Consider the following 72,089-nt stretch of genomic DNA (forward strand, 5'->3'; position numbering starts at 1 on the left):
CATCGAAAAATATCTCGGGTGTATGTCTTGCAGATAAAGAATTAAGTAATGATGAAGAGAAATTTGAAATAAAAGATATAAATTGCAAGCTAATTATCCTACCATGGCATGAAGAAAATTGGTTAATCATGCCGTTGTTACACAGTTGCGATCAATAACTACACCACTATCTATGTTATTAATTGTTTCAGAAGATGAGTACAGCAAAGGAAAATTGTCCACCATCTCCAGGTAAAGTCAGAAGATGCAATGCAGCTTTTGGAGAAGAACTTTTTTCGCAATGTAGGTGGGAATATCTGTTATGGAATTTTACAAATTGATGGTTTTATGTTTTCAGATAACCAAAATACCTGCGAATGCATTAATTTAAAAATGCAGTTAAAAAAATTAGAAGGTAAGATTTCCCTATATTTGCAGGTCTTTATTGGATAACAAGACCTATCTTGTTTCAGAAAAAATCGTAAAACAAAATCAGGCAATTATGGACGTCTTGCCATCACATTCAGTATTGCCAAATAAAATCTATAAAAATGAAACGATGCCCACCGAAGTGTCAACTGTTTTCCCGATAAAAACGGTGGAAGAATTAGAGAAACTGAATAACGGTATATCTTAGGAGGATATTCCTTTTTATGTAAGAGTATTTTCTAGTTTCTATAGAAATTATACTTCACTGATCAAACAAGCATTTAAAAGGGCAAAAAATAACTTTTTTAAAAAAGAATGCCTAAAAAGAAAATAAATTTTGTTTTATTATAGGGCCTACAAATAAGTTCTGTCGGTTTTTCTTTAAATTTGAAGCTTTATTGTGAAAAATTGGTTATACATTCATTGTTCAAAGTATTGCCCATCGCTAGCCAGAACTTTCTTCCATCTTTCAGACAATTCATAGATACCATCGCGCCAAAAATTGGCTTGCTTGGGCGCTATCCACTCATCGAGCCATTTTTTGAGTTCGTCGTAATTGGAGAAGTGCTGGTCAGCCAAGCCATGCTGCATCGACCGGAACAAATGGTAATCAGAAGGAGCAATGTCTGGAGAGTACATCGGGTGGGGTAGGACTTCCCATTTCAACGTTTCTAGATATGTTTTATCGGGTTGTGCAACATGTGGACGAGCATTGTCATGTTGCAAAATAACTTTATCATGCCTTTGCTGGTAGTGCGGCCGTTTTTTTTTGAGTTCGCGGCTCAAACGCATCATTTGACGTCGGTAGAGTTTTCCCGTGACCGTTTCGTTCGATTTTAGCAGCTCATAGTGTACCACACCCAGCTGGTCCCACCATATACACGGCATGATCTTCTCACCATGAATATTCGCTTTGGCCGTCGATGATGAGGCATGGCCGGGGTATCCCCACGTTGCCTGACGCTTGGGATTATCGTAATGGATCCACTTTTCATCGCCAGTAACTATTCGATGCAGAAAGCCCTTCCTTTCTTGTCGTTGGAGCAGATGTTCGCACGTGAAAAAACGGCGTTCGACGTCTCTTGGCTTCAGTTCATACGGAACCCAACTTCCGACCTTTCGGATCGTTCCCGTTGCTTTTAAACGGTTGCAAATGGCTTGCTGAGTGACTCCAAGTGTTTTTCCAAGTTCTTCTTCCGTTTGCGATGGATCTTGGTCGAGCAATGCCTCTAATTCTTCATCTTCAAAAATTGTTGGCCGTCCGGCGCGCTCTTCGTCTTCCAAGTCAAAATTGCCACTATTAAACCGTCCAAACCACCTCTGACACGTTCGTTCAGATAGAGCATGGTCACCATAAACTTCCACCAAAATGCGATGACTTTCGGTTGCTTGTTTCTTCATATTGAAATAATGAAGTAGAACTCCCCGCAAAAACACATTATTTGGTACAAAATTGGCCATTTTCGTTGATGAAAAAAGTATTGTTGTTTACACTTCAATTAAATAATTTATACTGACGTTTGTGCCTATTGACAGTAGCTTTCTGATGAATGTTTGGAAATGTGGATCAATGGAATAAAAAACAAGCTACGCCATCTATTGTGAAAACCGACAGGACTTATTTGTAGGCCTAATATATATATATATGAATAATTACTGTTTTGTTTGTTGAAATAATTTCCCCTCCAGGGGCGGCCAAAGTTTGCTGCACATGCGTTTAATATGCGAAAAACGCCGTTAAATGTAACATATATATTTTATGATGTCAATCCATAGAGAGTGATGAGATAAGAAAAAAGTTCGACTACGAACATACTCAATTACCCCCCCCCCCCCCCCCCCCAGTGACGCAAAAACTTTATCACACATCAAAAAATACTATCTTCTGGCGGACTTTCGCTGCGCCGGAGTTTTTTCAGCTTGCATTTTCGTGGAGTTAAATAGAATTTTCATTTCTTTACCTTTGATGAAGTTTCAAGAGATTTTTTTCTCATTAAGGATGGTTGAAGATAATAAAAGTTAAAAAACCGATCTAAAATACTCGTATCACAGAAGTCTAGTGCAATTGTATCCAACTGTAATGAATTGAAGAATTAATTTCCGAACTAGTTACATTATTTAATAAGAAATCGATGATAAACTAGATTCGTAGTAACCGATTACGGAATGGCTTCTTGGTAATCGAGGCTGGATCAATTGGTTACCGCCTATGACACGTAATGCTAAATGTAATGCGCAAAACGCATTTAAGTAAGCCAAATTAGAACTACTTTTTGGTTCCAGAGAATCGATTCCGCAATTGATTATGAACTACTTCCATTTCCTAGTGGGGTCCAGCGCCCCATACACTACACATACACATACAAGTTATACGGGTTCGCCTATTATCCTCTTTTTTCATTGATCCTCGAGAAATTTCCAAGCCTGGGGTGAATTCTCCCCTTTCTACCCCCTCTCGTCAGGCCTGGTTTTGAGTCTTGACGGACTACTAAAGACAATGAACGGCGCCTCGCGGTAATGGATGCGAAGATATTGCGTTTAGCTAGTGGCGTAACACCCCTTGATTCTATCAGAAATGAGGATATCCGGGGGGGGGGGGGGGGGGGGTTGTACCGATTGCGAAAAAAATGCGAGAGATGCTTCTTCGATGGTATGATCATGTAATTCGCGGAGAATTCAGTTGCCAAAATAGGTTTGAACATGGACGTCGATGGTTAGCGGCCAAAAGGCCGGCCGAAACAACGGTGACTTGATACACTGAATGGGGATTTGAAGGCCTCGCGACTGCATATAGATCAGGCCTTCAATAGAACGAAATAGCGCAATTGGTCATGACGAGCCGATCCCGCTTGTGAACGAGATAGGAAGGCTAAAGAAAAAGAAGGAGATGCTAATCAGTTTCCAATGAATTACCTGTGTAGGCGCCACATTGTCTGTTCTTCACCTCAATTTATAATATCTACACATAAACGTATCTAAGTTATAGAATTTAATTTGATTTTAGCATGCGAAACGCCATTTTTACCAAAAAAATCTTCCGATTCGAGCACACCTTCTCCACCAAAAAAGAAAAATGCATTTTTTGAGACCTTGTTGAGAAAGTTCACTAATAGATATTAGATCACTTTCGCGATTTATCAACGCTCACAGCCTCCAATAACAATAAAATTGAACTGGTCTGAAAATAGAACTTAGAATTTCATTCGAAATTCGTAGTCCGAAATGAAAGCAACAGAAATAAAGAATCTTGGCCGTGAATCCTCCATTGAAATAGATTATCACGCTTTCTGCTTCAGCAGTATCAAGCGTTATACATGATACACAATGGAAGTGTGTTAATCTTTGTATCTTGGGCATTTTCACTTGCAATGATCTCCGGGATGTTGTTAGTTAAGGAGAAATTTATTATAAACAGACCAAATGGAAATGCGTTCTTCGTTTTCTGCACATGTGGTCCATGGAACCAAGAATATTGACCAAGTGTTCGGAGGCTGGATTCTGATCATGGGCTTTTTTTGAAAAAAAAAATGTATCTTTCATCTGGAGCATTTGAGAAATATGTATGATGGTTCTATGTTTGTATGTATTATATCTCTACTTAGCGAAAATAAACTTGCATCGATTTTTTGCTCCTTGGACGTATTACGACTTAGAATTTCAATGAATGGTTGATATTGATAAATCGAGTTCAGTCTGAATTTCGCCAACACTAGTATCGGTCGAAATTAGAGGCTCTTCCTATCGAGGTTAGTCTAAAGGAAAGTGAAAGTGCTGAAAGTGTTAAATGTGGTAGAAGTGGAATTGGCTCAAAATGAGGAATGTATGTACTTAACTTCAAAAAGTCATAATTCATTATTGACTTCTAATTGGTGTTTCGAATCCTCCTAATCGGTGACCCCACAATTTATCATTTATCATGTGTATGTTTATCACTTACCAGAATATGACCTGAGTTTTGCTCACAGTTTTCTACCAAATTTAGTGATGTGGTGAGAATAGTTTAATTTCAAGTCGTCGAGGTTGGGTCTATAGATGTACCATAAAATTATTGGTAGCTTCCTAATGTACGAGGGTCGGCTGATAAATTCGCGGCCTGAAAGAAGAGGGTGGTGTTATATTTTTTATTTTTCAATGTAATTCCCCTCACGTGAAATACACTTTTCATCATCATCATCAACGGCGCAACAACCGGTATCCGGTCTAGGCCTGCCTTAATAAGGAACTCCAGACATTCCGCTTTTGCGGTGAGGTCCACCAATTCGAAATCCCTAAAAGCTGTCTAGCGTCCTGGCCTACGCCATCGCTCCATCTTAGGCAGGGTTTGCCTCGTCTTCTTTTTCCACCATAGGGATTGCCCTTATAAACTTTCTGGGCTGGATCATCCTCATCCATACCCACCGTAACCTATTGAGCCGTATTTTATCCACAACCGGACGGTCATGGTATCGCTCATAGATTTCGTCATTGTGTAGGCTACGGAATCGTCCATCCTCATGTAGGGGGCCAAAAATTCTTCGGAGGATTCTGCTCTCGAACGCGGCCAAGAGTTCGCAATTTTTCTTGCTAAGAACCCAAGTTTCCGAGGAATACATGAGAACTGGGAAGATCATTGTCTTGTAAAGTAAGAGCTTTGACCCTATGGTGAGACGTTTCGAGCGGAACAGTTTTTGTAAGCTGACCCCTACACGGAAAACAACTTGTTACGAAGCCACAACAGGAGCCTCGGACTGGACGGATTATACACTTCTCACATCGTGAATATAATGACTTTATGCCACTGGAAAAATATTGCCTAGACTTCACTTAAAAATGGTGTTTTACGGCCGCCTTCATTTGGATGTCGTTGGAAAATTTTCGTCCTCGTAGCCCATTCTTAAAATTGAGAAAAATGAAAAAGTCGCTGTGAGCCAGGTTCGAACTGTAGGGTGGGTGGTCAAGTTCTGTGGATCCGATAGCTCTTAGGGCAGCCTTCGCAACCTGAACAGTTTGAACGGGTGCGTTGTCTTGCAAAAACAACACTCCCCGCGTCAACTGCCCCACGTACCTGACCCAATAAATTAACATAGTACTTGCCGTTCATTGTAGTCCCTTTAGGCAAGTAATTAATTAGTAAAATTCACTCGCTGTCCCAGAAAATGGAAGCCATAATCTTCGACGCCTACTTTTCCATTTCCATTTTGTTTGTAAAATAAAACCTTATTAAAATCGGTTCAATGTCTGTCTGTCTGTCTTTTTTTTTCGGCGTTGGAAGGTGGAAAGGTTCGAAACCTACTGCTGGCTCCTGCCACGCAGTTATGTGAGACTTTTACTCACTAAAACCACCTCCTTCTCATTCCACTCTCCCCACGGAACTCCTATCAAGTATTGCGTCGCGGAGCTGGATCAGCTTTTAACTGCGGCTCATTATGGTTCTCTCCCTTCCTTGTTTTCGTCGAAGTTCATCCTGTCTAAGCTGTTGGTGAATAGCTTGCAGTTCCCTTACAACCTGGTTCCAGGTATCCGTAGACTCCAGCATAAACTCCACAATGTTTTCGGATGTTAAACGCCTGTCTGCGACCGCTTCCATTCTTGTTCGGTGCGCGGTGAACCTGGGACAATCGAATATGACATGCTCCGCATTCTCAGCCACGTTACCACATCTTGGGCAGCATGATGATTCGTCGTGACCAAATCGATGTAAATAACCACGATAACCTCCATGTACACTTAAGAATTATGTTAACTCGTAGCTCAATTTCCCATGGCTTCGTTCAAATCATCTTCAAATATCCGTCTGTCGTAGAGTCACCGACTTTCCTTCGCCAAGATGTCTATGGGAGCGTTCCTGCTAGTACATATGTTGCTTCTCCTGATGTCGACCGATATGCACTGCATACCCGGAGTGCACTTAGCCGATACGCCATTCCCAATTTTCGGCAGTTTACTTTGTTATTCAGAACAGTTGCCCAAACTGGAGTTGCGTAGAGTAGCATGGAGCTGACTACCCTGGAGAGCAGAAGACGTTGACTTTGTCTTGGCCCACCAATATTCGGTAGTATCCTCGAGGTCGTTGCAGCAATGGAAGACGCTTTAGTTGCGGCGTACTCAATGTGCCTTTTGAAGTTGAGTCTTCTGTCAATAATTACTCCCAAATATTTGAGCGATGGTTGGGAGTAAATTGTTTTTTCGCCAACTTTGATTTTCAGAGTTGTGTTCTTTCTTCTCTTGCTAATGAGAACTACTTCTGTTTTATGTTCGGCAAGTGAAAGGCCAATTTCTCAACCAGAAATTGATCTCGCATATCGCTTCACTTGCATAGATCTCGATCTCGCCTTGGTGCTTTGCAACCACTGTTATTCCGATATCATCGGCGAAGCCAATAGTTGTCACGTTGTGCGGTAGGCGTAGCGTCAACACTCCATCGTACATAACTAACCACAGCAAGGGACTCAGGACAGAACCCTGTGGCACTCCGCAAGTTGTCGGGAATAGTTTTAGCTCATCGTCCGAGTCGCAGTAAAGTGTTCTCCCAAGGAGAAACTCGACCACAATGCGTACAATGTACTTCGGGGCCTGTATCTTGTCTCTGTCTGTCTGACCGTCTGTCTGTCTGTCTTTTTTTTTTTTTTGAGGAGGTGGAAATCTTCAAAAGATACTGATCTGGACACACCAGCGTGTGGGATTTTTACCCACTAAAACCACCCCCGACTCCCTCCCTGCCCCGCGGAACCACCATAAGGTATTACATCATGGGGCGGAGTCAGCTCACTCTAGCTTAATCCTATTTCTTCTATACGGCGCACGTGACCGCGTTTTTCTCCTTTCCTCTGCCTTTCGCAATTTATTTTGAATAGATGCGATCATGGAGTTGACCGCATCCCAATTCTCTTGATGTGCTAGCATTTTCGGCACCAGATTTTCTGGTACCAGCACCTCTCCTAGAGTCTCCTCTAGATTCCTCCTTTCTTCTTCTCGGACAGTGGAAGAATACATGCTCTGGGTCCTCTGGGACTCCATCACAACTTGGACAGTCGGGGGAGGTCTCCAATTTAAGCCTGTGAAGGTGTTGGAGATATCCTCCATGTCCCGTGAGAAACTGGGTGAGATTATAATTAATCTCACCGTGTCGTCTCTCCAACCACTCCTTGATGGCAGGAATGAGCCTGTGAGTCCACCGACCCTTTCCCGAGCGTTCCCACTGCGCTTGCCATCTATTTATGGATCTCTCCCTCTCAGCGTTCTTCGTCTGCAATATGGGAGAGATTGGCTTCGCATGGTATATATTCGCCATCTCATCTGCCAAGATGTCAATCGGCATCATTCCAGAGATGACGAATGCTGCATCATCTGAGACAGTCCTGAAGACAGAGCATACCCTCAGAGCTGTCCTCCTGTAGACTGCATTCAGTTTGCCAGTGTTAACTGACATCCGCAATGCCTCGCTCACCACCCTGGCTATAAGCAACCTAGAGGTATGCCGTGGCCTTCCCACGTTCGGCATCATCCTCGCCAGGGCCATACTCGCAGTGGATGATTTATCACAAACGTACTGTACGTGTTGCTTATAGCTGAGCTTCCTGTCTATCACCACCCCCAAGTATTTGATGGTCGGCTTGGACGTCTGTCTGTCATAGACATTTTTCTCAGAAGCAGCTATACCAATTGACACGAAATTTGGTGAGAAGGTGGGACCTGCAGTGAGTGATATCCTCCTACGTTGAAATTTAGGGGGGGTCCCCATACATGTAAAAGGGGGGTGTCCTCATACATGCAAAAGGCGATGTAAATTTGTTTGCACCGAATATAGTCATGTTGGGTATCAAATGAAAGGTCTCGATTAGCGGGGAAAGCGGGGAGTTCTGCAAAACCTGTCATACTTGAAGAGTCGAGTTTCCGGTTTCCCGACTTATTTTTTTTCGCTGGGGGAAATCCATCATGAATCATCTGGAATCTAGGACACACATGCAGGACTCTCCACACTCTCATCGCGGAACCACCGTTCTGGTATTGCTTCGCGGGTGAATGGTTTAGAGCAAATAACATGTGTACCGAGAGCTTTCTGTTTCCGCCGTTTTGTAAAGAGCATCGACTCCGTCTTGTGTTCGGCGAGTTTCAGCCCGGAGTCTTTAAGCCAAGACTTGATTGTCTGTATAGTCCCGTTCGCATAGATCCCTATTTCGTCGGGGTGGTTGGATGTTATGATCACTTTAATGCCATCTGCAAATCCGACGACAACGGCTTACTTAACTTACTTAACTACTGATCGCCCTAGAACGCTATTATACACTACACGGAACTCCTGTCGTTATATTGTATGTCTTCGACGATTCGTCCGAATCGTAAAGTAACTTCCACTGTTGTGCCGCGATGAGTGCTTCAGTGATACGGTTCTATCTGTCAGAATTGAGCGCGTTTTTGATGTTAAGAGTCACCAGCACGCAGTTCCTGGCTAGCCCAAAAACGCTTTGGTAACATCAACCGCTGAGCATGCCAAACTGCCTATTTGATAAATAACCGCCATTATTAATTATTGGATATAGCCGGTTATCGATTATCCGCTCGATGATCGTGCCTGTAGGATGTTGATTCACCTCTGGCTTCAGGATCAACACAAGCTTTTGAATTTTCGACTCTGCAGTGAAGGACCCCTTTTTTAGGTAGTCTGTGAATACCTGTGCGAACCTGCTTGGTATCCTGGACCAATTCACTGCGTTCAGAAATTCGTCAGCGAATCCTGAAGGGAAGATTTCGGCGCTCATTGGTTTCGTTGGCAAGGTAGTTTCTGGACGTTGAGGAAACAATGTTGAAACTATCTCCCACAGGAATCTAGGGCAAATAATAGAAGGAGAGTTTTTACTTCTTATTGCCGACATAGATGAGTTGTACGCACCTTCGCATGGATCAGAGTCTGCCTCATTACAGAGGCGCTTGAAGCAATACTTTTTACTTTCTGTTATGGCCCACTGCAACTTTTTGCGTGCGTGTTTATAGTCGAGGTATCTTTGTTCATAATCTGGCGTGCTTCTTCGACGTTAACTCCGTCTTCTAGCCTTCAAGTGGTACTTTCGGCATTCCACCAGTAGATAGGTTTACACTTCCGAGAGTGTGCACATCTTGGCATGAAAACATCATGTGCTCGATACATAACTGTTGGGGCAGCTGCGACAATTTTTCTGCGACCTTTCCAGTAAACTTAGTGTTCCACCGCAATACCTTCAGAAATGTATCCTCATCAAGTGCTCTTTTGACCAACCTGTTTCTGGTTTCTTTAGGTGAGGATTTATTGTTCTGGGTCCCTTATCAATGGTAATATATATCGTCTGGTGTAGACGCTTGATCAATGGGTCATTGTCCAAGTGTTGAAGTCACCAGCCATAACTTTCGGGTTGTGATCTTTGGCGTCTCTCGCATGTTGTAATACTCTGGTACTGTCAAACTTGAACCGACATAACATCTGTAAATGTCGAAGTCATCCATGTTAACCCTCACAAAGTTGTGTTCGCGACGCTTCTATGCTTGCTGCAAGGTTTGATTACCGCAAGCCCAACACGCAGCCTTTGCACTTATGATGGACATTTTTGTGTTGTTCGCAGACAACAGCAACATCGATTTACTTTTTATACACTTTCTGCGCTAGCAAGTCCTGAGCGACTTGTTATTGGCTGCCGAATGACTCTAATTAATGTAGGATACATATACACCTGGTTCTACTCGTTATATATTATAGTTGTAATCGTAATCTTTGATTTTTCTACATAGGAGGTTCATAGAGCAATCGCGCAAATGCGTAGCCTGCACATGACATAGTTAGGGTCGCTGTCTGCGTCCCGTGGGACGCTCTCCTTAGGCTCTTGATATCCATTTCCTGCACGTCCTCCAGTTTCAATTAGTGTTTGAGCGCTGTGCAAATTTCCTCCTTAGTGGTGACTTCATCAAGATCTTCACAGTCTATCATAACCATTGGTCAACTTACACGGACGGTCACTTACTCGCCGAGTCGAGCCCCGATGTTCTTCTGTAGGTTATCGTGATCCTCCTTTTCCTTGGATAATTTGAATATCAGTTCTCCATTTTTATGTTCGCCTAGCTCGCGTAACATTGTCGTTAAGCTCCTTCAGCTCCTTCTGCCTTAAACTTTCGTAAAACTCTGTTGCTGTTACTATCGAAATTTCTTGGCGGTTGCGCTTCGTAATCATTCTTCGCACCGCTTCTTCCTTGATTTAACCAGAGTCCAACTTGGGCTCAGATTCTTTTGACTGTTGGCTCCTTTTACCCTAGCATTAACCAATATTTTGGTGGGGGATTCTTTCTTTCTTTTCTTCAGCGGTAAAGCGACCTTCTCTTACGAGTAATTAGCGCAACTAGTAAATTGGTTGGATACATCGTCCCACGTTTACCGGATTGTTTCCTTTTTCCTGGCGTCGGTTTATTTTGTTGGTTTGTTTGCGTAATTAGCTGCGTTGGAAATAGAACTCTTTCATTTGGTTTGATTCTCTGCCAGTTCTTAGTGTTGATCTTGTTATCCTCTTGTTTCATGGTTAGCTATTGGCGATTTCTCAATAAGACTGCCAATATAGATTAAAGGTCCACCGAAAAAGTTATATCAATTGACACCAAATTTGGTGGGAAGGTGAGAACTGTGAACGCCTATGCATACAGTGAATTACATAGATCGACGTGGAATTGGACGGTGGACGGTCTCTATACATCCAAAAGGGGGGTGTACAACTTTGTTTCACCGAAAGTAGTCATGTGGGGTATCAAATGAAAATTCTCAAAATGTACTTTTCAAAGCTGATCTCAGTTCTGACATGTAATTCACAAGGGAGGAGGACGAGGGCTGAAAAGTTTATATTTCCTTCAGAGATCCATTATTCTTTTTCTCCAGCCTTTGTCCCGTTCACAAGGGGGGTCGGTTCGTCGTGATCGGCTTCGCCATTTGGCTCTATCGAATGCCTGCTCTGGGTGCAATCTCGAGGCTTTCAAATCCCCATCCAGCGTATCAAGCCACCGTTGCTTAGGTCTGCCTTTTGGTCGTTTAGCATCGACTTCGATGTTCAGACAAATCTTGGCAAGTGAATTCTCGTTTGCACGAATTGCGTGACCATACCATCGAAGACGCCTCTCTCGCAACTTTTCCACGATCGGTGCAACCCCATAACGATCGCGGATATCCTCATTTCGGATGGGATCTAAACGTGTGACGCCACTAGTCCAACGTAGCATCTTCGTCTCCATTACCGCAAGAAGCCGTTCATTGTCTTTTATGGTCGGCCAACACTCAGTACCATAGAGAGCGACTGGACGGACGACATTGCGATAAATTTTAGATTTGAGACGTTCGTTGATACGTCGATCACAAAGGACACCAGTTGTGGAGCGCCACTTCATCCAGGTTGCGTTAATGCGTGAAGCAATTTCATAACGCAGTTCTCCATTGGCTGATAGCGTTGACCCGAAGTATTTACATCGCTCAGTTCTGGGCAGATCACTGCCGCTGACAGTGATTGTGCCTGTTTCATGGGGATCGATTGTCAAAAATTCAGTTTTGTTTAAATTCAATCTGAGACCGTGTTGCATGAGGCGATCATTCCATTTTTGAACAAATTGCTCGAGATCATTTTCGCTATCAGATGCTAGGAAAACATCATCTGCATAAAACAGTGTGTAGGGCGCTGGACGTTGGATATCCCGTGTGACGGTATCCATAACAAAGACAAAGAGGAGTGGTGTGAGGGCACTTCCTTGATGAACACCAGCAGAGACACGAAGCGGTTTTAATACACCCGCCATACTTCGAACTTTACTTTTCGGATCGTGGTAGAGCAATTGAACCCAGCGCACGAGTTCTTCTGGCACGAAGTGTTGTCGTAAAGCATACCAGATGAGTTCGTGTGGTACACGGTCAAACGCTTTCTCTAGATCCAGGCAATGTAAAGAGGGCGATGCTTCTCACGGTGTTTCTCCATGAGTAACCGCGAAGCGTGTATTGCGCCAGTAGTTCCGCAGTTCTTGACAAATCCGGCTTGATTCACGGTTATTTCAACGACTTCGCGAATACGGTTGTCAAGAATGCGTTCAAAAATCTTCATGGTATGGGAAAGTAACCGGATCGGACGGTAATTTGAACATTATGCTGGACTACCTTTCTTTTTCAATATTGGAACAGTGGTACTTTCTTGCCAGTCAGATGGTGTTGTTCCTTCCTGAATAACCCGGTTAAAGAATTCACTGAGCCACAGTGTTGGGTCCCAACTCTTCGTTTTCCAGAGCTCAGATGCGATGTCATCAGGTCCTGTTGCTTTCTCCGATTTCATTTGTTTTATTGCCTCCTCGACTTCAGTTGCGCTGACTGGTGGAACTGCTCCAAACGTCGGCAATGATTGTGGAAGTGGAGAATGAGCAAATTCTTCAGTTGAAATCTGCTCGAAGTATTCTCGCCATCTATCCGTTGCGGCTCGACGGTTGGTAAGCAAAATACCGTTCTTGTCATTAACACAACAGAAGTGTTCGATATCCTGTGTGCGTTCATCACGGCTTTTAGCAAGTCGATACAGATCTCTCTCGCCATCCCGAGTGTCCAGTTTATCGTAAAGATTTTTGAAATGGTTCGCTCGGGTGACAGCGACCGCTTTCTTTGCTTCCCACGCTTTTCACGGACCTTCATTTCAACATCATCATTCCAAAGCCAAGTATCTCGGTTGATGTACCGCTTACCCGGCTTGATGACCCCGAGGGTTGCAGAGGCCGCTTTGTGGATCGTGTCTTTCATTTGGTTCCATGATTCTTCGACATTCGTAATGGTTGGCAATTGTATGAGTGAGACCGTTTCTTCTTTCTTCTCACCAAATCGCCACCATTTAATGCGCTTAATTCGCAGGACGGCAATCAACGGCCGATCTTGAGGTGCGATGGTCTCATAGGGAACGACTTTGCAATCAGTGACAGTGGTAAAATGTTGGCGTCTTATGAGAATATAGTCGATTTGCGTTTTATTGTTCCCACTATAAAATGTGGGAAGATGAGACAATCGTTTGATGAACCATGTATTCATAAGTATTATACAAGGTCATGGGTGTCCGCAAAATCGATTATACGCTCGCCACCTTCATTGCGCGCTCCGAACCCCTTTCCCCCATGGCACCTGTTACCGTCTGCCTTTTCACCCACATGACCATTAAGGTCGCCGGCAATGATTATGTAATCGTCAGCAGGCACGTGACAAGTCTTTTCATCGAGAAGTTGCCAGAAGGCATCATTCTCTGTCTGTGTTGCATACGCGGTGAAGAAGTGAATAGTGCGATCAGCTGATATAATGGTGAGCTTCATCAGCCGATCATCAAATCGTTCGACTTCTTTAATGGCATCACGGAAACCCTCTGAGATGGCAATGCCAACACCATATTGAGTGTGTGGGTTACCAAAATAGAGAAGTTTGTAGCCATTTTTACCGCGTTCGCGTTCAATGTCGCAGCTTTTGGCACCAGACCATCGGGTTTCTTGCAGAGCGCAGATGTCAATGCACCTTTTCTGAAGGGCTCTTGCGAGCTCCTCCGTCTTTTCAGTTAGGGTACCAACATTTAGCGTGCAGACACGTATTCGTTTTGTTCGTTGTGTGCGGACTAACTTGCTTACGTCTTGACGCCGTCCATGCGTCAAGAACCCTTGCCCATTTCTCGACAGGACCGGGGCCCGTCCTGCCGCGTCGACTGAGGTGGACGCCCTAGCATTTCTCCGAGGCTTGTGACTCAATCCGATCATCATGTTTGTAACGATATTGTATGCATTTTCTTGGTCGACCTGTCGCGGGGCCTGTCACCAAGAGAGATCAGGTAGGATTTAGCATAGTAAAATAACTCCACCTATACTCTATCTATCTCTTTCCCTGATCTCAGCATTTAATTTTTCTTTTACTGAGGATAGTACAGAGTACGTTGCCTCAACCCCTCCTCCTTTACCTGGGCTTGGGACCAGCATACTATGTTAATAGCATGGCGGAGTTTCCTTCAGAGATCCATTCTCAAAGCCTATCTCCTACTACCCCTACCCTTTTGTATCGTTCGAGTAAATTTTAACAGACGCTTTTGTCGTCTCTCGTTGGTTATGGTATCTCTCGTTTAATGCAATAGGTACTATTCAGCAGCAGTTTTCTTTTAATATAAGTAAAAAAATTAATAATTTCCACGAATGCTCCTTTTTAGTGTAAAATGTGACATATTAGACATACCAAGACAACACATTTACTTGCTGATGGGTTAACAAAATGGCAAATCTTTATTCCACGGATTATGTTAGATGCCCAACTGTTTCTCAACTCCGCATTTCATAGTTATAAACCTGGTAAATACTTAGCTGCCAAATTAGTTGGACATTACGTACACTTGTGTGTAAACCTGTCATTCTCCGAACCATAGAGGGCGACAGGGCGGAGGACATTGTGTAAATTTTTGGATTTGATGCGCTCGTTAATACATTGATTGGCAAAGAACATCCAGGTTGCGTTAATGCGTAAAGCAATTTCATAACGCAGTTCTCTATTGGTTGATAGCGTTGATCCGAGGTATTTAAAGGGCTCAATTCTGGACAGGTCACTGCTGATAGTGATTGTCCCTGTTTCATGGGGATCGGTCGTCAAAAATTCAGTTTTATTCAGATTCAATCTGAGACCGTGTTGCATAAGGCGATCATTCCATTTTTGAACAAGTTGCTCCAAATCATTTTCGCTATTAGATGCTAGGAAAACGTCATTTGCATAAAGCAGTGTATAAGGCGCTGGACTTTGGATGTCCCGTCTGACGGTGCATTAGATCATTCCAGTTTTGAAAAAGTTGCTCAAGATCAACTTTACTATGAGACGTTTTATGCATTATCTGCATAAAGTAGTGTTTAGGACACTGGGCGTTGGATGTTCCGTGTGGCATTGTCCTCAACAACAGTAAAGATGAGTGGTGAGAGGGCGCATCTCTGATAAACACTTAGGCATTGTCGCAGAGCATATCAGACGAGTTCGTGTCCGTCGTCTAGATTAAGAAATGCAGGACAATGAGGACAATGCTTCTCACGGTGTCTCTCCATGAGTAACCGCGTAGTGTGTATTGCATCAGTAGTACCGCAGTTCTTGACAAACCCGGGAATACGGTTGTCAAGAATGCGTTCAAAAATTTGCGTGGAATGGAACAGCAACTAAATTGAAAGGTAATTTGGACATCCTGCTGGACTATTTTCTTCTTTCACATTCGAATTTCCATATTAGAACTGTGGTGCTTTGTTGCCAGTCAGATGGTGTTCTCCTTCCTGAATAACCCAATTGAAGAATTCACTAAGCCAACGTGTTGGTTTGGAGCTCTTCGTTTTGCAGAGGTTAGATGCAATGTCGTCAAATCGTGTTCCTTTCCCCAACACATAACACCAAGAAGGAATAACATCGGTGTCAAGATGCAATCCTGCCGGACTGCGCATTCGACCGCAAAATTTTTTGAAATTTTACCTCGGTCTACTCCTCGCTAATTTTTTTGTTTTCGCTGACTTCAAATTCGATGTCGGCGATACCAAAAGCAAAAATTACATAAGTTTTTTCCCATTGCGTGAGCAAATTCTCATTCCGTTGTTCTGAATTAGTAGGCAGCAACAACAACTTCAGGTTGCATCCGACAATATGCAGCATGAGCAGACCTGTGTGGGAGCAAAAGGCCAACGATTTTTTCGCAATATTAGAACATTCCTTTGCGAAATCATCAACAACCTTCCAGCTAGAAACAAGCGATGTCTGGATAAGCTTATGTGCCACCAAAAAGTCAAAGACCGTTTGTGATATTATGAAATTGATATGGTAAAATTTAAAGTAATTAAATGAAAATGGGTTTTGGGTTTCGGGGAAAAGTATGAGGGATTAGGAAATTGAAAGGAGTGTATCGGAGAAGCAAAGGAGTATCAAGTGGAAAAAAAAATAAAGAAATGTTGAATAGTAGTGAATGCACTCTCTGAAAGATCAGTGAAAATGGAGACCAAAAACAGCATATTTGGTGATGCTAGTCTTGCACAAATTCCGCCCCCAGTACAACATCAAATCGATGCGTTATTTCCCTCGGTTTTTAAAGTCAGCTGAAGCCAATTCAAATTTTTAATGAATGCCATAATACATATGGGGCGAATGTGCCCTCTCTGAAAACTGTGTCAAATTGGTTTGGAAGATTCCAGGCAGGACACTTTTCTCTGGAGGACAAACAGCATGAAGGTCGCCCCAAATCTTCGATGGTTGATAGGAATGTGGATCAATTAAAAGTCAAAATAAACAAAGTTCTCAGATTGATCACAGAAATGGTTACCAATGAACTGGACTTGAATCCTATGGCTGTGTCAAGAATATTTGGTCATCATCTGGGATAAATGAAAAAATCTTCTCGATAGGTCCCACGCATTTTAAATGGCGCTCAAAAGGATGCACGCTTTCACTTCGTTAAACATTTCCTTCGGCCAGTCTAGCATCATCGACAAGATCGTTACAGGTGACGAAGCTTGTTTCTAGAAGTACGATCCAGAAATTAAGCAACAGTCCATGGTTTAGAGCCCAGAAAGAGTCAATCCGCTCGTGAAGGGAAGGAACAAAAGTGCTGCTATTCTTCTGGAAACTGGTCAAGCTGTAGGAGCAAAGTGGTACACAGAAACGTGCTTACCACAAATTTTCAAACCAAAAATCTAGAAATATGTATTACTTGATTATTTCGAAAAATTAAAAAAAAAAGTTGACAGAAAGTATCTTTAGTTCTAAATGCAATCAAAAGCGAAATTCAGAAACTTGAAAAAAAAAGAATGTGAGGAATGTTTTAAAAAAGACTCAAAAAATTCATTGAAATCAACGGAAATTAGCTAGGAAAAAATATTAACTAACTATTATTTTCACCGGTAACAGCCACTTTAGGGCTACCACTACATGCATCGTCCTCGGTGCTAATTTCGCCTCGATTAAACTTAGCAAACCACTTCTCAACGTCTGGTTTTCCTGGCGCAAAGTTCGAATGGCTCAAGTGGTTAGAGCGCTGGGCTGTCGTAGCGAAAGGTCGCGGTTCGAATCTCGCTGGGGGCAGAGGAATTTGTTATCGTGACGGATGTCGGACACCAGTCGACTCAGCTGTGAATGAGTACCTGAGTCAAATCAGGGTAATAATCTCGGGCGAGCGCAATGCTGACCACATTGCCACCCACAGTGTACTGTGGTGTACCGTTACGGTCTTGAATGAAGTGCTCTAACACACTTCAAGGCCTTGATCCAATATGGATTGTTGCGCCAACGATTATTATTATTATTATTAAAGTTCGAATAATGTTTATCAAGCTAAGCCTTGGCTTCAACAGTACTTTCTTTCGCCAAAAACCAATGCCTTATTTACTCACGAAATTCCATTTTATCAATTTTCTCCAAACTAACAAAAGTTGCTTCACTTAAAATACTTTATCAAACCAATAGTCCGACAGCTGTCAAATTTGTACACATGCCTTTTGAAGGTTAGGGTTAACGAAAAATCATACGGATTTAATACTAGTAGTGGCATCTGTGTGTTAGTCTACGAACTTTTCAGCCCAAAATATTACGTTTTCATGAAACCAGCTGAAGTGATGAAACCAAATAGTTACTGCGATACTTCTACAAAGCAGTGTTAGTAGTGGAAGGATCCAGAAGAAAAGAAAATCTGCTAAAATAGCTAGGGGACTGCAAATGCCAATTTATATCTCGCTTGCCGCAGTAGGTCAAGTAAAACCATTTTTGAATATTTTAAAGGATAATGACCGGCCTTGTAGAAGATTTTCACTTAATGTGTTAAATTAATTTACCAAAAGAGACTTAAAAGATAATATCAGATAATCTAATCATATTTTCAGCTACCTATCCTATTATTCGTAGTTTTCTGCGTTATAAGGTCCATAAATGGAAACATTATTCCGGACGATGCTGAAGATACTCTTCAGGATCATATCAACCATTTATCAGGTCTAATGGAAAAATTTGGAGCGCTCTACCTAACCTCATTGGATCAAAAGTTAACCGCAATCATCTCAGCACTTACTGCAGTTGATACCAATATTAAGAGCCTCCAGGAGAAGTCAGGAACATGGAACATATTTTTACATCACGTGCAGGCTTGGACAGATACTATGAAGGCGATAGATCACAAGGTGGATTTGGTTAGGTTGGCCCAAGACGACAATCACTCTCTGGAAAATCAGCTGAACCGTATGGAGTTTGCGTTAAACCATATTTCAACCAAAGTTGATACCTTAAACGAAAAGACTCAAGCAATTAATTCACCAATGCTGGAAAAAATCAAGGATATCCATGAAATAGTTAAAAGCAGGGAGAAATCCGATAGAGTTGAAAAGGATGGATTGTCAGCAAAACTGAGTGCTATTATGCGACATGTCTTAATGATTGAAGGAAGTCAAGGACGCGAATCACGCCGGACTAAGGTGAGTCGAGGAGCAGCACGGGATGTAGACTATTACAACCAGAACTTGGAGAGTATTGAGCTTAAGATTGATCAAATCTTGAACGAATTTCCAGCAACGAATAATATGGATGAGGTGAGTAGACCATAAGGGGCATCATGCCAAGCACAGATTTTTTGAATCTTTCCAACGATGTAGGTAATTGCAACTCAGCGAAAACAATCAGACCTTATAAAGAATATGCAGGAGTTGATACGAGCAATTGACGAAAGGACAGTAAGGATCTATGATGCCGAGGCTCAACACAGCACCAAACTGCTAAGCTGTTGTCGCCAGAGTAACGATGAACTGGCAACTTTCACGACCAGCTCCGATTTACTTTTGAAACGCATCGAGAAACTTGTGTTGGATGTACAAAATCAAGTTAAAGGACTTCCTCAAGAAGACAGCAGAAAAGAAAGCAAGGGGACGAAAACAAATTCAAAAGTTGGTGGGACTGGAGGTCACATTGGTCCTGTTGGCAAGAACCGCGAGGCGAATACAACTGGACATGAGAAGTCAACAACTGATAGTAAACCTAGTGTTGAAACCGGTGATTCGAAGATTGACGACAAAAAATCGGTGGACAAAAAGAAGGATAAAACGGAAGAGGAAAAAGAAAGGCAGTCGCCTAAAATATCTACTGATGTTTCGTCTGAAGATGATGAAAACGAGGAAGAAATTGACGACATAAGACAAGGTGTAATAGGTGAGTTGTTAACTTTTGAAGTCAACATAATAATATCAAGGGAGTTGTCTAGGGTCTAGTCAAATTTACAAATATCTAACCTCTGTTTCCTCTTTAAGTTCTATACCAAGTAGTCTCATTGCTCTTGAGAGTTCTCGTTTAGTGAATGGTAGGACTAGATCGATATCCATTCCCGTCATCCTGTCCCAGTTGTCAGTAATCCTGAGTCTCAACTGGACTTCAGCAAAAAGGGTACCCACATCAGCGGTAATAGTACCCCAACGATGGCGTCGCTTAACAAATTCCATAATCGACTCAAGGTTTTGGACTCTCGTAACGGTACGCCGTTGGACTACCGACTAAACCCAACCCATAATACCTTCCCTCAAGAGAAAAAGGTGTAGTCGGCGTGTCCACAACTCTATTTCATAACACACGGTCAGGGGATTATGCCTCCTCAATTTTGTGCAGGTAAGACTGAAAACCTCCACGCCCACTTGGAAGTTGGGTAAGGAAATACTCAATCTTACCATGCTTTCGATTTAGCCACGGATCTAAATTTCCGATGAGCCTCGCAGTCCGCCTGCGTCTTGACTGATTTTGCCCCTCATTTAATATACGCTTCCGTTCCTCACGAGCAATCAACTCTCTTAAGTCCTCCCTGTGGCGCCTGTACGTTACGTTTCTCAGCAAGAAGGGCAATGGCGATCAACATCACCTTCGCAAAACTCTTTGCCAAGAGCAACAGATCATACATTCGCACTATACAGCAGAATGGATAAGGTTGCACTCATAAGAAGACGTAATTTGGTAGATGTAGGGCACCCAACATACGTCATTAGCCGACATAAAGACGAGAACCCAGCTGCAGCCTTGTGTGCTGCTGCTTTTATTTGCTCGAAAAGCTCATCTTTCAGTTGAACGTCATTCCAAGGTACTTAGCCATAAAACCATTAGCAGTCATCCACCCCTTTACCTGTCGCATCAATAGTGCGTCCCGCAGCAAGTACCACAAAGTTATCTATATAACCGACCAGGGATGACGAGTTCCAGAGGTCCGGACCCAGGGTAGATCCTTGTGCTACCCCCGATGCGATATCCATCCTCGTCTGACTGGAGGCGCAATTTACACTCGTAGGCATCACAACAGCCGCCATGCGTTTTAATCACGCACTTGTGGGTCTCGACGAAGAGAGAGATGTGTTGCAGGACGGGTCCCACGACCGGCTAAAGGAGCAGCTCATACGCCGGCTGTCAGCGAGTGAGAAAACGAAGCTGAAACACTTACTGAACGAGGTAACCCTGGGGATGGACAGCCAACTGCTTCGAGAAATGAGGCAGCAAGGTGGGGATAATGTCGGCTCCAAGTTTTTGAAAACACTCTAGTTGCAGCGGCTCCCAAGGAGCACCTGCGCCATCTTGGCCTGCGTGAACTCGGGGTCGCTGGAGGTGTTTTCCGTCAAGATCGACAAAGTCCATGGGAGTACGCACACCCAGTGGTCGCGGAAGTCTCTAGAGACACACGTCGGAGGGTAGAGGATCTGAAGACAATGGTGACGATACCTGCGGACGTAGTTTCCAAACTTTCGGCGACTGTAGGTACTTTGCGTTCGGAAGATGTCGATCTTGATCACAGTCACGGTCGAGGTCTGCTCCCGAAAAGGGTGTTCGGCACCTTCATCGACCCCGACAATATGCTGATGCCACTGTAAATTCGGAGCTGAAGGCAAAGGTGACGACCGTTGCGGATGCAGTTTCCAAACTTACGGCGACTGTAGGTACTTTATATTCGGGAGGTAGATCTCGATTGCAGTCCAGGCCGAAGTCTTCTTCCTGAAAAGGGCGTTCGGGTAGTCGCACGCCGGGACCCTTATCGGCCCCGACAATTTGCTGATACCACCCTAAATTCAGATCTCAAACGACTAAATGTAGCTTTGTACTGAAAAAAGGGGTATGTCGCTTCCGAAATATATATATATATATATAGGGAAAAAAATTGGGGACATTTGCTTAAATTCTTTTAATGGGACCCCAGGGACACGAAGACAGTACCCAACATGATTAAGAATCGCTCAATAACACCAGAGCGGCTCTTCGTCTTGGGATGTTTTGGCGGTTATGCCGTCAACCACCAGGGACGGGAGACCTAGGCGTCGTATGGTTTGAATGAACCAACTCAATGAATTTATCGTCCGCGCTTATTACCGTGTCACGGATTTGGAACGGAATCCATCCATCCATCGACACAACAAAATTGTCAAAAATTTGAGAAAGGAGATTGGTCGTGTCATGCAAGCACTTTTTGCAAATCCATCACCAAGAGTGTACCGACGTGTTGCCAACATCATTGGAAACTACCGTCTCTCCAATGAAGAAATCCTCGACGTGTTGAAGCAGAAACTTGCGGTATGCTCCATTCGCATCCGTAGGTATCAAAAAAGCTTTCAGCGAAGGGCAGACAAAACCGTGTTCTTTCAAAACCAATGGGGATTCTATAAAAATCTCACTAACTCAGGTCGTGAAAATAGCCTCGATCTGCATCAGGCAGAAGACTTCTCGAGAAATGTTTGGAGCGAACCCACCCGTTGCAATTTAGAAAAAGGGTGGCTCCCATTCCTTATGCGTTTATGCGAGGCCCTCCCTGAAATGACCATGCCTGACGTAACTGACGTCGACGTAGAAAAGACAGATAATTGGAAGGCGCCAGGAGTTGACAAGATTCACAAATTCTGCGCCTTATAGAGGAGGGAGTAGTCTCTTAGATAATTCCCTCAATATCTGCAGAAGATAGTTCGTCACGTGAAATAAATTTTCGAATCTGTCTAGCATACCTGTCCATCTTACGGAAATAAAAGCATTTATGATGTTAAGCGTTACGAGGAGAGCTACCCACCGAGATTGGCGGTTGTGGGCTTCAAATGGATGAACTGCATCGACGACCTCTATTACATCATTTAACATGGACCACCTTGCACTAAAACCGAACGTTCTCGGAGCACGTATCACTTCAGCAATTCTACTCCTGTTGAGCTTTTCGAGCACTTTCTCGGCAGTGTCAAGCATACACAGCGGTCGTTATGCAGACGGCAGGTCAGGGTCTCCTTTCCCTTAGCTGATCAACACAGATCTTGCCACCTTCCAGCGGTAAGGAAAAATACCCTCCTTCACGAAAACGCTGGACGCGTCCCCCAGTAGACTGATCGATGATTGAACACCGGTTTATATACTTCTGCCGGGATACCATCGGGACCTGGCGCCTTCTCAATCTCCGTAGTAAGAATTGCCTCTTCATGCTGAAAAGTGGGCAAGCTCTCGACGCTTTCCACGCTGTTGCCATCAACGTGTACTAGATGTTAAGCAAATAATGCCCGTAAAATGCGATCCATCTAATCGGTATTAAGTACGCATTGTTTCCACAGAGCCAGAATTTTTCGGGTAATAAATTTATAACCGAGTCCCCATGGATCCACATTTACCTAGTCGATTAGATTCTGCCAGACGTGTGGTTTGCTTTTGTTTATCGTTAATCTGTACTCTGCCTCCTCGAGAGAGTTTAAACATTGTGTCAAATTAGGGAGACTAAGATACTCCTTCCACAGGTAGCATTTTTTGCCGTCCACCAAAAGTAGAAGGCACTTAACCGTGATAAGGTGCCCTCCGGGGCATCAAAGCTTCGCAGGTTGTCGTTATTAGGTCATTATTGAATCTACGACAGGATCATCTACTGGGCTGGTGTACGCTGACAAATAGCGTCAAATACTTCGATAGTGATATATTGGGATGTACTGGTGGTCACTTCCCAAGAAGTCTTCCAGAACTTATAACCTGTCCACTTACGGCGCAAGTGACTCGAACGCAAAGGCTACGTCTAGGATGCTTCCTTTCTTGACGTGGATCCGGTGTTTAAAGCTACGAACCCTGTTTTCGCCACCATTTCGAAAATTTGATTCTGTTTAGAGCTTAGGTAAGGCATGCCCTACTCAAGTGCCAGTCACTCCCAACCAGGATCCGCTCCTCTGCGCCCAAGACCATCAAGCGCCATACGTCAAAAGCCCGGCATCGTCTCATTCGGTGTTAGTTAAACGCTGAAAAAACGTTACCCCTACACATCGAATCCAGTCAAAGCTATTCCTCCAGCGTTGGGCAAGAACCCTAAGGAGAGTGCCGTTCCGAATCCAGATGGAAGGCGATACCTTATTTGTAGGATTGCCATGAAGGATCCTTGTTTCTGTACTATTCACTGATGAACACTAAATTAGCATTTACCTCCGCAGCGAACTACGCTAGCAACTATAAGCGGTTGCACTCCGGTGATATTGATCTGTAGGACACCATCCTAAGCCCGCAGTATATGGAATGCTCTCATCAGAGGCGCCATGATCCCTACAGAGAATGCAACTCTCTCCTCTTGTTGCTGGTATGCGCTTTATGATTTACCTGACCACATCTGTACCATACACGACCTTCTATCTGATCCCCGCCAAGTTGTAGATGTTTCCCCATATTCTTACCACCTGTACCACTTGATGGAGCTATCCGCATTAATACCGCATTAATCCCTATCTCCTAGTCGTAGACCGTTGTTGATGTTGAATGGTCTTGAGAGTGATCCTGCTGCTTTTATCTGGTCTCGCACATTGGTCAAGGTCAGCCTAGTCAGTTTTATTAATTTCGTCGGGATACCGAATTCTCTCAGGGCTGTGTACAGTTTTACCCTGGCTATGCTATCACGGGCGGCTTTAAAGTCGATGAATAGATGGCGCAACTGTTGTCCATATTCCAACAGTTTTTCCATCGCTTGCCGCAGAGAGAAAATCTGATCTGTTGCTGATTTGCCTGGAGTGAAGCCTCTTTGGTATGGTATGTTCAGGACGTATGGGGCTATCCGACTTGGAAAGGTAGTGGAGAATATCTTAGAGATGGTACTCAGCAACGTGATACCTCTATAATTGCTGCACTGTGTGATATCTCCCGTTTTATGTATGAGACAGATAATGCCTTGTTGCCAATCGTCAGGCATTGTATGTGTTGTCCCATACCTTGAGCACAAGTTGGTGAACCACTTCGTGTAACTGTTCGCCTCCATATTTAACCAATTCGGCTGTAATTCCATCGGCTCCTGGCGACTTATGATTTTTTAGCCGATGAATCACATTTACTCCTACAGATTAATGCAACATCATCAGTGCAACCTTGACCTGGACCTTTATTTCAGTATTAATTAGCTCTTCCAAGAGTTCATCTACTACTGTACATCACATTAGCGCTAATAATACCCCAACAATTGCGTCGCTTAATAAATGTCATAATCGACTCAGAGTATTGGGCTCCCGCAGCGATACGCCGTCGGACCACCAACTAAAACCAACGTCCCCCGCGCCGTCAAAGAACTAGCTTGTAACCGTTTATTTACTCGCCTGCATTTGAATAAAGTTGTTGACGAATCCCATCATACCTTTCCTCAAGAGTAATAGGTGTAATCAACGTTGTCCACAACTCCATTGCAGAGAACACGGTCAGAGAATCATGTCATTCCAATCTTGTCCAGGTAAGACTAAAAACCTCCATACCGGTTTAGAAGTTTCGATTTAGTCACGGATCTAAATTACCGATGAGGCTCGCAGTCCGTCTGCCTCTTGATTCGTTTTGCCAAAAGAGTTGCCAGTCATTTAATGTACGCTAGCCTTCGCTACCTTTCCATCTCTCGTAAGTCGTACCTCTTGTACCTGTAGATGACTTTAAGTGCCTTAGCAAGAAGGGTAATAGGGATCACTCGCGCGATCACCATCACAACCGGTTCTACAGCAGAGTGGACAACGTTTCACTCATAAGAAGACGTTTTACGGGAGATATAGAGCCCCGTCTACATGTCATTAGTCGACTTAAAGACGAGACCCCAGTTGCAACCTTGTGTGCTGCTGCTTTGATTCGCTCGAAAAGCTCATCTTTCAGTTGAACGTCATTCCAAGGTACTTACTATGAAACCATAAGCAATCATCTATCCCCTTACCCGTCGCATCAATAGTGCGTCCAGCAGCAGGTACCACAACGTTATCCATATAACCGACTAGGGGTGACCCTCCTGGGATGTCGAGTCTTAGCAGACAATCGTAGGATGAGTCCCAGAGGTCCGGCCCCACGGTCGATCCCTGTGATATCCCCGGCGCGATATCCATCCTCGTTTGACTGGAGGCGCAATTTCCGCTCGCAGGCGTCACAACAGACGCCACGCGTTTTAATGACGCACCTCTCCGTCTTAACGAAGAGACCATCGCACTTGTCGCGGATGTGTTGGAGGACGGCTCCTACGGCTGGCTACAGAAGCAGCTTATACGTCAGCTGTCAGTGAGAGAGAAAGCGGAGCTGGATCACTCACTGAACGAGCTGACGCTGGGCGACGATACTCCTAGACAGCTGCTTCGAGAAATGAGGCAAGTGGGTGGGGATAAGGTCGGCTCAGAGCTTCTGAAAACACTCTGGTTGCAGAAACTCCCAGGGACCATCCGTGCCATCTTGGCCTGCGCAGACTCGGGGTCGGTGGAGGTGTTCTCCGCCACGACCGACAAAGTCCATGGGGTGTACACACACAGGGTATTTGTAGACCTTCCAATAGCTGTTGGTCATCTCCACTCCATATAGTCTCTAAACCAAATGGAGGCCTCGCGGATATTACCGGCATCTGAATGCTTAAACAACTCCTGACCGACACCCTATTCCACTAATCCACGACTTTGCGCATTAACTGACAAACTGCCATGTTTTGACGACCTAGAATCTGGCCAAGACGTATCACCAAAACCCTGTTGCTCAGGAAGACATACCGAAAACGGCTCTCTGCACACCTTTCGGACTCTTCCCTCTCACCAGGATGATATTTGCCTTGTGCAACTCTGCGTAGGCATTTCAGAGATTCATCCACTCTGCCCTATGAAACTAAAACTTCTCTTTCGTTTACATGGGTGATGTTTTTTTCGCCTCTGCTTCCGAATCTGAGCATTTGGACCATCTCGAGTACATTTTTCAACGTCTCCTTGAGGCCGGGCTCGTTCTAAACGTTGACAAATGCAAATTACTGGTGGTTCTTGCCTCCGATGTGCCGCTACACTCTAGCGTCTTATAGAGCAAGGAGTAGTCTCTTAAATAATTCCCTCAATATCCGCAGGAGATAGTTCGGCACACGTGGAATGAATTTTCGAATGTGTCTAACATACCTGTCCATCTTACGGAATTAAAGGCATTTCTAATGTTAAGCATTACGGGGAGAACTACCCACCAAGATTGGCGATTGTGAGGTTCAGATCGATGAACTGCATTACAGAGTTTACCGTGGATCCCCTTGCTCTAAAACCGAACGGCCTGGGAGCCCCTATCACTTCAGCAACTTTACTTCTGGCACTTTCACGGCCCTGTCAAACATACACAGCGGTCGATATGCAGACGGTAACTCAGGGTCTCCTTTCCCTTTGCTGACAAGGAAAAATGACCTCCTTCACGCTAACGTCGAACGCGTTGTAGGTCTGGCCTCCCAGGATACCATCAGGACCTAGCACCTTTTTATTCTTCATAGTGGGAACTGCGCTCAGTCTTCCACGCTGTTACCATCAACTGGTACGGAATGTTTAGGAAATAATGCTTGTACAAGGCGATTCATCTAATCGGTATTAAGTATGCATTGTTTCCGCATAGCCCTAATTTTCCCAATCTATAACCGAGTTCCCATGGATACACAGACTATGGCACTCCTTCCACAGGTTTTGCAGGCTGTCGTTATTAGGCTCATAATTGAATTTACGACAGGGTCGTCGGCTGGGCTGGTGTAAGCTGACCAATAGCATCAATCATCGTCATCGATGTACTGGTGGTCACTTCCCGAGAAGTTTTCCAGAACTCATCAGCTGTATCCCGACGGCGCCAGTGATTCTAATGCAAAGGTTACGTCAAGAATGCTTCCTTTCTTGGCGGGGATTTGGTGTTAAAAGCTACTAACCCTACTCTCGCCACCATTTCGAGAATTTATTTCCATCTAGAGTCTAGGTAAAACATGCCCTATTCAAGTGCCCTGGCATTGACGTCACCCCCAACCAGTATCCCCCTCCATGCCCAAGACAAAATCCTTCAGAGCATCAAGCGTCTTGCACCGAAAGCCCGGCATCGTCTCATTCGGTGCCTGATAAACGCTAAAAAACTTTACCCCTAAATACCGAATGCAGACAAAGCTATCCCTCCAGCCTTCGGCAAGAACCCTTGGGCAACTGCCGTTCCGAACCTATATGGAAGTGGTACTTTATTTGTTTGAGGGCCAGGAAGCTGGATCCTTGTTTCCGATCAGCTTTTACCTTCGCAGCGAACTGCGCTAGTAACTCATGAGCGGTTACACTCCGGAGCATATTGATCTGTAGAACACCACTCTGAGTCTGTGGTATGTGTAATGCACTCATCAGAGGCACCACGATCCCTACAGAGAATGCAACTCCCCTTTACGTTGCCTGGCCACATCTATGGCATGCCGTCCTTCTATCGGATCCCAGGCAAGTTGTAGACGTTTGCCCAGATTTTAAGCACCTGTAGCACTTGGTGGAGCTATCCGCATTCATACTCTACATATTACTCATCGAATTTTGATTTTCCTCCCATCATAGAGAGCTTTTGGTCTCACGAATTTGCAGAGGTGATACCTATTTGGACATGGATTACCTCAGAACATTCGTGCATCATAGCCTGTGAAGCAGTCAAGATCTCGGATTTCAAGAGGGCACATAGAATCCTAATGAGAAACCAGAGTCTTGTCTCTCAGGAATTCCTTGACCGCTTCGCAGAACGAGCTCTTTCCAGTTGTTTTTGGGCCCAATTCAACCAGAACTCCGCCATACTTCGTTTTCCAAATGGAAGACACTTCTGCTCCACTGTCTTAGGACTCGATCTTATACCAGATCTCGGTAAAAACTTCCGCAAATGTCTTGCCTTTCATCGCTGACGGTCTAGTCCTTATTGGTTTCCTCGTCTTTTCCTTTGGTGATTTACCATTCGTAACCGCCTTGACTTTGCATAGACGGTTTTATGACGGCGTGGTGTGTTGTTTCCTTTTGTCCTTCTTTGCATTCTTTTTGGTGCCCTGGAGACTACTTGGATTAAGTGTTCTTCAAACGAACCTTACTCTTTCCGCTTTTTCCCTTGACTTCACTTCAAAGCTGTTTCAGGTTTTCGCGCGTTTTACGCTGCTGTCCATATCGGATTGTAGAAGGGAATATGATCCAGGAGTTCTTCCAATCCCATCAGCCCGTGTTTCACGCCTTTACTGGCGTTCTTCTGAAAGAACGTTACCGATCGCATGCGCTTCACCATTGCGGCACATTTCCCGATAAGCTTTTCCTGTACGGCTCTAGCAAAGACAATCAACTGCGCTCCCACCTGGCTTATGTCTGAATCCATTTATTGAGCTCTAGCGATTTCTAGGCTTTTTTCCAGAACAGGAACACCGCAGGGTGTTGGTAATGGTCATCCTCGCACCCGCAGCTGCACCACTTTGGAAGACTTCTTCTTTATTTGGGCGTGTACTTCCCGGTGTCTCATCGGCTGTTTGAGCCCTTGCTGCCTCTTTCGCTGGCGCTGTGGTTATCGACGAATTTCGTACTACCGTCAAACACCGTGAACTCTTCCCCTTTTCCTTCTACTCCTTGGAAAGTTTACCAGTGCATCGTGTGCAACAGAGCGGACCATAACAGTCAGGAACACGTGCTTCCCCCGGTGACAAAACCTCTACCGATTTCCGTGAGGTCTAACCTACGTTTAGCTAACTCCGGAATCTATGAACGGATCAGCACTCGCTCAGAGCGAAGCGGCCTATTAATACCGGTTCAATGCTTACCACCTGACCAGAGTCCCAAAGGAGCTGGGCTCACATCACTCCCTTGGCATGTGTGTCTCGTCGTGCATCGGTCACTCGCGGTTCGTTCTTCATCCAGAAGGTTTCTCACGGATACTACTTAGCACGTTGATATATTGTCAGCTAGGGGGTTTGAACTATTTACTCAGGCACCTCAAACTCCTTACTGGATATGACCTCGGGAAATGGGTTTTGAAAAATAGGTGTACCTTGTTCTTTTCATTTTCGGTATGTCCGCTTGTCTTAACCGAGCAACTGGCCTCAAACGCATCAATGAGGCAGCTGGTCCTCGCATCTTCCATAATTATCAGGACACCCTTAAGGGTCTTTGTAGATTTTTCATGTGATGTATCCTCCTGACGGTCATCATCATCAACGGCGCAACAACCGGTATTCGGTCTAGGCTTGCCTTAATAAGGAACTCCAGACATTCCGGTTTTGCGCCGAGGGCCACCAATTCGATATCCCTAAAAGCTGTCTGGCGTCCTGGCCTACGCCATCGCTCCATCTTAGGCAGGGTCTGCCTCGTCTTCTTTTTCTACCATCGATATTGCCCTTATAGACTTTCCGGGCTGGATCATCCTCATCCATACGGATTAAGTGACCCGCCCACCGTAACCTATTGAGCCGGATTTTATCCACAACCTGACGGTCATGGTATCGCTCATAGATTTCGTCATTGTATAGGCTACGGAATCGTCCATCCTCATGTAGGGGGCCAAAAATTCTTCGGATGATTCTTCTCTCGAACGCAGCCAAGAGTTCGCAATTCTTTTTGCTAAGAACCCAACTCTCCGAGGAATACATGAAGACTGACAAGATCATTGTCTTGTACAGTAAGAGCCCTATGATGAGATGTTTCGAGCGGAACAGTTTTTGTAAGCTGAAATTGGCTCTGTTGGCTGACAACAACCGTGGGCAGATTTCCTCATCGTTGCTGTCTCTCTGACGGTACCTAGCCTTTTGACGGTGATAGTGTTGTACGGAACATATAGCGTGAGTGAAAGCTAGTGACCGTAGCGCCATTTACTCGTAGCGGCTAAATGTTGAGCTCCGGGTTGCGTATTCGCTGACGTTCCTGGGGAGCATTTCCGAGAATTAGTGGTGCCGCCTCAGGAGAATTTCCCTAACGGTCTAACGTAGGCCTTCCTGAGACTCTCTTCCTCTATATGCAGATACTATTAAGTCCTGCGATATTGAGGTCTGATATGCCAACTTGTGGTGAATTTATTTTAGGTATACTAGTATCCAATCCAGGTAGTGGGAAAGTAGTGATGGTTGGCGAGGGGTTGGTAGTTTTATTTATCTTTCAAATGAAGCAAATCTTTCTCCACAGATTCTCCACAGAAGACTGGTTGCCATGAAATTGAGGAACGAGTTGATGGGGTTTACAAGTTTAAAAACACTTCACACGATGATATCCGCAACTACCATGAACGCTACTGCGCCTTCCCTACCGATGGTGCAGGGTGGACCGTGATTCAACGACGTGGTCCCTTCGAAGTCCAAGAGAACTTCAACAGGTCCTGGGATGACTACAAATATGGATTTGGAGATCTCCATCGCGACTTTTGGTTTGGTAATGAATTCATCCACAGAATGGTTTACAAAGAGATTCACGAGCTACGCATCGAAATGGAAGATTTCGACGGGGTGCAAGTTTGGGCCGAATACTCGACCTTCCAAATCGAACCTGAAAAGGACAACTACAAACTTATTATTGGAGGATTCAGAGGGTCTGTGACTGATTCAATGCTTTATCATGACGGAATGGAATTCAGCACGTATGATCGTCGGAATGATCGAACGGTGGAAGAGTGTTGTTCCTGTGCGACTGGTTACGGGAGTGGATGGTGGTTTGATAAGTATGTTTTTCCTAGGATGGTTTCATGTCAATTAAGTTCTCTTATATTTAGCTGCTCTGAAGCGAATTTGAATGGAGTTTACCGGGATCAGCCAAAAGATCATGATTATATTGGAATCGTCTGGGAAAATTGGCATGGCGACTATTCGCTGAAAAAATCGAGGATGCTCATCCGACCCAAGAATATTTGGCAAGATTTGGAAGACAGTGAAGCAGATTTATTTCCAGAAATTCCCCCTGAAGATCCATGAAACCATGCAATATAAATACAAAAATAAAACTTTAGTATTCCTAGTAAATATGTTATTTAATTTAATTTATATAAGCTGTGGGAAGGTGATATCTCGAGTAACAACTCTGTCCAGTTTCAAATCAGGTCAGCTCGTAGTAAATAATTTTGGCTTAGTAACTGTGGGCGTTCTGAAAATCCCTCCTTGATCGAACGAACGGAGAACCTTGAGTTTTTTGGGTGTTAGGGCTATCGGCTTGATTCTAGCGTTGCCGAACGCAGATGTCTGCAAAGCCGTTGAAGGCAGTGATGCGATCTTTAGCCATACCTGATACTGCGGAATAGGAAGACCGTCGAGGTTCTCGAGGTGACTGCCTACGTGGAGGGACATGAATCTGAAGTGGTCACTCACCACGCTTCCCTCAAATGGTTAATGAGCCAAAGAGATTTGAGTGATCGTCTTACACCGCGGGCGCTGAGGCTCGAATGTTTCAAGTTTACCATTAAGCATCGCCAGGAAACATAGAATGTCGTTCCTGACACTCTGTTTCGCATTCATGGTACTGATGCCTTGGAGATGTCCACACTCAACGACGAGAATACTACTGAACTCGACTCGAACTCTCCCGCTTTTAAATCTGCGGATTATCTCCTATTGATAGCTCCAATCCAGAACAATTCTCTCAACTCAATACTAATTCGTTCATATCTAACGACAAACGTTTCGCTCTCCACAGACGTCTCGAGGAAACGGACCTCAACCTCGCTCTCCTAAACGAAATCAGACTGGGGGAAGCTCGCAACGTAAAACTGCATGTTCCCGGTTACATTACTTCTCGAAATGACGTAGGCAGAGGCGCAGGCATCCTAGTCAGATCGGGACTAAGAGCAAATAGCACTCCCACTTGCATTAAACTGCCTTTTGACAATGGTCAGACTACCTGTTTGGGGCGGAGACGTTCTCCTAGTCCTAATCGGCTCTCTCTACTTCCCGTACAGGTCGCTCCCATTCTGTCCGAACTTTGTGAAATCGCGGACAGTTTCAACACTTTACTCTTCGGCGGTGACCTCAACGCTAGGCATAGAATTTGGGGCGACCTTGTTAACAACGAAAGTGGCAAAGTGCTCTTCGATTAGATCCCATTTCTCAGCTTCTTTCTCGCGGACATCATTAACGTTAGAGTAGCATCCTTTCCTGGAGGGTCTTCCTTCGCAGACGGCTTTATAATCACGCCCAATCTCTCAGTATGTGCTGCTTCTCTTTGGCAGCTCCCTCCGACCACCATTCATCTACAGTAAATTCTACTCACCCCCCACCATCCACACAAATGCAGATCCTTCAATTTGACAAACGGGGACGATTTTCAACGCGCCTTATCCAGTGCGCTGGGTCCTCCCCTGGACACAGCTTACATTCACTCTAATGATGAGCTAGACACTTACATCTGGAATTTCAATTCTGTCTTCGAAACTACAATCGACAAACAAGCTCCAGTCAAAGAGCCGGGTTACTACAAATACGGATGTCTTTTCCCTTTACCCCTCCTCTTAGGTTGCGACAAAAACAGACTATTGCAGCGCAAGAAACAATTATTTCACCGACTACGGAACATATGCAACGCTGACTACCGTCTTTTCTCCGAGATCATCCGAGCGAAGTCCATGGAGCTACTAGATCCGAACTGAATGAGTTCTACAAGAAACTTGTCAAGTCCCTCAAACCTGGCCCACAAGCTTTCTCAATAATTAATGGATTGGCTGGAAGGAAAAAATCTTCTCTCAACGCCAACTACTCCTCAATAAAAATAGGTAATCTCCAGTTCCACACCCTTGAGGAAAAAATACCTGCCTGCGTAGACTTTTCAGCTACTTATCCAGAGCCAAATCACCCGCAGATCCCCTCTGGAATTCGGTGGTCGCCACTACTGTCAAAGATAAAAGGTTGAGCTTGAAAGGGTCTTATCTTTGTCCCTTTTCCCCCAGCCACTCGGTTGATATAGCCTTAATCGGCCCGTTCGCCTCCTTCTTTACCTCCCTAGAAGAAGTCGAACTTGCAATCTCCCGGTCCAACAATAAAAAATCATTGGGTCCCGACGATATCTCTTTGTCTTACGGAATTGTGCGCCAACCATCAGCGAACGTCTCGCCATCGCCTTTTCAACAACTGCCTGAATAACGGGCACTTCCCGATATCATGGAAATCAGCTCTCCTTGTACCTATCCCTAAGAAGCGGTGCTCGGGCGATCTCAAAGATATGAAGCCTATCTCCCTTGTTCTTCGAAAGCATCCTACTAAGTCACCTCAATAGGCACTACTTCTTCATCATTCTCTATCAAATCTCTATCAAATCCACCGAGCAGGCAATTCTGTACCTACAAGACCACATCTTCATTCACCTGAAAAATAGGTATTGCACCGTAGCCTGTGCCTTAGACCTCGAAAGGCATTTGATTCAGTTTGGAAAGAGGAGTTGCTCTACAAACTAATGCAGACCAATTGCCCGCCCCCCCTTTTTATTCCTCCTCAGCAGAACCTGCCACGTGCGTTTGATGGACTTCGTTCCATCGACTTCGCGATAAGCTCAGGAGTCCCTTAAACATCAATTCTAAGCCCCAAACTTTTTAACATTTTCCTCCACGATATTCCCTTTGCTCCCGCAAACTTATCCCCTACGCCAGCGGACGATACTCAAGAAATGTACGGACAAATATAGAAGGCCGAACCTAAAATTCCAAAAAAAACTCTCCTGTATGTCCTGAAACCTAGAGGAGGTATAACGCAAAATGTGTGCCCCGAAAAGTGAAACAAGTCTCCTTTTCAGAACCTATCCAACCGAAAAATCTGGAAAAAATCACAGCGATGCAACTATATGAAATATAGGCCTCAAAATACATCCCATTCCGATATCTGTATAAATAAAGTTAATAATAGTATATTACCATGTTTTGGAAATTGACCGCAAAGCCCCCCTTAAGTTCATCCCTTAGCCTGTACAATATGAGATTTCTGTAAACATTAACTTCCTCCCTGAACTAAGGTCCCTCTCACAAACGGTAAACGGTAGCCCTTTCTCGAGTTGCTATTACCAACGAGAAAGGACTGCGCTTTACTCTCTCTCTAACCTGACCCAGCACTATTCCCATGTTCTCCTTGGAACTTTTCCTTGCAATTACGGCAGATGCAGCTTTCGTATGGTGGAGGTTTAGCTGGGCTATCTTAGTGCTGGACATTGGCTACGTTATTGTTTGGAGCTCTTCTCCACCGACATGGCGCCTTCGTGCACGTCGCTGTACACCCTGAGCCCTAGAAGTCCTAGGTCTATGTTGTACAGCTTCTGCTCTTCACTGGGCGGCAGGTCTACTTCCCTGGTTGATCCAGTCCTTTCCGCCTTTATGGCTTTTGAGACTGGTCTCAACTTCACCTGGTGTCTCCTCCGAGGTGTCTTTTCTCGGCTTTTCCTTGTGCACATGCACGGGTATATTGACAAATCGATAGTTGATATGGCAACTCCGACGTTTGATTGCCTCCACGGATCAGTCATCTACTCCGATCGGGAAGAATTTACCCTTTGCCTCCACCTTGCTTCTGAAGACTCTCCATAATCGCGTATGGAGATCCTCATTCTGAGCGATTAGGAGGTCTATGAGATCTTCTGTCCCTATTGTCGCGGCTTTTGAGAGAAAAACTGTCACCATGTGTGCTCCTGGTATATCATTCCCAGCACATGTCGACAGTTCTACCCCTCCCAGCCTGGCAATTTAGGAACTATGGTCCTAATCCAATCTGCAGCGTTTTCCGTCGAGCAGTCCACCAGTATAAAACCTGGTCGAAAGCGTATACCAGTGAACACAAGTTTCGAAGTCCATCCCTTGCACATCTACATGACGACAAGGTCTTCAATGGTTTCCTGATTCTCACGAGTGAGTATTTGCTCAGGAAACATTTTTGGCAGTATGGCCAGCCGAATGCCCTTCACCGCACTGGCATAGCTAATGACGGGCTTCTTAAGTCCTGCCTTCACCCCTAACCTGCCCGGGTTCTCTCCCCCTTGGGTTCAGGTATAGATTTTTTGGGAGCATTCTCTTCATGCGGACTAATCTCTGTTGCTCCCCGCTTTCTGCCTCCGGCAAAGATGGCTTAGGTGTATCCTGAGCCTTCTTAAGGGTAAGTGAGGGATCCCAAGTCCACATTCACTTGATGTTGGATCGGGCCAAATGGAGAGCAATTTACTCTCACGTCTTTTTGGTCCATGGATCCCTCGTTTAGGGCATGGCACCCAAGCAAAAAATGTAGGGACAAACGGTTTCGTCCAGGGCAGAGGCAACTCGTCAGACGCTGCCTCACCTCTGCCCTGGGAGCAGCGTGAGTTGCTCTCCATTTAGTCTGGTCCAACATCAAGTGAATGTGGACTTGGGATCCCTCACTTATCTTAAACAATAATTTAGCTTTCGCCTAGCTTAGGCTCAGACTATTGGCGGTTTCACTTGGATATAATTCGCACCCTTTGGCGTGTTTTTCCGAATATATAAAGGAGCGTTTTTCATCTGTTGCCACTGACGGTCACGCTGCTCCCAAGGCAGAAGTGAGGCAGCGTCTGACGAGTTGCCTCTGCCCTGGACGAAACCGTTCGTCCCTATACTTTTTAAGGGCTTCTTATTGCTGGTACTCATTTTATCCCCACGAGTATGAGGGTTAGGAGGCCCGCCGTGCCATAGCCTAGAGTCAACTAGGTATCAGTGAATCCCCGTTCGAATACCGTCACTTACCCCCGACTGCAAACTATTCAATGGGCATGGTTCGCGTGACACTCTGGATTTGGGGAGGTGTTTTTTGACTCCCCAGTCTAGGTTCGTAGCGTTTTGTTAATAGTAGGGTCAACTTGTACAGGGTGTGGCCATCACCACTCATTAAGGTCTTGGTAAACGAGAGGCTTGGCCCCTGAAAAGCCACACATCGCCCTAGAGGAGAGACAACTCACCCTCAGAGAGAGATAAGTTGGTCTCAGGGAACTATATTCTGCGTCAGTCTATCCTACAGTGCACGGCTTGACCCCAGCTTTTAAGTTAATATATACGTATATATTGTCCTGTGTGGAGTTGCCAAATCTCCCATCAGGCGCGTCCCTTCATGCGGATAAGGGAATGCTCGGCGAATGTGTCATGGCCATGCACATGCATGCATCCGGAGATGTGCGTGTATGGGCATGTTTATGCGCAGGCCGGGTAGGTGGGAAGTAAACGCCCACCCGTGGATAAAAATTGGCTATGGGAAGGATACCCAGAAATAAAACCAAACATGGAGGAGCAGAAGAAGAATGAAGTTACGGTGCAGGACTTCGGAAACCCAGTGCCGGGGGTTTTTGGGAGTGAGCTAGCGGGGTCCCGGCCTTCGATATCCAACGACCGCAGTGCCTCAGTAGTGGGAAACTTGGCTACTGTGGCATCTAATGTTACAAGCGTACGGGAGGAACTTGAACTGGCTCCAGTGATGGATCCGTTCAGAAGGAGTTCGATTTTTCGCAGATCCCCTCCCACACGGGCGCAAGCCCCCACGATCGCTACCCCCAGTGGGAAGCGTATAGCGGGAGTCTTCGATGAGGAAGAATCACTGACGCCGATTCACCCGAGCGATGTTTTGGGCAATGATCAGTCTGGAGCTGCCTTTACTGCCCTCGGTAAAAAGATCATGGAGCTGTGTGAGTTTATAAAGGAGCGCAAGAACATTCACCAAAATATAAGGGCCATGATAAGAGGCATCCGTTTGACGTACGGCAAGGCCCAGGATGAACGAGTAGGGAAGTCACCGATTGGAAAAGTGAACCAGGCAACTCAAGTAACGCCGGTTCAAAACACAAAAGGGGAGAAACCGGGGAAGAGGCTGCGCGAGAAGCTGAATGACTCAACAGGCCAGCAAACCCCGAAAAGAAAAAAGGACTCAACTCCCAAAAAGGCGGATTTCATGAAAAGTACGTCTGAAGCTACCAGGGAAAATACTGCAGTGGCTACCTCGAGAAAAGGGATCGAACCTTCAAAGGCGGATGCGGAAGCTTGGAGGAAGGTAGAACCGCGGAAAAGAAATTATCGGAGGAAGATTAGACCGGAGGTGATTTTCATTTCCAAACGAGGCGAAGGGTCATACGCCGACATTCTCAGGAAAGTGAAGGCAGACCCCGAACTCACCAATTTGGGAGACAACGTCAGCCGTATTAGACGGTCGCAGAAGGGAGATCTTATGTTGGAACTTAAGAAATCCAAGGATGTAACCGCGGGCAAATTCTTAAGCCAAATCGGGAAGACTTTAGGGCAGGAAGACGACATAAGAGCTAGCAGGCCGGAGATCACTATAATCTGCAAAGATATAGATGAAATCACGACGAAGGAGGAGGTTCGCGAAGCGTTGGAGAAACAGTTTGATCTTGTCGGACTACAAGAGTCAGTGGTGAAAACGCTAAGGAAAGCCTATGGGGGAACACAAACCGCCATCATCAGCCTACCAGTGAAGAACGCACTCAAACTGTTAGCAGCAGGGAGAGTGAGAATAGGCTGGGTTATGTGTCGCCTTAGGGAACAGGTGGCGTTAAAACGATGCTTTAGATGCCTTGGCTTTGGTCACATTGCGAAGTCATGCACTAACCCAAATGACAGGTCAAAGCAATGCAGGAGATGCGGAGTGGAAGGCCACATCAGCAAGGACTGCGGAGCTGACCCACATTGTCTACTGTGCAAAGGAAAGGAGGGTGTGGACCATCGGCACATTGCGGGCAGCAGCAGGTGCCCGGAATACAGGAGAGCCCTTAGCACGAATCGCAGATGAGGTTGATACAAATCAACCTCAACCACTGCGAGGCGGCGCAGGATCTACTCGCGCAAACCATCCGCGAGAAAAACATCGATGTGGCCATACTAAGTGAACCATACCGAAACCGCGGTGGTAGCGTTTGGGTCAAAGACCAAACGGGTCAAGCAGCGCTGTGGACTTGTGGAGAACAAGCCTTCCAGGAAATAATGGAGCACCCGGAGGAGGGCTTCATCAGAGCGAAGGTGAAGGGCATCCACATCTACAGCTGCTATGCTCCACCCAGCGCTACACTCGTCGAGTATGAGCGGATGCTTGCTGCTCTTGTTTCGGATGCAAGAGGACGTTGGCCGATCATAATAGGAGGCGATTTTAATGCGTGGGCTCTTGAATGGGGCAGCCGGGTAACTAATGTCAGGGGACGTGTTCTCCTCGAAGCATTCGCGGAGCTGGACGTGGTACTGGCGAATGTTGGGTCTTCGTGCACTTTCCGGGGAAGGGGCCTGGGGTCTATAGTGGACCTGACATACGTGAGTGCCACTTTAGCCAGTAGAATCGCTTGGCATGTCAGTGAGGACTATACTCACAGCGACCGCCAGGCAATCTGCATAGCGATCAAGGGCGGATCGAGCTCGAATAAGAGTTTTCGCAAAATGCCGGGTGGTATGCTTGGCTGGACAGTAAAAGCGTTCGAGGGGGACACGTTTTCCGCGGTGCTCAAATCCGACATATCCCTGAATGGTACGGCTGGAGAGAAAGCCATCCAGATCACTCGATGGGTGACGGAAGCGTGCGATGCTACTATGCCCAGAAGGCGATTGCTCCCCAGTAGGCAACCCAACTACTAGTGGAACAACGAAATCGCAAGTTTGCGAGCCGCATGTTTTCGGGCAAGGAGGCTTTACCAGAGGTTCAGGGGAAAACCCGGTGGCGACGGTCGAGAGGAGGCACATAAGCAATTGCGTGGCCGCCTAAAGGAAGCCATTCGGAGGAGCAAAAAGAACTGCTTCAAACAGCTGTGCGACCATGCCGACATGAACCCTTGGGGCGTGGTGATGAAAAGGCTGCGGAAATCACCCCAGGTGACCTGTCCGCGCCTCCTGAAACAGATTGTTACCACTCTGTTCCCTCACCACGAAAATAGGGGAAGGCAAATTTTTGTCCAGCCAAATGACGGCATAATACCGCCTGTAACTGTGGAGGAGCTGCGGGAAATATGTGGTAGGTTCGGTGACAACAAGGCCCCAGGTTTGGATGGCATCCCCAACCGAGCTTTGAAACTGGCAGTGAAGACCTTTTCGCCAACACCTTCGAGGCGTGCCTAAAAGAAGGAATATTCCCTGCCCAGTGGAAAAAGCAAAAGTTGGTGTTGCTTCCGAAGCCTGGCAAGCAACCTGGAAACCCAGCGTCGTATCGTCCTATCTGCCTGTTGGATACAATGGGACAGATTATGGAGAGAGTCATCTACAACAGACTCCTGCCCATCGTCGAAGCCAGCAATGGTTTGTCGGGACGCCAGTTTGGTTTCCGACGCGCCCACTCTACGGTGGACGCAATTGGCATGGTGGTAAACCTGGCAAAAGGTGCACTGATTTCTGGCGGCTGCTGTGCCGCGGTGACGTTGGATGTTAAAAACGCATTCAACTCGGCCAACTGGAATAGAATTAAAGGGGCGTTGGCTGACATAGGTGTCCCCGGATACTTAGCGAATTTGGTGGAAAACTACCTCTCAGAGAGGACTCTCTGGTACGGGACGGATGAGGGCCCCAAAGAGTACATTGTCACAGCCGGGGTACCACAGGGATCGGTACTTGGTCCCCTGTTGTGGAATATCATGTATAATGGGGTGCTTGCTCTTCCCGTCCGAGAGGGGACTACGATTTTCGGCTTTGCTGATGACTTAGCTGTGGTTGTTGCAGCAAAACACCCAGAAGATGTGGAGGTTTACGCAACGGAAACAGTGAGAGCGGTAAAGTCCTGGCTAGAAAAGGCCGGGCTGACCTTGGCGGACGCGAAAACGGAAGCGGTGTTAATAACGAAACGCAGGAAAAATAGCACTGTAAAAGTGGAGGTCGGTGGACATACGGTCGTATCAAAGCCGGCTATCAAATACCTGGGGGTAATAATTGACACCAAATTGAGTTTTAGGGAACACCTAGAGTATGCATGCCAAAAGGCAGCCAGTGCCACCACGGCACTTGCAAAAATGTTGCCAAATATTGGCGGGCCGAAACATTGCCGGAGGTTGGTGCTAGCCGGAGTGGTGTGCTCCATCCTGCTCTATTCGTCGCCTGTGTGGGCAGAGGCGCTTGCAAACTCTTAGAGACGGAAGCAGGTGAACTCGGTTTACCGGCGGATGGCTTTGAGGGTTTGCAGTGCTTTTAGAACCACATCAGATGAGGCAGTATTGGTGGTAGCAGGCATGATCCCGGTTGACATTCTGGCCAAAGACATGAGTGTCCTGTACAATGCAAGACATATGGAGGGGCATGCACAGCGTAGAAATGCGGCAAGGCCAGAGTCGCTTGATCTCTGGCAACGCAGATGGGACGAGTCTGCGAAAGGTCGGTGGACGCACAGGCTCATTCCCAACATTAGGGTGTGGCTTGAGCGAAAACATGGGGATACCAACTACCACATTACCCAGTTCCTCACAGGACACGGTGGTTGCTACAGGCAGTATCTGCACCGCTTTGGGTTGGATGATTTTCCGAACTGTCCCAGATGCGATGGCATACCGGAGGATCCAGAGCATGTGATGTTTCACTGCCCACGATTTGCGATAGAGAGAAGGAGCTTAAACCAGGTGCTGGGCAGGAGCGGGACCCCGGAAAGCTTGGTTACTGAGATGCTGGAGTCCGAGGAGAAGTGGCTTGCGGTTGGCTCCGCAATCATCCAAATGCAGGAGGAGTTGTTAAAGGAACAAAGAAGGAGGAAAGCTGCAAATAGGAGAAGGATGAGTGCCTAAGAGCAAACCTACCCCGCGAAGTAATACCTCAATGGTGGTCCCGCGGGGCTGGGGCTGGAGAGACCGGGGGTGGTTTTTAGTGGGTGTGAATCCCACACGCGTCCGCTGTTGTTCCGCCGTTCGGGCGGCGAAGCTGCGGCGGACGTGTCTTTCTAAGATTTTTCACCTCCGTGTACGCAAAAAAAAAAAAAAGAAAATACGTATATATTGTTTGTGTCGAACATGTATTTCTGCGGCTTTGCTCAGTAAATAAATCTGAAATCTTTATGAATTTAAATTTCATCGTTGCCCAAAAATAAACGGGGAATTCCCTTTCACTCCGGGTGTTGCTTCATATCGGTCAGTCAATGGGCTGTCGGTATGCATAAGTGAATGTATTTGAAGTCGAACCGTAACCTTTAGCATAGAAAAGAAGCTTCAGTTTATTACAGGAAAGAAAAAATTTGGCATCTTCAATTACCATTCGATCATTTTGTTCTTTATTCAAAAAGTCTATTCTGTTTACGGTCGATCACGCTCCGAGCGTTGGATATCTGAACTATGCAAGATTTCGTCAAGTTCTGGAAGAAGCATGACATCCCACCGCCTTCAATCAAAAGTCAAGTTGATCCGCGTGAGGGACCGCTGTGAGAATTTTCGCTGATTTCTTGAATTGATTCCACGAAAAATTTATAAAATCTTGCAAAATGGTAAGAAATACTTGTGAATAAGAAATCTGTGTGTCTGCCGGCATCGAATAAGTGACAAATGCGGTAAATATTCGTGTTTTGTTGTCAGGTTGAACGAAGTGTGTTGAATGGGACATACTTTGAGATTGAGCGTATTATCCACGACTTTGTTGAAATTGTGCTCTTATGTCCTTTAACTGACAAGTTTTAAGTGAATGAGAGACGCGATAATTCACAAATCATTTGTGCGACTCAATGTATTTCGGCGCAACTAACCTCAATCTCGCTCATGTCGTCTGGAAGATTCTATTAGTCACTCGCCGCTGGGCAGGCACGAGACGCTTCAATTGTTGGTACAAACACAGATGATTGACTTTATGGATGTGTTTCGTTTCAGCAACCACAAATCGTTTTGTTGAAGGAAGGAACCGACACTTCCCAAGGCAAGCCGCAGTTGGTTTCGAACATCAATGCCTGCCAGGCGATTGTGGACGCTGTTCGCACCACTCTGGGTCCCCGCGGTATGGACAAGTTGATCGTCGATAATGGAGGGAAGGCAACAATTTCCAACGATGGAGCCACAATAATGAAGTTGTTGGATATTATTCATCCCGCCGCCAAGACGTTGGTTGATATTGCCAAGTCGCAGGATGCTGAGGTAAGTTTTAGGGGGGAACCAATAAGGATTTTATTGACGACATCAAACTTATAACAAATTTGCTCCTTTGGTCCCAAAACCGTAGACGACCATTCAGTTGTCGGAGGTTTATTTTGATACTTTACAACGGCAGAAAACGGATAATGCTCCCCCGTTCCAACTTGCTTTTACAGAAGAATTAATTAAGCTTAAATGATTGCAGCACCCACAAATTGAAGCAGATAATATAAATGCGTGGGCTCCTGAAGGCTTTTGGAGAGACAACTTTCCGGAGTACTTGCGATTGATATAAAACTGGACCAAACTGAACTGGTCGCTTCCGTCCGCTCTTCTGGCTTTGGGAGCCTTCAAATTAGGGAATTATTTTCACTAACGAAAGACGAGAAGAGGAAGGGAGTTGCTAGTTCAGGGAATCCCTTGCCATTCAGTCCCTCCGCCGTTGGAGCTAAATCTTCCTTGCAATAAGAAGAGCTGAACATAACGTGGAACACGACTCCATCTGCTATCGCTCCTTAGCATCTCTTGGCTATATTGCCTGGAGAGTCTCCGCTGTGTCTGCATAAAGCTGCTGACGAAAGCCACTCCAGCTTTTATAAGAGAAAAAAGATGTGTTTGGCGTCATTCACGACTCCATTGCAGTCGCCAGTCCAAAACTGAAAACCTCCAAGCCCATTTAGAAGTTGGTAAGGAAGTAATTAATTCCCCCATGCATTCGGTTTAGCCATTGAGATCTAAATTGTTGATGAGCTGCGCAGCCCTTCCGCCTCTTGGCTCATTTTGCCAACAGAGTTGCCACACGGTAAGTGTGGGATAATGTTTATCACAGACAAACACCTCTCTTAAATCTTCGCCCTTGCGGTTGTAGATAGCTATACGTTCCTTAGATGATCATCACGTCCGGTTCTGAGGCAGTGCGATAAGCAGACGCCACTCGCAAAGCTCCCTGTCTCTGCACTTGGGCAAGGCGCTAACGAAGCACCTCCTTGTCAAAGTTATCAGCCCACACCTCTGCGCTGTAGAGCAGAATGGACTGCGTTGCTTCTATAAGAAGACGTCTCCTGGTAGATATAGAGCCACTAACATGCGCGATTTGCCGGCTCAAGGCAGAAACTCCAGTTGCAGTCCTGTTCGCTGCTGCTTTGATTTGATCGAAAACGCTCATCTTTGAGTCGAACGTCAGTTCATGGTACTTAATCGTTGGTTTTTACTCTATAGTCACCCCGCCGCTACCATTCGCTTACCTGTGGCATTAATATGTCAAGCCTGCTTTGCGCCTGTTTAACAGTACGTCCGGCAATGTGTGCCGCAACGTCGTCTGCATAGCCGACCCGCGACTCTTCTGGTATGTAGTGTCTCAGCAGACTATCTTAGGAAGTATTCTCGAGGTCCGGCCCTACGATGGATCCTTGTACTGCTTCGGTTTTTCTCCGGTCCTCTAGGGTCCCATAGAGCAGGGGGCGATCTTTTAGATAATCACTCAAAATCGTATCCATAACCTCCATAACAGTATCCACGTGCGCTGATCCGAACTGTTTTGGGAATAAGTCCTGGCCGTCCGGATTGCTTCAGTGACTCTATTCCTGATGATCTTTTCGAGCATTTTCCCGACCGTGTCAAACATATACAGCCGGTCGGTATGTAGATGGCAGGTCAGGGTTTCTTTTGCGATAAGGAAGAATGCCCTCCTTCAGGCAAGCGTTGAACACCTCAAGCAGCAAGTCTGGTCGTTGGCAAAACACCAGTTTATAAACTTCGGCCGGGATACTACCAGGACCTGGCGACTTTTTGTTTTTCATGATGAGAACTTCTCCTTTGAGCTCTTTTATTGTGAAAAGGGGTCAGTCCGCGACGCTTTCCGCGCTTTTGACATCAACTCGTACGGGATGTTTGGGGAATAATGATCGGGCAATGTCCATCTAGTCGATACTTAGTATGCAGGGTTTCCGAAGAGCCCCGATTTTCCGAGTGAAAAGGTTATAGCCAAGTCCCCAGGGTCCTAATTCACCCCGTTGACTAGGTTCTGCTAGCCGCGAGCTTTGCTTTTAATTATCGCATTGTCTTTATGGCGCCTAACTACTCGCGGGCGTGAAAACGCTGTGCCAAATAGCGGAACTTATGCCACTCGTTCTGGAGGTCGGCAATTTCTGCGTTCACCAATACATAGAAGGCATGTCACGGTTGGGGCCTTCATATGCTGTTGTTATCAGGTTTATCACTGAATTTACAACAATGCCAGCTCCAACGCTGTCACCCCCCAAGCGTCCTTCATCGCAATTCTGCCTGTTCTAAGACGAATTTCCCGATGTTCACCCTCGCGGTGCTCCACACACAGGGGGAGTGCTGATTTGGTACACGCCGACAAGTAGTGTCAACCACTTCGAACGCGATATATTGATAATTACTTGGTGACAAATTTAGGACTCGCCATCCGTCCAACGACGGTGCCAGAGATTCCGATGCAAAAGTTATCTCACGGATGCTTCCTTCGCAGCCTGGGCGCCGAAACGTTGGCGTGGATCTGATAACTGCGAACTACGAGCCCGAATCTATTCAAGGGCACTCGTATTAAAGTTACTTGCCAGGATTCGCCCCTCCGTGCCCGAAACGGCGTCCTCTAGAGCATCAAGCCGCCGCCGAAATTCCGGCATAGTCTCATTTGACGTCAGGTGAACGCTAAAAAACTTTATCCCTAAGCAGCGAATCCAGACAAAGCCATTCCCTCATCCTTGGCCAGAACACGAAGTCGAGTGCCGATCATACTAGTCGCGTCCTAGTCCTTTCCAGTTCCGCCCTAAAGATTGGACACCACCCCGAACCGGCAATGTGTGTAACGCTTTCACCAGACACGCTACTCAGATCCTTGCAAAGAACGCAATTCATCACTTGTCTTCGCTTGGTGACCTACCTGGTCGCATGTGTTGGGTCGCTTGCAAGTTGCTGAAGTGTTTCCATAGTCCCAACATCTGTAGCACTTGGTCGGGCTTGTGCGCATTCGTACTTTGGCCTCGCACATTTACAAAAGTGATACCTATCCGGGCATTGACTATCTCTGGACATTCACAATTTATGGCCTCTTCCGCTTCGAACTTTCTCCCCCAGTAGCTCCTTGAACGCTTCGCAGAACGTACTTTTGTTTGTCTTCCGACCTAGTTCGACAAGGACTCCAACACCCTTTGTTATCCGTATGGAAGACACTTCTGCTCAATTGTCTTTGGGTTTCATCTTAGAGCGGATGTCACTCAGGACTTCCGCAAATGTCTTACCTTCCGTGGGCTTAATGAGCAGAGTTCACGATTTAGTCCTTTTTCGCTTCCTAGTTTTTTCTGTTCTTGGTTTTCGACTTACTTGTCCTTGGACAGATCGGTCTCTGGCGGCCTAGTGAATTTTCTTTTGTCCTTTGCCTTCTTCTTTTTTGGGCTCCAAAAATTTATTGGATAAAGTAACGTTGTGACTGGGTTTTTTATCGGACCAAAAACACTACAGGGTACTTGAGTTGCTGTCCCCGTACCGTCAGTCGCCTTACTTTATAAAGTTTCCTCTTTATTTTGGCGTTCCGGAGGCACATCGGGTGGTTCAGCCTTCGTGCTGCGCCTAAACGCAGTCAGCACTTCCTCCTGTAATTTTCACGAGCGCGTCGTGTGCAAGGGACGGGCCTCAGTAGTCAGGAACGGATACTCCCTCGGGCAAAGCCCCTACTCCAGTTCCCTGAGGCCTAACCTACGCTTCGCTGATCTCGGAATTCACGGACGATCCAGCGCTCGCTCAGGGTGGCGCGGTCTACTAACAGCGGTTTAAAAGGCACTATCTACTAGGGTCCCGAATGGATTGGCTCCTGATACATGTGACAACTACCACTTTGGCAAAACTAGGCTCTGCGACATCGGCAGAGGGCTGTCTCCGAGGATTCTCAGTTTGTCCGGACGTGTACCGGTTATTCCCGGTTCCCTCTTCACCAACAAACTTTCTTGAGATTACTACCAAGGACGCAGGTATACTGCCAGTTAGGGGGTTAGAGCTTACACCTCGCCGACAACCCCTGAGGCGTGTAATGGAGACCTAGCTGCTTCGATTGTTGATTTTGTGATGATTTGGCGATGGTTGTGACCATAACATAAAGTCTGGTTTGACCATCATCATCAACGGCGCAGCAACCGGTATCCGGTCTAGGCCTGCAAATAAGGCACTCGGAAACATCTCGGCTTTGCGCTGAAGTCCACCATTTCGATATCCCTAAAAGCACTCTGGCGTCCTGGCCTACGCCATCGCTCCACTTGAGGCAAGGTTTCTCATGTCTACTTTATAATAGATATTGCCTTGCTGGATCATCCTCACCCATACAGATTAAGTGACCCGCCCACCGCAACCTATTAAGTCGGATTTTGACCACAAGTAGACGGCCATGATATCGCTCACAGTTTTCATCGTTATATAGGCTACGGAATCGTCCATCCTCTTGTAGGGGGCTAAAAGTTCTTTGGAGGATTCTTTTCTCGAACGCGGCCTCGTAATTTTTCTTGCTAAAAAACCAAGTCTCCGGGGATTACACGAGGCCTCTCAAGAACATGTCTTGTCCAGGGAGAGCTTTGATCCTATCATGAGACGTTTCGAGCTAAACAGTTTTTATAAGCTCTGTTGGCTGCCAACAACTTTGCGGATATTTCGCCGTCATAGCTGTCAGTTGTGTTTTTTGACATTAATAATAATAATAATCGTTGGCACAACAATCCATATTGGATCAGGGCTGTTAGAGCACTTCATTCAAGACCGTAACGGTACACTACAGAACACGGTAGGAGGCAATGTGGTCAGCATTACGCTCGCCCGAGATTATTACCCTGATTTGACTCAGGTATTCATTCACAGCTGAGTCGACTGGTATCCAACGTCAAATCACGATACAAATTCCACTGTCGCCAGCGAGATTTGAACCGCGACCTTCCGTACGACAGCCTTGTGCTCTAACCACTCAGCTATCCGGACACTTTTGACATTAGATTGGAAAAATTATAAACGATCGCAGAAAAGTAGTCTTCGTTCGTGATGTTGTTGAATTTTCCGCTTTGGTCGCGTTTTCCGTTCGTTGTGGGGCTCGGAGGATTCTCCGTTTTCTCCTAGTGACTTCAGCTTAAGTTTGCAATGTCATATGAAAACAACGCCCGTGGCCGCAGTGGCGGTACGGGTGTCAGCCTTTTGGGGACGTAACCCGGAAGCATGGTTCCATCAAATGGAAGCGCCCACGGGCATCACTACTTACGCCACGCGATTTAATCATGCTTTCGCCGGCCTGGACGAGGAGTCGATTGGGCTCGTCACTGACGTGCTTGAAGAGTGCTCACTCAAAGTTAAAGATCACTCTCATCAAGTGACTATCGGTATGTGGGTCAGCAAAGCTGAATCACCTGCTGATGTAGGTCACGTTAGGCGACCGCTCTCCGAGCGCAGTTGACCGGAGACAAGATCGGGGTCAAAGTTCTGAAGTCGCTGTAGTTGCAGCAGGCCATCTTGGTCTGTGCGGACTCCGGGACTTTGGAAGGGTTAGCAAATACCGCTGACAAGATCCCGCGGATCAGTGAGGTGTCGCGGGAGGCCACGAGCCAAATTACCGAGCTCTAGCAGACTGTGGCTACTCTCGTCGCTAGTGTTTCTAAGCTAGCGGCAACACTGGGAGCTTTGCGTTCGGGAGGTAGGTTCCGAACTCGTTCGCGGCTCGGCAACCGAAATGGACGATCGGGTAGTCGGGCATCAAGAAAAAAGTTTTGCAGTTTGCTGGTATCATCGCATTTTCGCTGACAAAGTAAAGAAGTGTACCAGCCCGTGCATGTTCTTGGCTTAAAAAAACTGAACTCGTGGAGAGCTCCAGCGGCGGCAGCCCAGAACGCAGCTTCACGCCGTTTAACAATATTCGATCCTTTAAGTAAGCGATGTAAAATGCAAATTCCTTCAACAGCAGGCCAAGGATCTGCGAAGGTTTTTGGGCATGCTAAACTTCTAGTGTCATTTCTTGCCCAAAGTCGCACAACATCAACCAATCCTCAACGCCTGGACCCAAGGCTGTCCAGCTGGCGGAAGCTATACTTCTGGCAATCCGTCAACCAGATTCACCCCTAGCCGTATTCGTCGATACCTCAGACATCGCGGTAGGTGTTACCCTTTGCCAAAAGGCGAACCACATCTGGCAGCTGTTGATCTTCTTTTCCAAACAATTGACTACAGCCTCAACGGAACTGCTGCATCTATGATCGTGAATTTTTAGCGGCGTACACGCCAATCAAATACTTCCGATATTGACTAGATGGCAGGTCGTTCACAGTGTTCACGGATCACAAGCCTCTTAATAATAATAATAATAATTGTTGGCGCAACAATCCAATTAGATAAGGGCTTTGAGGTGTGTTGGAGCATTTCATTCAAGACCGTAGAGGTACACTACAGGATTAGGGTACCACATAGGAGGCAATGTGGTTAACTTTGCGCTCACATAAGCCTCTTACCTTTGTTTTTAAGCTGAAGCCCGACAAAGTAACCCCTCACCAACTTTCGCATCTCAAATTCATAAGCCAGTTTACTTCGGACATCCAACACGTGTCCGGCAAGGGCAATGTAGTTGCGGACTGTTTGTCACGTCACGCAGACAAAATCCCTGCTACGGTCGATTTTTCGGCAATCGCCGGGGCACAGAAGGACGACGCAGTGCTTCAGAGCCTCAGGTATAACCCCAAATGTAAATTTCGGGATTTTCCTCTTTTTGGCTCAAGCTCTGAAATATTCTGCGAGATTTCTGATAAGGGACCTAGGCCATATATCCCGGCCACTTTTTCCAAAGAAGTATTCCATTCAGTACACCATCTTGCGCACCCAGACATTCGGGCAACGAATCGGCTGGTCACTAGCAAATATTTTTGGGCCAGACAGTGCATCGCGTGCCACAATTGTAAAGTCACCAAGCATCGACAACATGGAGGATGTAGGCGCATTTCCTCGGTCTACCAAGCGTTTTCCCACGATCCACATCGACATTTCCGCACAATCGTGTACCGAGGCCCTTTGTCGGGAATAGATCCAACGCTTTGGATTTGCGAAGTCATTACTGACCAGGGTATGCAGTTCGAGCCTACCCTGTTTTCGGGGTTAGGCAAACTCCTAGGCTTCAACCGCCATCGGGCGACTGCGTACCACCCGCAATCTAATGGGATGCTGGAACGCTGGTATATGAAGCTGAAGGCCGCTATAATGGGACACGACGACTATTCGTGGTCGCAAGTCCAGCCTTTCGTTCTATTTGGCCTACAAACAATTCATCGTGAAGAGTTTGCGGCCAGCTTCGCCGAGCTAGTATACGGGGAAAATTTGAGACTCCCTAGCGGTCCTGTTCTATACTGGGTCAGCTCTTTTCACCACTGGGCTTTTGCGCTTGCTTCGGGAAGCCGGTCGTGGACAAACTAAAATCACCCCCGCCGTCCCGTCATTCTTCAACAAAGGCTAACGTCTTCAAGGACTTAGACGTCTGTACACACGTCTTGGTTCGCGTGGAAGCACTTCTTTAGGTTTCACGTCGACGGCAGGCCCAAAAACGTCTCCGTGTCCAGGCTAAAGCCTTTTGTGCCCGGGGCTAAGGTTTCGGGGAGGAGAGGTGCACGGTGCGTGAGATTCGATTTGCGCCCCTGAAATTGGCGGGTCAGGAGTCAGGAAAGGCATCTTTCTTGGCATTAGATTGATCTGTCTGTGGTGCGTAGGTGGAGAGAAAATAAATCGTGCGATAAGCTGATACCACGGAAACCCTCAGAGGAGGCAATGTCAATATCATGTTGCATGCGGGGGCTACCAAAATAGAGAAGTTTGTAGCCATTTTGCCGTCCATGCGTTAAGAATTGTTGTTGATTTCTCAATAGAACCGGGGCCGATTCTGGCGCGTCGGCTAAGGTGACCGTCCTAGTATTTCTCCGAGACTTTTTATATTTCAACACCGTCATCCCCTAGTCAATGCTTCCATTCAAATGGACTAAGCCATGCAATTTTCCAATCATGGGCACATTTGTAATCACACATATCGGGCTCTTGGTTTTTCTCTTCACTTTTATGAATCAACGAGTGACAAATGTGAATGAAATCCTTTTCTCAATTCGAATTTTAGGTTGGTGATGGTACCACAAGCGTTGTTTTACTTGCCGGTGAATTCTTAAAACAAGTGAAGCCTTTCGTCGAAGAAGGTGTACACCCACGAATTATCATCAAGGCTATCCGCAAAGCCCTCACCCTATGCATCGAGAAAATCAATTCAATGGCGGTAAAGATTGAAAAGAGCGGCAGCAGTGAGCACCGCGCCTTGCTTGAAAAATGCGCGGCAACAGCTATGAATTCAAAACTCATTCATCAACAAAAAGATTTCTTCTCGAAAATCGTCGTGGATGCCGTGCTCTCCTTGGATGATCTACTCCCACTGAACATGATTGGCATCAAGAAGGTCTCTGGAGGTGCCTTGGAAGACTCTCAGCTTGTTGCAGGTGTGGGTTTCAAGAAAACTTTCTCCTACGCTGGATTTGAAATGCAACCAAAGAATTACAAAGATTGCAAAATTGCATTGCTCAACATTGAACTGGAATTGAAGGCGGAGCGTGATAATGCTGAAATTCGTGTCAATAACGTAAAGGAATACCAAAAAGTAGTTGATGCTGAATGGCAAATTTTGTACGAGAAGCTGAAGAAGATCCACGAATCTGGAGCGAATGTTGTCCTGTCGAAATTGCCCATTGGTGATGTGGCCACCCAGTACTTCGCCGACAGAGATATGTTCTGTGCTGGACGTGTGCCTGAGGAAGATCTGAAACGCACAATGAAAGCATGTGGTGGAGCCGTTATGACTACAGTGAAAGATATCAGCCCTAGTGTTTTGGGCAAATGTGATGTTTTCCAAGAGGAACAGATTGGTGGGGAAAGATTCAACATATTCCAAGGTAAATGGTTGACATGGAAAAAAGTTGGCAGCAAAGTTGACTTTTATTGTTTTCGCAGGATGCCCTAACGCGAAGACTTGCACTCTCATTATTCGTGGTGGTTCTGAGCAATTCCTGGAGGAGACTGAGCGATCGTTGCACGATGCTATTATGATTGTCCGTCGTACTATTCAGAACGATTCAGTAGTTGCTGGTAAGGGACATTTGCTTGAATAGTTTAGTTTTCGTCCTAAGAATGATAAGATTGATATCTTTTTTCGCGCCCACACTTTAAAATTTGGCTGTAATAAAATAATTATTCTTAATTTGATGTGGGGTAGGTGGTGGCGCTATTGAAATGGAACTTTCAAAAATGCTACGCGACTTCTCCCGGACGATTGCTGGCAAGGAACAATTGCTGATTGCCGCTATTGCAAAGGCTCTAGAAGTGATTCCACGACAACTTTGTGATAATGCTGGTTTCGATGCAACAAATATCCTCAACAAATTGCGACAGAAGCACGCACAAGGTAAGCAATTAAGAGAGAGATAATAATTTACTCACGTTTCGAGAGAATTTATATTAAGAAATCAACCCCAACTTTCATGATTGCAGGAAATTGTTGGTACGGCGTCGATGTTTCGGCCGAACATATTGCAGACAACATGGAAGCGTGTGTTTGGGAACCGTCTGTGGTGAAAATTAATGCCTTAACAGCAGCTTGTGAAGCCGCCTGTATGATCCTATCTGTAGATGAAACTATTAAGGCTCCAAAGGCAGCCGGTGAAGCGCCACAAGCTGGCAGAGGAATGGGCCGACCCATGTAGACTTAGTCGAATAAATTATAACGTATTTCGCTACTACATCCTAATTTCCTTCCAAATTAACCAGACGTTTATGCAACGTTCATTTATTTTCATGTTTTCAAAGTTACTATTTGATATTTTCGTACGAGGAATACTAAACGTATAAATCTCACATTCGCGCTCGCATTTTGTACACGTCGTAATTGACAGAAAGCCAATGGAATGTATTGTATGCTTCGATAGCATAAAAGTCTTAGTTATTTTAATATCATTCTGTACTTTTAATATAATTTAATAATCACATAACAACGTTTATGATGAAATACATACAATTTATCATACAACAACAATTTGCATTTTATTTTTCGGTTTTGAATTTCATTTCTAAGATAACCTTCAGGAGTAGTGTTTTCTCCAATATAGAAAAGAAAATCTTTTCTGGAATAGGAGCGGGCCAACATTATTTTCATCTTGCGAACGTTTTCTCCTTTTACAGCACCACGCCTCAAAAACTCCACCATATTATACAGGGTGCGGCAGCATAACTTCCTTTTTTCAAAACTCAATAAAAACTATTGTATGCATCGGAAAATATTTATTTATTTTTTATAATGTAGGTACATGTCTAAAGTTTTTATTTACATTGTTTTGAAGATCAAATCTGTTAGGTGACGTCCCCCATTCTCCATACATTGCGTAAACCGGTTTCTGGCGTTTGTCATGACTCTTGCTAGCATAGCAGGTGTTATGTTGGCAATTTCTTCTTGGATGTTGGTCTTCAAATCTTGTAACCGACCCACACAAATGAAAATGGGCTTCATCGCTAAAAAAAACAAGACACCAAGAAGAAGCTCACACGCGTTCATCCGACAATTGAAGTCACGTTCTGAAAGTTCCTGTACTATCGCCATCTTATAGGGATGAAAATGAAGATCATCACGAAGAATTCTTCTCACAGAACGATCGGATAGTCCAAGGGCAGATGCGCGTTTGCGCGCAAAACGCCGTGGCGATCGCAACATTGACGCTCTCACTGCTTCAATGTTCTCAGGTGATCTAACGGGCCGAGGGACTCCAATTCTTCCTTTTGTCGCACTTGCAGTTTGTCTGAATGTAGTGACCCATGTAACAATTGATTTGCGGTCTGGGACGGGGGCCAACGGGGCTAAATTAAAGCGATTCCGAAATGCACGCTGTGTTGCAATAACCGAACATCCGCTTGAAAAGTAAACCTCAACGGCAAAGGCACGCTCCTCACTATTCCAACGCATGATGGCGACTGAACTGTGTAGGGACAAAACTTTACAGTATCCCCTCTTGAACGAGACCACTAGCGTTCCGCTATGACACCAACTAACTGAGTGGCGCGCATTTTAAAAAAGGAAGTTATTGTGGCGCGGCAGGATCTGCAGCATTCGAAATTTATTTCGAATATTGCGGATGCGGACGGGTAGATGGCGCGGAACTCTCCACTCACTCATTTTCGGAACGCACCAAGGGAGTGGAGAATTAGCGGTGGAAAAATGCCGTTGGTTGGGACAGTAAGGACCGCATGGAAATAAGCCGGTCTCTTCTGTTTCCAACCGCGGCGGCGTAAACATCACATCGGTGCAAAGATCCAATTTGGAATACAAATTCAGAAATCTTATTGAAAAGTTAAATTTTTGTGTTTATTGCTAAATTGCTATTGTGGTTTAAATAAATATTACCAAAGTTTATCTATCACGTTTTCAATCTCCAATTTGTTCAGGTGCCCCGTTCTAATGAATCATTACATTACTCTTTTCTGAGAGAATTATAAAACGCATTTACTTGTTTTCTCCGGAAGCTGAACTAAAGTGGTGACCCCGATATATTCAGAAAGCCCGACACTAGAGCCCGCCCAAGCGCCGCCGCCACAGACATCGCCACCGCAGCAACGGCCTCAATTCTGGTGATTCCGCCATCGTCATCCTCGTGGATATTAAGTTGGAAAATTTTGTGAATACGGAAGCATACGAAATCCCATCGAAGTGCTACGAAAACATCACTGCTACGAGCCGACGACGTAAACAACGCCGCATCGCAACCCATCAGCACTCTACAACGGGCACAGGCAGGCACTTCGAATAAACTTTCTTCGCTTCAATTTTCGTCGAAGGCGCATAAATCTCCGTCCGTCTACGGGTCCAGTCAGCTCGGCTTGAAAGTAGCGCACGCAAGGAGTTTCGCAGGAAAGTCAACGGCCATACCACAACGGTCCACCGGTTCTCGTCCGATCACCGAAGTTAAGCGTTCATTCCAAGAAGATAGCAATCAACAAATTTAATTGTTATCATTAGTTTTGAAATATTCGCACTAATTGTTAATTATATTAGTAAAAGTTAAAATTGTGATAATAACAATTGAAAATCGCTGCAAGAGACGGCGTTAGGTGTTTCACATCGCGGGTTCTCCATTTCCTTGGTGGTGTTTTTGGTCTGCGCTGGAGAGCGTCCGCTTCGGTCGTAATTTTCTCTGTTCGCGCGTGCATTTGTGGGTGCGGCCTGCCGTGTCGGAGTAAAATTCACCGCGTTTCGTTATAAATTCACCGCGTCTGTATTACAACTCGTACTTTTCGTTACACAATATGTCGTTTGACAGCAAAGACGCGGCAGGCCCATCGGACCCGCAAGTGACCGCCCTCGCCGTACGCGTTCCTCCGTTTTGGAGGCGGAACCCGGAGCTGTGGTTCGTGCATTTGGAAGCGCAGTTCCAAATGTCCGGCATCACATCGGACGCGACCCGCTTCAACTACGCGGTGGTCGGCCTGGACGAAGAGTCCATTCTTATGGTGTCGGATGTAGTGAAGTCGGCATCATACACTCAGCTCAAGAGTGATTTGATCAGGCGCCTGTCGGCAAAATTAGATCACTTGCTGGCGGGTTTAACGTTGGGTGATCGAATTCCCAGCCAATTGCTTCGCGAAATGAGGCAATTGGGTGGGAGCAAGATCGGCGACGATCTGATCAAGTCGCTCTGGCTGCGTCGGCTCCCGGAGGGCACCCAGGCGATACTAGCTTGCGTTTCCGGTTCCTTGGAGGAACTGGCAGCAACGGCCGACCAGGTACAGGAGGTGTACGTTCGCCCAACCATAGCGGCCGTTCAACCACAGTCGGATGAGGTGAGCGACTTACGGCGCGAGATAGCGGTTTTAACGGCCAGCGTGGCCGAGATGCGGGCGACGTTGGACGCTCAGCGTTCGAGTGCCAGATCGCGAGCTCGCTCACGGTCTGCCACACGAAAAGGGCGTTCGGGTAGCAGGTCGTCAAGACAGCCTGCGGACAAAGGTATTTGCTGGTACTATCGTAACTTCGGAGATAAAGCGACAAGATGTACGCTACCTTGTAAATTCGCGCCTACCGCAAAAAACTAGATCCGCGGGGGGTCTTGGCGACGGCCACCCAGAGCGCAGCGCCACGTCGCCTAACTATTTTCGACCCCCTCAGCAGGCGCAACTACCTCGTCGACACGGGTGCGGAGGTTTCGGTTCTTCCCGTACCCCGGCATCATCGACTATATCCACAACCCCTCAAACTGGCGGCAGCAAATTCCTCCCGCATCAATACTTACGGGTACAGGCAAGTGGACGTGAGTCTTGGCTTGCGTAGGACGTTTTCGTGGCGTTTCATCCTGGCGGATGTCAGCTTCCCCATATTAGGCGCAGACTTCTTGTGTCACTATGGGTTGCTGGTGGACTTGCAAAATAAGTCCCTTATAGACCCCACAACCAACCTTAATTCGTCGGGCCAAATGGTATCTCACGCTGACAAAAACCTTTCCGTTCTTTTGGAAGACATCACCGACTCTCGTGTTCGGACACTCCTCCAAAAGTTTAGCCAGATTACTACCGAGTGTAGTCTCTCGAAACCAGTGAAGCACAATGTGCAGCACCACATAAATACTACTGGTTCCCGATTTTCTCGAAGGTGCGTCCTCTACCACCCCAGAAACTGGCTATCGCGCGGAAAGAATTTGAACAACTTGTTCAACAGGGTATCTGCAGGCCCTCAAACAGCTGTTGGTCTTCCCCTTTACATATGGTCCCTAAGTCAAATGGCGAATGGCGTCCCTGTGGGGATTACAGAAGGCTAAACGCACAGACTGTTCCTGACCGATATCCGATTCCACTATCCACGACTTTGCGCATCACCTCGCGAATTGCCGCATCTTTTCGACTTTGGACTTAGCCAAGGCATACCACCAAATCCCAGTAGCTCCTGAAGACATTCCAAAGACGGCAATATGCACACTCTTTGGACTCTTCGAGTTCACCCGAATGACTTTCGGATTGTGCAATGCGGCGCAAACCTTTCAAAGGTTCATTCACTCAGTCCTGCGAAACCTCGATTTCTGTTTCGTCTATTTGGATGATGTTTTGATCGCTTCTTCCACTGAGTCTGAGCACTTAGCCCATCTCGAGTGCATTTTTCAACGTCTCCTTGAGGCCGGTTTAGTCCTAAACGTTGAGAAATGCAAATTCCTTCAACAACAGGTGAGATTCCTCGGCCACTCCATTTCCTCTGAAGGAATACAGCCCGACCCAGACAAGGTGCAAGCAATCCTGCTGCCGTACCCTGTACAAATAGCATGCGGTTCCCAGTCCAAGTAAAGGCGGAGAGTTTGAAGCAACGTATTCTGTACTATCCTCAGTAAAACAAAAATAAAATGCTGAGATCAGAGAGAGAGAGATCCCCTATGTTAAATCCTACTTGATCTCTCTTGGTGACAGGTTCCGCGATAGGCTGACCAAAAAAATGCATCTAATGCCGTTAGAAACGAAATGATCGTGTTGATTGATCCTAAGCTTCAGAGCCCATGTGCTCTTTAGAAATCCGGGATCTTGACTGCCTCACAGAAAAATCCGAAGTTGAGGAGGCGATAAGGCGTGAATGTCCATAGGTGACCAATGCCCGGATAAGTATCACCTCTGTAAATGCTCGAGGCCAAAAACTCGCCGTGGTGGAAGTTCCCGAGCAATATACGAGGAAACTCCTTTGCAGCGGGAGAATCAAAATTGGATGGGTAGTATGCAGGGTACGAATGCGGATAATCCCCACCAAGTGCTACAAGTGTCTGGACTATGGACACACGTCAGCAGTTTGCAAGGAACCGGACAGGAGGACAGCATGCGGGAGATGCGGCCAAATAGGTCATCAAACGAAGGCCTGCAATGAAAGCGAGAGTTGCGTTCTCTGCAGGGATCGTGGCACGTCTGGTGAGAGCGTCGCATATACTGCGGGATCGGGACGGTGTCCCAATCTCCAGGGCGGAGTTGGAAAGGGCTAGTGTGCGAATGGCATGATCTGCATTTTACAAATTAGTATGCGCCGGAGTGCAACCGCTCACAAGTTGCTAGCAAAGTTCGCTCCGGAAGTAAATGCTGATCTAGTGCTAATTAGCGAGCAATACCGAAACAAGGACCCGGCATCATGGCATCTCGACTTGTCGGGCACCGTTGCCATCTGGGTTCGGGACGACGTTCAACTTCGCATTCTTGCCGAAGGCCGAGGGAACGGGTTTGTCTGGATCCGGTGTTTAGGGATAACGTTTTTTAGCGTTTACCTGACACCGAGCGAGACGACGCCGGGTTGATGCTCTGGAGGGTGCCTTTTCGAGTACGGAGGGACGAATCCTGGTAGGCATCCATCATGCATCCAGTCAGAGAGAACGGATTCTGGAAATGGCGGTGAGAACCGTGTTCGTAGTTTTAAACACCAGGTCCACGCCAACGTTTCGGCGCCCAGCCTGTGAAGGAAGCACTCCTGACATCACTTTTGCGTCGGACTCTCTCTCGCGCCGCCTGCTCGATCTGGATGAGGGCCGTTTGTACGTCTCGGGTTGTTCTTCCCATGATGTCGATATCGTCAGCATAGGCCGGTAGTTGGGTGGACTTAAAGAGGATCGTACCTCTTGCATTTACCTCAGCATCATGGATCACTTTCTCAAGGGCCAGGTTAAAGAGGACGCATGATAGGGCATTTCCTTGTCGTAGACCGTTGTTGATGTCGAATGCTCTTATCTGGCCTCGCACATTGGTCAGGGTCAGCCTAGTCAGTCTTATTAATTTCGTCGGGATACCGAGTTCTCTCTTGGCCGTGTACAATTTTACCCTGGCTATGCTATCATAGGCGGCTTTAAAGTCGATGAATAGATGGTGCAACTGTTGTCCATATTTCCATCGCTTGCCGCACAGAGAAAATCTGATCTGTTGCTGATTTTCCTGGAGCGAAGCCTCTTTGGTATGGGCCAATGATGTTCCGGGCGTATGGGGCTATCCGGCCTAGCAAGATAGCGAAGAATATCTTATAGATGGTACTCAGCAACGTGATACCTCTATATTTGCTGCACTGTGTGATATCTCCCTTTTTATATATGAGACAGATAATGATTCGTTGCCAATCGTCAGGCATTGATTCGCTGTCCCATACCTTGAGCACAAGTTGATGAACCACTTGGTGTAACTGGTCCCCTCCATATTTAACCAATTCGGCTGTAATTCCATCGGCTCCTGGCGACTTATGATTTTTTAGTCGATGAATTGCACGGACTGTTTCTCCTAAACTTGGTGGTGGCAGTATTTGTCTGTCGTCTTCAGTTGGTGGGACCTCCAACTCGCCGATGTTCTGGTTGTTCAGTAGCTCATCAAAGTACTCAACCCATCGCTCCAATATGTCCATTCTGTCGGAAATCAAATTTCCCTCTTTGTCTCGGCAAGATGAGCATCGAGGTGTATTAGGCTTCATCCTGCTGATTTGTTGGTAAAACTTGCGGGCCTGGTGCGGTTGCTCCCTGTACTTTTCTAGTTCACAGACTTGTTGGTGCTCCCAGGCTTCCTTTTTCCGTCTGTGAATTCGCTTCTCCGCTCGACGGAGTTCGTGATAAGTCTCTGCGCGTGCCCGCGTTCTTTGAGAATGCAACATTACTCGGTATGCGACATTCTTCCGTTCCATTGCTAGCTTACATTCATCATCAAACCAGCCGCTCCAACTCTTTTTGCGACTGTTTCCAAGTATGTTTGCGGCCGTATCAATGATAACGTTCTTCAGGTGGTTGTGAAGATCATTTGTTGATGCTTCATCTCCACGTCCTCTATTGACTGCGGTTATTGCGGCATCCATTTCCCTCTTATAGGTGTCGCGGAGGGCTGTGTTATGGATGGCTTCAGTGTTAACTCTCACCTGATTGTCAGAGGGGATTCTGGATAGAGTTCTTATTCGAGCACCATGCCAACGAGATAGTGATCCGAGTCTATACTGGCCCCCTATATGTTCTGATATTCATCAAGGCTAAGAGGTGGCGGCGTTCTATCAACACGTGGTCAATTTGGTTGAAAGTTGTCCCATCTGGAGAGGCCCATGTATGTTTGTGGACTGCTTTCCGCGCAAACCAGATACTTCCAACAACTATTTCGTGCGACTCTGCTAATTGAATAATCCGCAGTCCGTTATCATTGGTATCCTTATGTAAGCTATGGGAGCCAACGTATCGCCTGAATACGGGCTCCTTCCCTACTTGGCTGTTAAAATCCCCAAGTATGATTTTAATATCATATCTGGGACAGGCTTCGAGGGTTCGTTCTACTGCCTCGTAGAAGGTATCCCTCTCCGACTCTGCAGTCTCCTCTGTAGGGGCGTGAACGTTAATGAGGCTTATATTTCTAAACTTGCCTCGCAAGCGCAGAGTGCATAGCCGTTCGCTTATGTTTTCAAAGCCGATAACAGCAAGTTTCATTTTTTGGCTGAGTAAGAAACCTACTTCGAGCACATGGTTTACTGGATGGCCACGATAATATATGGTGTAGCGGCTCTTCTCCAGGAAACCGGTACCTGTCCAACGCATCTCCTGTAACGCTGTTACATCAGCCCTATATTGGGGGAGGGGTGTCGGCTAGCTGCTCATCAGCTTCATCTCTGTATAGGGAGCGCACGATCCATGAGAAAATGCGCAAATCGTTATTCCGTTGTCGTTGTCGGGTTCGTCGTTGTGTAATCTATCCAGTCCGAGGCTCTGTTGTGGCTTCGTAACAAGTTATTCTCCGTGTAGGGTTGTCAGCCCTACCCAACCCCCAACCTGGAGGATCAGTTGGTATAATTTGTCCCGTTTTTAGGAGCGGAAGACTCGCATTCATTCTTCTCCGTCTGCAACTTTTCGTTACGAAAGAGCTCCCAGCGGTCACCACGTGGAGATGGAGATAGGGTTTGGTAGTAGGTGTTGGTGTTGTTCAGCAGGCATTTCCCAGGTTTTGTGCTCCATCGTGGGTACCAATCCACGTTTCGCCCTGGGACCTATACTACCCTTTGACCACCATCTTATTTTGTATACAATTAATATTGGACGGGCAATGGGAGGCATCGTGATGGGAGGAGAAACCCAACAACAACATTTGTGTGGAGGTTCTTATTTGTAAGATTAGGTTTTGATAGTTTGCTTTCAAAACGCGGAAATCTACTGTACTTTGCAATAGTTAGATGGTTCCTATAAATATCTATCGAGTGCCTGCTTCAGAGCATAAAACGCTTTGTCTTCTCGCCAATCTAACCAAAATTAGCTCATTTAACACCAAACGATGATTAATGTTGTTATCGTAAACTGTTTCTAGTTTCAATTATCTGCCATGGTTCACTATCTGAAATCATGGAATCATTAATTCGAGTCGGTATGGTGTCCGCTCTTTTTGGAAAGTAACCGTGAATCATTATAATTGCGCTTCAATGGATGGAGAACTACGAATAACACATTCCAATGCGGGTTCATTTAATGATTGAATGAAAAATTGCTGAGTTAAGTGATGAATGGTATAAAGCGCTAACAATTAAAATTCGTTAAGTACTGTTCCAAGGAATGTCCTTGAATACACGTCGATTTAAAAATTTTCGGAATTAACTACTCATTCACACTTAATTTCACATTCATATGTTATATGAGCCAAAACTATTTCCAGATATCACTTAATCTATTCAATGGTTTTTAAATAAACCAAAAGCCATTTTTTGAAGGAGACATTTTAAAATGAACGTATGAAACTAAACTCAGTAGTCCACCATCTTTTGCGGAAAAGTTGAACGCAACTGCATGATCTCTTGACGTTAGATGCAGGTAACCAAGCCCACCATACCATGGGAGTAAGTTCATCTAACTGTTGGTTATGTGGTAGAGGAAAGGAATCGGGGCTCTGCGGAAACCCTGTTCACTTAAGGCCGAGCAGATGGACCACATTGTGAGGGCACTCTTCTCTGCACACCCCGTATGGGATGGTGACGTCGGCGCGGAGAGCGCAGAGGACTGTTAACTTTTCTCTGTAAAAGAGTTGGAACAGGCAGTCCTCTCTATGAAAAACAAGAAGGCGCCAGGACCCGATGGTATTCCAGTAGAGGTATACAAACTGGTATTCCAACACCGGCCAGACCTACTGCTCGGCGCATTCAACGCTTGCCTGAAAGAGGGCATTTTCCCTGCTCGTTGGAAAGTTGCGAGGCTTGCGCTCATCCCTAAAGGGTAAGGCGATCCCGAACTGCCGTCTTCATACCGCCCACTATATATGCTTGATACTGCTGGGAAAGTGCTCGAAAAGCTCATCAGAAGTAGACTCGCTGAAGCGATACGCGCTGCCGGAGATTTATCTCCCCGGCAGTTTGGTTTTAGGGCAGGGAGATCGACAATTGATGCTGTCATGCAGGTCGTGGACGCCGTTCGACGAGCAGAGGCACATAGCCGCCGAACTCGACGGGTGGTGCTCCTCGTAACGCTTGACGTCAGAAACGCCTTCAATTCCGTAAGATGGAAAGATATTCTAGGCACACTAGACAATACCTTCAACGTGCCGAACTATCTCTTACGGATTTTGAGGGACTATCTGAGGAACCGCTCCCTGCTCTATGAAACACTAGAGGGTCAAAGGTGGATGCAGGTCACGTCGGGGGTAGCACAGGGATTCATCCTAGGGCCGGACCTCTGGAACGCTACCTATGACAGTCTGCTTAAACTCGACATACCAGAAGAGTCGCGCCTGGTCGGCTACGCAGATGATATTGCAGCGCTTGTTGCTGGACGTACTGTCGAACAGGCGCAAAGCAGATTCGGCATATTGATGCGACGGGTAAGCGGATGGATGACTACTCATGGTTTCAACCTTGCACTGGAAAAAACCGAAGTAGTCATCCTGACTAAAAAGAGAATTCCGACCCTGCGTCCCATATCGTTCGGCGAGTCGATAATCGAGTCAAAATCAGCGGTAAAGTACCTCGGGTTGACACTTGACTCAAAGATGAGCATTTCTGAGCAAATCCAAACAGCAGCGAACAAGGCTGCGGCTGGAGTTTCGGCGTTAAGTAGGCTAATGGCAAACATTGGGGGTCCTACGTCTAGTAGGCGACGTCTCCTGATGAGCTCAACGCAGTCTGCCCTGCTCTACGGCGCAGAGGTATGGGCTGGCGCTCTTAACAAGGAAGTATATCGTAGACGCCTCTCGCAAGTACAGAGACGGGGAGATTTACGGGTGGTGTCTGCGTACCGCACAGTCTCTGAACCGGCCGTGATGGTGATCGCGGGAGTTATCCCCGTTGCCCTTCTTGCTAGGGAGCGTCAGGCCATATATAAGCGCAAGGGAGATGAGCCAAGGGAGGCGGTTGCTCGCGAAGAACGGCAACACACTCTAGACGAGTGGCAGCTCTCTTGGCAAAATGAAACTAGAGGCAGATGGACTGCGCGGCTCATCGGCAACTTAGGTGCGTGGCTGAATCGGAAGCATGGTGAGACTGACTATTTCCTTACCCAATTTTTAAGTGGGCATGGAAGTTTTCAGTCTTACCTGCACAAGAATGGAAAGGCGCGTTCTCCGGATTGTGTGTTTTGCAATGGAGTTGTGGACGATGCCCACCACACTTGTTTTCCTTGTGGAAGGTAGGATGGGGTTCGTCAGCAGCTCTATTTAAGCACAGGGGATCTCTCTCCAGACAACATTGTGGAAGAGATGCTGAGGACTGCTGACAGGTGGAACCGTGTTGCCCATTACGTTCGGGCCCTTCTCGTTGCTAAGAAGATCGAACTCGACCGGTGGAAGAGCCGGATGACAGGGGGCACCTTGAACTGACAGTTCCCTTCCTCCTCTCCCCTCCCGTTGGTGAAAGAAATTCCCTGATTTGAAGGCTTCGCAAGGCGGAGAGTTCGGGGGCTGGCCCGAAGTAATGTGACAAACGGTTCCAGGCTAGCTCTCTGACGATGGGGAGGTGTTTAGTTGGTAGTCCAACGACGTACCGAATCGGGAGTCCAACACTGTGTGCGTAAATGCATTCACCTACCTTACCCAAAAAAAAAAAGTGGTAGAGGCAAGCGGAGTTAGTAGGGAGGATGCACTGAGGCAACAGTCCGGGAATCGTCGTCCCTGCATTGGCGAAGGTGCCAACAAGGGTCCAAGACAAGGTGGAACAGCATATATACGCTTGGTCGTTAGTAAGCGACCGTGGGTAACTTCAGTTTCAAATAAGGTCCTTACCCTGGTGGCTCGACTAGCCAGCGTGGACTTTTTTTCCGGAATACTCGTGTGTCTAAGGTATGGACTCAAATAAAAACAACAAACAAAAAATCAAACTATAGAAGAAGAGGTGGTGATGCCAGGCGCATCATCGTAGGACGAGTTGCTGGCATCCAGCCAAAAGATAGTAGACGTCGAGGGCAGTACAGTTGGTGTCGTGCTGAAACCAACTGAGGGAGCAGAAGGCGAAGCTCACTACTCTCAAACTAAATCGATCTGAAGACAAGGTTGAAGAAAAGCTAAGCAACCTCTGCAAACAGGTAAGCAGCAACAGCCAGACGACAAGCCATGGACTGCAAAACTCTTCAGCGACGTGCTCAGGAGTTACTTATGTGTGGTGCGTTAGCAGCAAACTAGCACCGGAGGTGTGGACCAGTGTTGAGACTAGGCTTTCGAAGATGCTGCTTCGATTCCTCTCAAGTGGTCCGTAGTTTCCACGTTATACTATGAGAGCACCAACTCTCCACTGAGTCGCTAAGATCTGAACCCCTCGAAGGGCGTAAAGCTCAATGTCATTCCAACGACTAGATCCACAGAAGACAGGTCGCTCACGAGCTTGTCCAAACTCTGCGTCTTCAAAATCCCAGGATTCTCATGGACAACCGGGTAGTTATCAAGGAGGACGAACTCCAAGCGAACAGCCTCCGTATAAACGGGGAGTGCCTGGAGGCACTGTAAAAGGCAGACTGCAAAGTGCGGTTCGGAGTCAGGAACATAAAGATGAAAGTGTTCTGCCCCGCGAAACCGGATAACGACCTGGATCCGGACGACGCCGCCAACGGACTGTTAGAGGAGATGAAGATCGACTGTCCGACGGGGACTGATGAACCCCCTATGCAAGTAGATCGTGTCGCAGGTAGCGTAGGTAAATTAGTAGCTAGTTGCTTGTCTCCCATCCAGAGGAAGGCATCAACTTCGCACTCATAGAGGAACCCTGGATCGGACACGACCGAACCATCAAATTCGGCAATTCGGAAATCAATAAAAGAGGTGAGTCATTCTTCGATTTTATTATTAATACAAATCTATTGGTGTGTAACAGGGGCAATACACCAATCTTATATTTTCCTAGCTCGGAGAACTATAACGGTTGGGAGAAAGTCTTTGATATCACTCTACTAACCGACAATGTTCTTAGGGTGGCGAACTGGAGAGTGTCTGATCTTTTTGAGATCACCGTTGGACACTTTTCAGTATCACGTCACGACAGATGAACTGGAGTCAAAGTTTTGGACTCTGGAAAAGGCATTCGAAATCACTTTCAAAGCCTCGTGCCCAGCTAGATACAGTAAGAAGCCACTGCCACCGAGGTGAAATGAAAATTCGTCCAGCCTTAGAAAGCAGACCAGGGAGACCTCCAACATTTGCTACAGGCACAAATATTGGCAGCCATACAAGGACTACCTGAAAAAGTACAAGTCGGTCATCAAGACTGCTAAGAGATAGTCTTGGTTTTACTATTGTCAGAACAGTGAAAGCACCAGCGATTTTGGGAGGCTCAGTAAGATTCTGTTCAAGGATGCATAGGAGTCTAATCTTTCTTAAAAAGTCGGAGGCTCCTGTGCGGAACTTTCTGGTGAAACCCTGGAGTTGCTAGTTCTCCCGTCAGCGAGGAGGGTTGTAAGTAGTCACTCCAGCCGTGTGAGAGTATCAAATCCGAGGATAAAATTGGCTGGGCTATGAACAGTTTCTCCGCATTTAAATCTTCGGACTCAGATGACATAATGCCTTTCATGCTACAGAAACAGCAACAAAGAGTTGTGCCGTGGCTTGTCGAGACTCATTGAAGCTGTACCTCTTTGGGATACGTACCACGGTATTGGAGACGCGTACGATTGATTTTGATACTGAAAGGAGGTAGGCGCCTTGAGCAGGCGAAGGGCTTTCGACTAATCAGCCTCACTTCTTTCGTGTTGAAGACCCTAAAATGCTTCTGGGCATCCACTTAAGGACGATTACGGAGAGAAAGCTTTTCTCTAAGTCCTAGCCAAATTCACAGAAACTGCTTTCCACGAGGTGGTTGGTAAATTGGCATGGTTCAACGGTCACTACAGTACAAGCAGTATACTCTAGTTGCCTTCCTGCATAAAGAGCAAGTGTTCAACAATGTTAGTACCAACGCTATCAAAGAAGCGTTGATCAGTATTCGATTGAAGGGCAATCTTACACATTGGATAATCTTCAGAAATTTTACGGATACAGTGTATCCGAGTCGCACGGTCTCCCAGGTTTCGCTAGTGTATTCCAAGCGGAAGTTTTGGCGATACTGGAAGCCTGTCAATGGCTGGGGCATGATCCGAGTCGTAAGTCACTTTTAGGAAGCCCCTTCTGAACTGCTTATAATCGGAAGTCTTTGTTGGTGTATAGCATTGTACAATTATGATGCTCCTTAACCCGGCATCTTGCAGTTCTAATTCTGTTAGAGACCGACTCTCTGTATAAGAGCGCGCCTGGCGGTGACTGTCAGAAATAATCCGTTTTCGGATTTGCATCTACTACAACTGGTTTCTCCGGAGTACAAAAGCCCATTGCCAGTAGTGTGGTGAAAGGCGGGAGAGGATTACTCTCCAGAGTCCCACCATCGTACTTCGCTTAGGCCCAGAATGTCCACCTTATATCGCTGGAATTTTCACTCGAGTTGGAGAAAGCAAGTATTAGGTTCCAACTCACAGAGGAATGTTAACAAAAGCCTCCAATCGTTGTTGTCGGCAATCCTGAAATAGGAAGAGGCGGGAAGATGAGGATAAGGACTGGAAAGGGATTAGGAAGGGGAAGTGGGCTATGAGTGGTGTGAGTGGTTTAGTTTGGGCGTAGGAACCTATTGGACGTGGGAGTGGCGACCTGTATAGAGGACCCTCTACCTTCCATGTTGGAAAGACAGTTATCACTTTTGTAGGAAAGGTGAATTAGAGGAAATTGGTTCGAGCGGGGCAGGTTTTCTTCGCTGATTGCAATCCTTAGATACTCTGCAACTAAGGGGTTAGAGTGCAACAGATATCTTTCAAGGAATTTGACCGTGTGTCTGGTCAGGACGGCGTTGATGTTTGATTTTTTTGGAATCTTTGTACAGGACCTCGTTAGATATATATTTCAACGTTTTTAAATATGCCAGTACAATGGTGGAAGGTTTGTCAGTCCTTGCGGCGCCGCCTCTCCATCTGATAAGGGGGTTGTTGGACCAGAAGATGAAGCCGAAAGTGCTTAGGGGTCGGATTAACTGTTTGTAGTGGAAAATGTTGACTTTTAGTGGAGTTGACTTCTTAGAGTGGGGTGATCTGAGAACCTTATTGATATGAGGAGTGTCGGAGGTATGGATTTTTAAGGACAGGTTTTTCATCGGAAGCTATGTCCGGAGTCATCTTCCTTTCTCCCATAAGGGCCATTGGTTGGCAATTCTGGGTTGGGTTGGGGAGGGCTACTTAGTGAAGTATCGGTAGAGCTCATCCGAATATGAATTCTGACTAGCCTTGCCGTGCTCCCCCTCGGACACCACCTTGTCTTGGTGAATATGGAAACGATGGATATAAACTCTTCAAGTGGTAAGAAGTCACAGACTTCGAATCCACCCGCGACCATGAGCAATCATGTCGCGGCCGAGGCACGAATTTTGGAGGCCTCACCACATTCATACTCGCCTATAGATCAATCTGTAGAAGGCATGCTTTCCGACTCAGTGGAAAGTTTGCATTTAGTGCCTACGGCGAAGTTAGCCAGAAAGGAAAGTACGGAAACTACTCTCAAATTGGGAGAAACTGGAAATCCGACTACGGCCGGCCCGTCCGCGGTACTACAGCCCAAATCTACTCGCAAGCGGAAGAGGAAGGCCCGGCAGAAGGGAACTTCGGCCACTAAGGTGGGGGGACTACAGGCTGAATCCTGCCTATCGGAACCTTCTCCTTCATCCTTACCGGGAAGACCGGAAGAACGGGAAGCTGGTGAGGTGGACGCTACTGGTTTAATGTGGAAATGGATCCAAGCGGTCCGGACACTGTGAACCTGGAAAGGCCCTAAGCCGACGGCAGAAGAGAGCACTGCGAAGGAAGATGAAGCACCTTGGGAATGAGGACATGGACGTGGCTGTACCACTAGGCGCGGTAACGCCCAGAGAAATCGGACGCAAGGAAGCGGAATCTCCGGCGGAAGGTGGGGATAAACTGGAAACTCCGGTAAGATCCACACTGGACGCACCAGACTCTTCTGTCAGCGGTAATGCGCGCAAGAAGCGTAAGACCAACACATCTGCTGTGGCCAACGCTTTATTGTGTTCCGCACCAGGGCTTATATCCACGTGTCTCGCGGGGATTAGGACCGGTGTGCCGGGAGGTGATCAAATCAGCGAGAGAGATCTCAATGAAGCTGGTCCCTCCCACAGGAATACGAACACGAAGGCGGGAAGGGAGAGGACGTATGCACAAGCTGCAGCCTCTGTTCTGACTGCTGCAGTGGGAGTTTCCTCCAAGGATGGCAAAATGTCAGAGGGACAATTTACCATCCTCCGGGAATGCTTGTGGAAAAAAATGCTGGAGCCTGGAACGAAGCCACGATTTAACGATCAAGGTTTTTGTGATGGGCTTCTCCATTTGGAGTGCGCTGACGAGGCTGCCTTAAAGTGGCTCCAGCAGGTAATCCCAACTTTGAGTTCCGGCGGTCGGTCCAAGTTCACTATTGTGAACACTGAGCTACGCAGGACAGAACATGTCGGATGTTGGCTACCGGGCCCTCGAAGGAAGGCAGAGGACATCATCCACTTGCTGGGTGAACAGAATCCGGGCATGGACTTTGCACACTGGAGGGTAAAGTTCATGAATGCCAGGAAGGACCAATCTACAAACGTGGAGGGCTTCAACTTGGTATTCGAACTGGACCAACAGAGTCTGAATGTGCTCAGGGGAAGTCACCATATGGTGCTCCACTTTTTCCTATATAGACTGAAATTCAGTCATATCAGGAGACTGTAGGGCATCATCTCCATTTTGAGAGCGAAGAACAATGATGGTCTTCGAATCACAACACATAGAGCAAATTGCAGCATCTTCGGTGCGCTCTCCCACAATGGAGACGTGCGCGGAGGATAATGCATACAGGGGCGGAACCCCCGTATGGGGGCTCGCACTGGGGAAGGGACTACAGAGTGAATCCTAGCTGCTAGTAACTTCTCCTACACCGTCCAAGGAACAGGCGGAAGGAAGGGAAGCCAGAGACGTGAACGGAACTGACTTGATGCCAGTTCGAGTGATCGAATCTATGCAACCCGGACACCGCAAACCAATTAAGGTGCTAAGTGGAAAACAGACGAATGCTCTGCGGGATGAGATGAGATTTTTCGTGGATGGGAACATGGGAATTGCGGTACTCCCAAGTACGGCTTTTCTCAGAGAAATCAATCACGAGGGGATCGAGTCTCTGGCGGTACGGTGTGGGGGAAACCCCGTCATACGCGGACTGCCGCATACGCTTCTAACTGTTTTCCATAAGACAATAGACTAAGTTTATGTCGAAAAACATAAAGATTGGTCAAATCAACCTGCAGCATGCCAAAGTTCCCTCCTACCTGTTGGCAGCGAGAATGACAAAGCTGCAGGATTTCCCCTATATCTTTCTGGTGCAAGAACCGTGGGTTCGATTTAACAGAATCTGTGGCATTGGATCAGTAAAGGGGGCTAGGATCTTCTACGACGAAAGATCCATAAGACCGAGAGCTTGCGTCCTGATGTCAAGACGGTTAGAGGCAACTATGCTGAGATAATATTGTTCCCAGGACTTAGCTACGGTCATCATACAATACCAGATAAATGGCGAGAGGAAAAACATCATAGTTGCCTCCGCTTATTTACCCTATGATTCTTTGTATCCTCCACCGACGCAAGAACTTAGGGATCTGGTGGCGTATGCAGAATCAAGTGGCCTCGAACTCTTAATAGGTTGCGATGCGAATGCTCAACATATTTGTTGGGGCAGTAGCAAATGCAATCCAAGAGGAAAGAAGCTATTTGATTTCATCACTTCAGCTGGTCTTATGACTGCAAACGTAGGGTGCGCCCCTACGTTCGTGGGACCGAGAAGAAGCGAAGTAATTGACCTAACAATCTGTACCCCAAAATTGTTAGAGTTGATTACAGACTGGCGAGTGCTAGACGAGGTCTCACTGTCAGATCACCGATATCTAGAATTCAATCTGACTATTGCGGGCGAACAGTCTGCAGTACAAAGACGGAACCCTAGGAAAACGGATTGGGCAAAGTTCAATGAACTTCTTGGCAATAAAGTACAGTTCCTTAGGCGACGACTCCTTTGGTGCTGGAAGATGAATTGAAAACTCTGAACTATACACTTTTAGAGTGTTATGAAGAGGCTTGTCCTATTTCCCGAGGCCAAAGCGGTAAAACGGTTCCTTGGTGGAACCGAGAACTGCAAAAACTCAGGAAATCAACCAGGCGACTTCTAAATCGTGCTTGCAAAAGTAACAACGACGAAGACTGGTTAAATTTCAGGAACTCACAACGTGAATATAAGAGGCTCGTGAGGTGCTCGAAACGAGACTCCTTTAGAGCGTACTGTGAGGAACTGGAAGGCGAAAGGTAGACTTCAAGGCTATGCAGAGTCCTCAAAAAGGATGAGTCGGCCAAGTTGGATTCTCTTAGAAAACCCGACGATACTTTCACGAGCTCCAGACTGGACTCAGTACAGACCCTCCTGGAAGTACACCACCCGGGAGAACGGGTGAGAAAAGTGGTAGGGGGGGAGTTGATGGTTCTTGCAACACGCAAGTGTTGCAAGGGGAACTGGAACACTGCGAAAGCGGTTGTTACCCATGAAAAGGTGAGAGCTGCCATACTGTCCTTTGAACACTTCAAAGCACCTGGCATGGATGGCATCTATCCGGCAATGCTAAAGGAGGGTATGGAGCATTTAGAGCGACCTCTAAGAAATATTTTCCGAGGATGTCTTGCTCTGGGCTACGTGCCTTCTTCTTGACAACAGGTTAAGGTAGTTTTCATACCGAAACCTGGGAAAAATGACTATTCTAATCCAAAGAACTTCAGACAAATCAGCTTGACTTCATTCTTGCTGAAAGGTTTGGAGACACTGGTGGAGCGTCACATTCGTGGAAACGCACTTAGGTCACACCCACTTAGTGAAAACCAACATGCTTACCAACGTGGAAAGTCCTGTGGGTCTGCTATTCATTCTTTGGTCACAAAGAGTATGCTGATCGACTCACTGCTATGCGGACTGCAAAATTTGCCAATACACGCTCAAGCCTATGCTGATGACGTGGCTGTGCTTGCTGTTGATCGGGATCTTGGAACGGTGTGTAGGAATATACAGCGTGCCGTTGATTTGATAGACAGCTGGTGCCTTAGACATGGTTTGTCAGTTAATCCAAAGAAAACTACAATGGTTTTATTCACAAAAAGGAGAAAACTGGATGGACTTTGTCTCCCTGAGATGAGGGGTACTACCCTTCAACTCTCCGAAGAAGTGAAATATCTGGGGGTCACTCTAGATAAAAAACTTCTTTGGAACAAAAATGTAGAGGTAAAGATGAAACGAGCTCTCACAGCTTATGGGCTGTGCAGACGGACCTTTGCCTCGACATGGGGACTTAGGCCTCATGTGGTAATGTGAATATACGTTGCCATCATTAGGCCGATGTTCGTATATGCATCCGTAGTGTGGGTGGGTTAAGGTGAGACAAAAAGGTTTTCACCGTAAACTAACCGCACTACAAAGAACTGTTTGTCTGGGTATCACTGGTGCCATGAGCACGACATCCGGCGCAGCTCTGAATGCATTACTCAATTTGCAGCCCCTGGATGTATTTATTCAAAGCACTGCAATGAGAGCAGCTCATAGGCTAATTCGATTAGATCTATGGGAAAACAACGGATGTGGGGGCACAGAGCATTGGAAGAGTTACTGGGAGGACTGAATCCAGTTCTTACAATGCCTTCCGATTCTCGTGTCCCCATACATCTGTTTGGTAGAAGATATGTAGTTACCCTGAAGCGTAGAGAGGACTGGGAAGACCCAGAGGAATGCGTGGCGGGATATACGGAAGTCTTCTACACCGATGGCTCAAAAACAGAAGAGGGTTCTGGAGCCGGAGTCTACCTCTCGAATAAAAATGAGAAGTGGGTTTTTCCTTTGGGACAATATGCAACGGTTTTTCAAGCCGA

The 72,089-nt window shown here is 46.4% G+C and overlaps 2 protein-coding genes across 2 annotated transcripts; both read left to right on the plus strand.

Annotated features, from left to right (window-relative positions):
• Window positions 1–4,082: 4,082 nt before the first annotated feature.
• LOC119659926 (fibrinogen alpha chain-like) lies at window positions 4,083–31,597 on the plus strand. Its single transcript, XM_038068263.1, has 5 exons — window positions 4,083–4,228; window positions 18,265–18,963; window positions 19,027–19,576; window positions 30,775–31,303; window positions 31,355–31,597. Exons 1-5 carry the CDS (start codon window positions 4,220–4,222, stop codon window positions 31,551–31,553), a joined length of 1,986 nt encoding a protein of 661 aa, XP_037924191.1. The 5' UTR covers window positions 4,083–4,219; the 3' UTR covers window positions 31,554–31,597.
• A 10,261-nt stretch (window positions 31,598–41,858) lies between these two features.
• On the plus strand, window positions 41,859–52,705 carry LOC119659520 (T-complex protein 1 subunit eta). Its single transcript, XM_038067655.1, has 6 exons — window positions 41,859–41,984; window positions 42,361–42,621; window positions 50,753–51,572; window positions 51,631–51,765; window positions 51,893–52,081; window positions 52,168–52,705. Exons 1-6 carry the CDS (start codon window positions 41,982–41,984, stop codon window positions 52,377–52,379), a joined length of 1,620 nt encoding a protein of 539 aa, XP_037923583.1. The 5' UTR covers window positions 41,859–41,981; the 3' UTR covers window positions 52,380–52,705.
• The last annotated feature ends 19,384 nt before the right edge of the window (window positions 52,706–72,089 follow it).

This window comes from Hermetia illucens, chromosome 6, assembly GCF_905115235.1.
Source record: "Hermetia illucens chromosome 6, iHerIll2.2.curated.20191125, whole genome shotgun sequence".
Taxonomy (NCBI): domain Eukaryota; kingdom Metazoa; phylum Arthropoda; class Insecta; order Diptera; family Stratiomyidae; genus Hermetia; species Hermetia illucens.

What these genes read in the sequence shown, in the direction of transcription:
- LOC119659926 (XM_038068263.1), top strand. An exon ending in CAACGAATAATATGGATGAG is followed by an intron (nt 18,964 to 19,026) that starts GTGAGTAGACCA and finishes CCAACGATGTAG; the next exon opens with GTAATTGCAACTCAGCGAAA. An exon ending in CATAAGACAAGGTGTAATAG is followed by an intron (nt 19,577 to 30,774) that starts GTGAGTTGTTAA and finishes CTTTCTCCACAG; the next exon opens with ATTCTCCACAGAAGACTGGT.
- LOC119659520 (XM_038067655.1), top strand. An exon ending in CCAAGTCGCAGGATGCTGAG is followed by an intron (nt 42,622 to 50,752) that starts GTAAGTTTTAGG and finishes TTCGAATTTTAG; the next exon opens with GTTGGTGATGGTACCACAAG. An exon ending in GAACGATTCAGTAGTTGCTG is followed by an intron (nt 51,766 to 51,892) that starts GTAAGGGACATT and finishes GATGTGGGGTAG; the next exon opens with GTGGTGGCGCTATTGAAATG.